Source organism: Falco peregrinus, chromosome 6, assembly GCF_023634155.1.
Source record: "Falco peregrinus isolate bFalPer1 chromosome 6, bFalPer1.pri, whole genome shotgun sequence".
Lineage (NCBI taxonomy): Eukaryota > Metazoa > Chordata > Aves > Falconiformes > Falconidae > Falco > Falco peregrinus.
In genome coordinates this window covers 84,450,136-84,520,863 of record NC_073726.1, presented here as the reverse complement: position 1 = coordinate 84,520,863, position 70,728 = coordinate 84,450,136, and the positions used below count along the sequence as shown (strand labels likewise).

General features: G+C 43.7%; 5 protein-coding genes across 7 annotated transcripts in view; 3 read left to right on the top strand and 2 right to left on the bottom strand.

The window, feature by feature from the left end:
- Positions 1-3,980: 3,980 nt before the first annotated feature.
- On the top strand, positions 3,981-5,795 carry LOC114011404 (uncharacterized). Its single transcript, XM_055808648.1, is given in 5 exon segments — positions 3,981-3,999; positions 4,521-4,572; positions 5,061-5,370; positions 5,372-5,430; positions 5,432-5,795. Coding segments are annotated over 5 exon segments (804 nt in total).
- Positions 5,796-11,709: 5,914 nt separating this feature from the next.
- Positions 11,710-12,648, bottom strand: LOC101918620 (olfactory receptor 2A12-like). Its single transcript, XM_005234727.1, has one exon. The coding sequence runs from the start codon at positions 12,646-12,648 to the stop codon at positions 11,710-11,712; it is 939 nt and encodes a 312-aa protein (XP_005234784.1).
- A 7,751-nt stretch (positions 12,649-20,399) lies between these two features.
- On the top strand, positions 20,400-21,344 carry LOC101923115 (olfactory receptor 10R2-like). Its single transcript, XM_005234752.3, has one exon. It carries the CDS (start codon positions 20,406-20,408, stop codon positions 21,342-21,344), a length of 939 nt encoding a protein of 312 aa, XP_005234809.1. The 5' UTR covers positions 20,400-20,405.
- Positions 21,345-30,061: 8,717 nt separating this feature from the next.
- On the top strand, positions 30,062-60,441 carry LOC101923287 (natural killer cells antigen CD94). Of its 3 annotated transcripts, XR_008747785.1 has the most exons (18): positions 30,062-30,521; positions 34,601-34,735; positions 34,925-35,068; positions 36,223-36,377; positions 37,843-37,955; positions 38,815-39,003; positions 39,101-43,117; positions 45,502-45,600; positions 47,393-47,479; positions 47,761-47,915; positions 49,927-50,039; positions 50,408-50,598; positions 55,522-55,667; positions 56,795-56,884; positions 58,017-58,115; positions 58,362-58,516; positions 59,066-59,178; positions 60,218-60,441. XR_008747785.1 is itself a non-coding variant. In XM_027782877.2 (12 exons), exons 7-12 carry the CDS (start codon positions 42,991-42,993, stop codon positions 50,526-50,528), a joined length of 702 nt encoding a protein of 233 aa, XP_027638678.1. In that variant the 5' UTR covers positions 30,062-30,521; positions 34,601-34,735; positions 34,925-35,068; positions 36,223-36,377; positions 37,843-37,955; positions 38,815-39,003; positions 39,101-42,990; the 3' UTR covers positions 50,529-52,054. The 3 variants fall into 3 exon arrangements, 2 of the variants coding, with proteins under 2 accessions (XP_027638678.1, XP_013152492.1); XM_027782877.2 differs by lacking the exons at positions 55,522-55,667; positions 56,795-56,884; positions 58,017-58,115; ... (1 more) ...; positions 59,066-59,178; positions 60,218-60,441 and having other exon boundaries at positions 50,408-52,054; XM_013297038.3 differs by lacking the exons at positions 45,502-45,600; positions 47,393-47,479; positions 47,761-47,915; ... (6 more) ...; positions 59,066-59,178; positions 60,218-60,441 and having other exon boundaries at positions 30,249-30,521; positions 39,101-39,404.
- An 8,455-nt stretch (positions 60,442-68,896) lies between these two features.
- The window catches only part of LOC101923636 (C-type lectin domain family 7 member A), a 6,556-nt gene continuing 4,724 nt past the window's right edge, over positions 68,897-70,728 (bottom strand). Inside the window, exons 4-5 of the mRNA XM_027782917.2 lie at positions 70,154-70,272; positions 68,897-69,885 (exon numbers count right to left, since the gene is read on the bottom strand). Of these exons, the coding sequence (XP_027638718.1) occupies positions 69,726-69,885; positions 70,154-70,272 (279 nt within the window). The 3' untranslated portion in view covers positions 68,897-69,725. The remainder of the gene's footprint in view (positions 69,886-70,153; positions 70,273-70,728) is intronic.

Below are 70,728 nucleotides of genomic sequence, written 5' to 3'. Positions count from 1 at the left end.
TATAGCCCTCAAGAAACAAAGTGTTTATCATTAAATGAAACCTAGGGTAGCAATTTACATGGAATTTCTGAGTATTGTGGCCAGAACTGTCCCCGTGTCCTCCTCCTGTGCCAGCACATGTGTTCAACTACGCTCTGCAGTTAGCCAGATGGAGCAGTCTGGGGTAGAAAGAAGTCTTGTAGGCTAGTTCTAGGCTAGATCAGTTCACCAGTACAGCGTGCAGTTCATTTTGTAGCTTTGCAAATGTTTGTGGTGACACGCAAAGGGCAATGGCAACTGCATTCAGGTGGCTTAAACTGGTCATGGAATGGCAGCCTTCAGGTGTGAGTCCTCAGTGGAAATGTGGTTGTTGAGATTAAGGACCTTTTTATGTATGTGTCCATTTTCCACCTCTTGACTCTTGGGTTATGCAGTGGTGAGATTTTTCCAACACAGATGACTCAATAGCATTTGTTTCGAAGAAGTCTGTTAAATTGCACAGCCAATTCCAGGTGACTTAAGATTTTGTTGGGACAACATCATGATCTCATTGCAGGATCTAGATTTTGACGCGTATAAACTATTAGACACATCATCTGTATAGCTCTATGCAGGGGAAAGGCAACAAACAGTCTGAGTTCATGTTTTCTCTCAGGCAGAAGAAATTATACAAAGTAGCAATGAAAAGAACAATACTATCTGCTGTACTTTGCTTTCTTTCCCCACAGCTAGAATAGACCAGGGATTTTACTCTCCTACAGTTTTCAGTACTTTGCAGTGCCTTTAAGTCTGGGTCTTGCACTATTTTCACCCAGAAGGTGATTGCATAGTCAAGTAAACCTTCTAGGTTTTAGGAGATTTTTCCTGTTATTTATATTTAGTTTCCCTTGACTACATATTTTTTGAACCTTTCTGGTGCATGGAATTTGGGGCAATGAAGCACAGAGGCATGAGGGAGAAAATAGGTAAAATGAAGAGAGTAAAGGTGGAAGCACTAGGTTATCCACAGTTGCCTTCCAGAGAAATTTGCCTTCCATTTTAATTTATAAATGTACATATTGTTGAGTAGGTTATTTAAATGAAAGACCTTGTAGTGGTAATAAACTGCAAAAATCAAATGGGAGAAACTTACGAGGTAGAAGTTGAACTCTAAATTTTTATGCTTTGTTCCTAGTTTTCTAGATGTGAAAAAAAATTGCTGTGTTCTCTACAATGGATTTTGTAGGGAATGTTCAATGTGAATCCTTCTGGCAGGGGAAGGTGATTTTTATAAGCAAAACTGATTTCACTCATGCTCCTTCTGCCACGGATTTCACTTATTCTTTCATATTCACTAGTGCCAGGACATATTTGTCCAGGTAATCTGGGAAGGAGTAATAGTGCCACACAGGGCAGCTGTCAGCAGCGGCTGAGTTCTCATCATGTCTCTAAAGGTTCTTCTTTATTGGCAATCATTATTAACTATTACCTGAATTTTCGTCATACTTTTTGCATCTTCCATGAGTAGAGATTTACTGAGATCTTTCATCTGACTATCCTCTCTTGCCTCTTGCAAGTCTCAGGAAAAAATTGCTGAGTCTCAGTGTTCTTTTTTTTCTTACTTGAGTTTTTTATAGTTGCAATCTTGTTTTTCAGCTCTTTAACACCTTTTCTTTATGTTTTTAAATTGCTGCAGTCCTTGTTCTCTTCTTATTTGAATGGCAACCCTCTTAACCAGTTAAGGCATGGTATGTCTTTATAATTTGTTCCATTCTTTATTCAGATGCCTCTATATCCATATTTCCATTCAAATGCCATTCATTGCAAATTTAAGATTTCTGTTATATCGATCTGCAGTTTATTGCAGTGTTTGCTTCAAAAAGAAACAGGGCACACGTGGATAGCTTTCCATTGCTTTGCATGCCAGCTATAGAAAGCTCATATGTAGAGGACCTGTGAGCAAATGAGCAAACATACTTGAAAGGTAATGTTTACTAGAAAATACACTTTTTGTAACATAGAAATTAAACCAGCTGGATTTTATACCTAAAAATGCACCCTACATCTAGCGATTCTTAATTATTTTAAAATTACACTATGGTTTAGTATAATAATTAATAAGTTTAGGATACTAAAGTTTGTTATTATAATGCTATCAAACAGAAATTGAATGCAGTATGAAATCTCATGCTGACCTTCAAACCGACATACATTACTCCATAGCTAATCCGTGCAAAAATCTTGTTTAGGTAAGACCAAGACTGTATGAAAGACAAATAGGAACTGAATGTTTAAGATCAGCATTTTTCCCTGTGTCCTGCTGATAACTGCCTGAGGCACAGACCCCGGAGAAGTTCGCCTTTGCAGGACAGCAAGCCAGGGACCCTGGACGGTCTCGGTGTGACCTGCCGCCACCTCCTGGCCATAAAACCATAGACCCATTTCAGTTGTAAAAGACACTTAAGATCAAGCGCAACCATCAACCTAACGCTGCCAAGTCCACCACTAAACCATGTCCATAAGTGCCACATCTACACATCTTTTAAATACCTCCAGGGATGGTGACTCAACCGCTTCCCTGGGCAGCCTGTTCCAATGCCTGACCACCCTTTTGGTGAAGAATTTTTTCCTAATATCCAATCTAAACCTCCCCTGGTGCAACCTGAGGCCATTTCATCCTATTATGCCACAAACAGGTAAGGGTGCTTTGCAATCATGAACGGTGACAATGTTTGTTCCTGTAAACCATTGCTGTGGGTGCCGTTGTCCCATTCATATTCCCGAACACCCTTAATGCTCTCCCCCTATGAGGTCTCTGCAAGCAGATTTTTAAGGCATGGGTTTTCTTCAGAATGATTAGTAACATGGGAACCCTGTTCCCATTAATAACATTAACTAATAACATTAGCAACCCTGTGCCCCAGGTTTGAAGAGATTTGATTCTCCCAGACTGAGTGGTTGGGTCCCAGATTCCTTATATAGTGAAGTAGCACCGTCTCCCTGGAAAGCTTTCAACTTACTTTGAAGAAGCTACTTTTTGACAAAAAAAAATGGATTCAATTCCATGAGAGCTGGGGCAAAAGCTAAACTGCAGACCCTTGTCTTCCCAGCAACTAGAAATCAGTGATAGCTTTAACAGACAGGTGACTTTTATGAACAGAACAACTCAAGAATGGAATTTCAGTTCTTTTTGTGACTTCCTAAAAGTATTTGCATACGAAGTCTCCTACAATATTTAGTATTTTACCCAAGCTGTTTGAATCATATGACATTGGGAATATTGGCTATTAATTTTAAAGGCAGATTTCTAGTTTCCAGTATGCTAAAGAAAGCCAGGAGAACAGAATCCAATGGATTTGTAAAATACTGACACCCAAGTATTTATAATATTATGGATTTGTAAAATACTGACACCCAAGTATTTATAATATTAAGAATTTCCTGCTGTTTGAGAAAAGATCATGAATATTAAAGCCTTGATTCATGGAGTACGTGTAAGGGACAAGGCTGCTAAGTAGCAGCATTCACAGTTATTAATTTGGATCTTTGCTTACACGGACTGAGGCATTAGAAATCAGATTATATCAATGGTAAGAACTCTGGGAAAATTGGAAAGCCACAAGAATTTATTATTAACACCAGAAGCCAAATATAAAATTGAGTGCATTCCTGCTAGTGATACAGGCATTTGAAAACACTGTTACTGAAATGACCTCATGCATGGAGGATATTCATCTCTCCATCATCCCAGAGAGTGGTTCCAAAACTCCACACCACCAGTGTTCCCAGAACACTAGGAAAGGCTCATCTCTGGGTCCATAAGATACTGCTGTTCCATGAAGCAGCATGATTTATCTTTTCCACGTCTCTGCTAGAGCTAACCTAGAAAAAAAGGAAAGCAAGTCCAGCTGCCACCCTTTGATAGGCGCAGCCTCTGCATCTCATCAGGCTGCCTTGTACACTTGCAAAGGTGTCCCTGAAGCCAGGATTGTGAGAGCAAACAGCGGAAAATTTGAAAAGACATGGAAGATGGGGCCAAGGGTAAGACCTGCCTTTCCTATTTGAGTTGAAAGTGTGAAACCCACTTCAAGTGATGTGAGGAGAGAGTGGACTTCCAAAGTACCTAAATGACATGTTGGAATTAATTTTTAGTTTAAAAAAAAAAAGTCAACAAAGAAAAAAATTACTCCTCTGTGCCATAAGAAAAAGTATCCATTTGCTACAAAAAGCCCAGAAGGATGAACGTGTAGAAATCAAAAATAAATGTCTAACACATTTACCTTATGGAAGGCACTTAAACAGACCTCAGAATACAAGTCCAGACAAAGAACATTGCCTGCACTGCCTCTGGGGTGAAAAACAGGAGACACAATGCTGCAGAAAGGAATATTCTGAAGTCCTTGAGGTGTTCTCAAGGCATTGCTCCTCTGCAGCCTTGCCCAGACACCTGCCCAAGGCGGTCACACCCCAGGTACTTGTGGTTTTGTTAACCACAGCAGGCATCGTGGCTGGTTTAGGATTCCTTCTGCCTGGGTCACTCTACAACCTGCCCTGCCCAACAGGGGACAAGAGGGAAGGGGAAGTGGAAGGGAAGGAGGCACTGGAAGAGGAAAAGTAAGGCTTGTGAAAATGTGGATTTTTGTTGGAAGAAGAGCTTAGAGAGTTGGGACTGTCCAGCTCAGAGAAGAAAAGGCTCGGGGGCATTGTCCAGAGACGTTATGGAATCACCGCACATGGAGTTATTCACAAGCCGGTGGGACCCATGTCTGGGCAGCCTTTAGCTCTGGATTCCCACGGCACGGGGAAGGAGATCCTCTCCCCACAAGTGGCTACGTGGGTTTGGTTTGGAGGGGAGAGGCAAGGGCTGAAGGGAGAGCTGTCGCAGGGCAGGGAGGCAGGCAGAACGCAGAGGAGGGCGCTCAGCCTTAGAGCAGCTGCCCCATGCCAAGCGTGGAAAACAAGGGGCTCAGCTGGGAAGCGGAGCTGCTCCCTGAGCTCACCCATGCAGGGCAGAGCCAGAGGGGTGATGTCACAAGCAGACAGGTGAGGTCCTTTCTATTTGTCCCTGCCACTCAAGGAGAGCCACTGCTGCTGCTGTGCAGGTGGGCAAAGGGCCAGAGCCTGCACAGGAGAGGCCCTGAGCCCGAGATCTTCTTCCTAGGGGCTGGAGCAAAGCAGGGTCTGTCATGGCTTCCCTGCCCGGGACAAGGCTCGGCCAAGCCCAGGCAACCCGAGCCCAGAGACAGGACCTGCGAGCGAGGGCCAGCAAGGGCAGGCGGCCAAGGCAGGCAGGGCACGGGACGGCACAGCGCGGAGAGACCTGCGGGAGCAAGCTGCGAGCAGCGTGCCTGGAGCAGGGAGGCCTGCACGGTGCCAGAGCAGGAGAGGGAGCCCAAAGCGACATGTTCTGGTGGGGCCTTCCGAAGGCAGGGAAGCAAAGGTGGAAATGAGCCACTTCTCCCAGGCTGCTCTCCCCTGTGAGCCACGAAGACAGGCAGCTGCTCAGAGGCAGCTTTGCTAACCGCTTTGGAGACAGGGCTGTGGTCTGTCTGGTTGCGATGCTGCAGCGGGTGACACACAAGAACATGCACATGGCTGGCAAAGTTTCCAAGCAGAGCAAGCAGCAGCACATTTCTCCATCACATATGCAGATGGTGCTGCAAAAGAGCTCTGTGCTTAAGCATCTCTTGCCAGCCGGCAGGCCCAGGAGTCACAGCAGGGCTGACACCCAAAGCCAGCATGTGGCCTCACCCTCCAAAAAGAAGACAAGCAAGAATAAGAAGAGATGCCCCAGGCAAAGGGCTGCACCTGCCCATGTCACTGCTGCTATCCAGTAAGAAGTAAGCAGAAGCTCTTGCCCCACAACGGCAAGGCAAGGGCTGCTGCTGGAGCCAGGTTCTTACCAAATTCAGCACTATAAGGGAACAAGAAAGGGTTTTGTAATGCCATGTCAGATGTGGGGCCCATTGTGCTGCATGTTGGGCTAGTGTCTCCTGGCTGGCCAAAGGCGGGCAGCTGGACACAGGCAGAAAGCTCTGCAAAGCGAGGCTGTAGCACAGCCCTTGCTGAGGGGGGAGGGCACCCACCTGCCTGGAGGGCAACTGGTCCTGATGGGCACCACCTGCCTCCAGCTCAGGTTTGCACTTGGTCTGAAAGCAGCTGCAAGGGGGACAAGGGATCTCCCGCCCAGAGAATGGGCACAGGCCATGAAGGATGGTGAGGGTGAAAGTTTCTGGAAGAGCAAAGGGCCCTGGCGGTTCCTCTAGCACCGTCCCAAGGGGGAATATGGCAGCAGAGACAGCAGAGTAGCCCACAGTCCAGCCACGTTTGCCCTTCCTGGCTGGGGAGGGTGGGAAAGCACTTGGGCTCATCATGGCCAGCACCCCAATTCCCACAGCTGCCTGCCCAGGCTGAGCCTGGTGACCGGTGTCTCCACACCTTTCTTTCCGTGGCTCTCAGAGAGCCCCCAGCCTGATCCAGCCTGAGCACACTGCGCACCTTTCTTCCAGGCAAAGCACGCAAGGACAGGCCCTCCTGTGCAATCTTCCCATCACGGGCATCTCCACTCGGGACCCTGTCAAGGCAGGGAAAGCTGCTTTCTGACAGTCTCTGTTAGCCATTTCCCCCACTTCTCCTGCTTATTTCCACGCTGCAAGGTCTTCTGCATGTAGCCTTTACGTCTAGTTTCCCCTGGAACTCCGTGGGAAGAGGGGGAAGAGGAAAGAAGGGCACATGTGCCATGGGGAAGTGTGTTGCCTGCTGTTGCATTCCACTCAAAACTGCTATCAACACATGACCCAGCTCGTTGCAGGATTTCATCATAGAGGCACAAAGCGCTTTGACTCAAGGAACAGTTCAAACAGCCTCTTCTTTCAGTCCCCCTTTGCTAACATGTTCCAGAAGCGGTTTCCAGTGGAGACAAGGGCAAAGATACATCCATCCCCCATTGTCTTTGCACCTCAGAGACAATACATAGCACGTAAACACATCTCTAGGACACCTGGGAAATGAACTCAGTGGCACCACAAACCTGTTGCTGGTGAAAATGCTACTGAGGATAAATACTGATGCTATGGGGAATTTCTGAAAAAAGCTGATAATCCTGACTAATAATCAGTCTCCAAAGGCAACAGTGTCCCCTGCTGCAGCGCTAGGAGATGTAAAGTATTGTCAGTACAGCAGGGCCATCAAAGGTTAAAAAACCAGCCCACATCTGCAAATTGGAAAGCAAGCCAAGAGTAACCACCGGTTTGATTCTCCCCTTTCCTGGTGTTGAGGGGTGCGTCACGAGGTAACCTGGCATGCAAAAGAGATACCTTATCTCGTACGTATGATTGCAAAACATCCTTAAATCTCACCCATACTGATATGTGTTAAAAAACGGCACCAGGATTTCTGTCTATAAAAGGCACCATATTTTACATTTCTGTAATCGCAGGGTATTTTTTCTAGCTATGCGGCAAGACTGGAGTGGAGGAGGGGAGAATTCGAGAAAGGAAACAGCTGCAGAGAGGCAAAGGGGTCAGCAGTGGCTCACAGGTGCAGATTCAATGTTCTGGACAGCAGGGCACCCTGGAGCTGTAGAGAATCATCGGGGGCAACACGGGACAGTGGGAGAGGACAGAGTCCCGTATTTGCTGGGGCAAGGCAGAGGCAGAGCTAGAGGGAGGGACTGGGCAAAGCCCTCTGTGTTACACCTTTCACGCATAAAGAAATGAAATGAGGCTGGTTTGGACTCCCCAGAAGGAGTTCAGCAATCCCAGCCACACTAGCACATTTTCGGGTTCCGCGTAACACCAGCGCGAGCTGAGCTTTTATTGCTGACAAGATGCCATTGACATACAGGTGTAGAAGCGCTTGTGCATGTGCTTGTGGACAGAAGGGTTATATTTATTATGGACGCGAGAGTGGACAAGGCACAGGACGAGGTGTGTTCCACCTATGCACGGACGCTGCGGAGGGTCCGTGGGCTGGTAGGTAGGCGGCAGTCCCAGGGAGAGCCTGCAGCGTTCTGCTGCTGCGGCAGAAGGGCAGAGCTGCTGCCCAGGTGGTGCTGGCGGGGCTGCCCGTGGTGAGGAAGGCAGAGGAGCAGAGGTCACCATGTGTCCTTCTCTTGGGAGAGGAGCTGCCGTGGTGTTGGCTTTGCTCACAGCCCCGGGGACCTCCCCAGGTCTGTTCTGGGGGCCCTGCACAGCCAGTCCCCAACACCGTCGCCAGCGGGCACGTCAACGCTTTGCAAAAGAAGAACTGTGAACTTTTAACAACTCCCACCGTGGCCTGTGCTGCGGCACAGCAACAGCGCTGGGAATCACCGGTGCCACGTGCAGAAGCCCCGTCAGACTCGTTATCGTTGAACCGCTGCCACCTTAACGACGCCTCATGCGGCTCCTCGCCAGGCACCGCGGGACCCTCCCCTGTGCCGTTTGGGCGGGCAGCGCCTCGGCCCGCCGGCTCCGATACCCAAAGTACTGAGTAGGGCCGTGAGACCCACACGCTGGGTTCGGGCTCCGGCACCTGATCGCCTTTGTGGGAGCCCAGGCAGAGCCACCGCTGCTGCTGCTGTGGCACTTGGTGCCCGACCACTGTCAGGTAAAAGCTGGGATTTCACCCTTCGCTTATCTGAGGTTCAGTTCCCTTCTCAGCCATTTCTTCCGGAGTTCTTCCAGACACTTCTCCACCTACAGCTGCTCCCTGAAGAGCCCTTGTCACCCACCCACCTGCTCTTCCCTTCCCTGTCGTGCTCTTCAGCTCTGCCTCCCTTGACACCTCAGGGGTGACCTGATTCCTGATGGATACCCACTGTGAAATCCCTCCCCAAACACAACCCCCAAACCCGACAGTTCCCCAGGGACCAAAATGAGCAGATTCTGCTGCTGGGAGCACCACAAGTGACTGTGGGGAGGTGGCAATGGAGAAAAAGCCCCTGATTGCAAAGCATGCAAAAAATTAGCTATCATTTATGTGCTTAGATGCCCTTGTGGACCTGGCCTTTCTTAAACAAGGAGATGTAAAGCTCTTCCAACATAGCTTGTGATGGCAATCATGCCCTGTGATGTGAAGGAAGGTCTGGAAAGAAAGGCACCCGTATCTCTGGTCAGGGAGGTAAGACTTGAGGGAGGGAACTGGAAGCAAACCTCAGGCATGAGCAGCAAAGAGCCCTGAGCGAGATGCTGGATCCACATCCTGCAGATATATAACATACTGCTTCCTCAAAGTCTGCTGCGGTGTGCACAGCCAGCCCAGCCTTTGGGTATGACGGTGTTTTGCTGGGTGGCAGAGCTAGGGCAGATGCTTTCCAATAGAGGAGAATCAGAGACATGTCAGCTCCCTGGCTGGATTTAACAGCACCTTTGTCTCTCTCCCACCAAGACATTGGGCGCAAGTCACAGTAGCAAGAGCAAGTCACCGTCACTGTTGTCCGTTTCCCTGGCCATGCTTTGGGTTTACTGAGTGTAATGTACCAACATAAGGTGGAAGGGTGTAAAGGAGTCAGGCTGTGTCTCTGCATTCAGAGAACTGGTGTTCTCCAGATGAACAAGGCATTCCTCATTCTCACACCCAGCAGCCAAGAGGAGAAGAGGTACAAGCCCGGCTGCACTCTCCAACAGTGTCAGCTTGAATGGAGCGTAAATGGACATGGAGCTATCAGCCACTGGTCGGGGTCCCAGGGGCACACTGTGCCATAAGTCCAATGAAACTCCAGAGGCTTTGTTCCAGGAGGAGAGGACATCCTGAATTGGCCTGAAGGAGACTGATATTTCACTGAATGGCTCTACACCCAGCTGGGTGGTAAAGACAAGCCATTCTGCTTCTTTCCTCTGCAGGGTGGAACAAAATGAGGAACCAAATAGTGTTGCTCAGGACCACAGTGGTAATCTCAGGACCTGGCAAGAATGACACAGTCGTGGAGAGGAGCATGTGTCAGGAGGCAGTCTGCTTCAGAAATGGGGTGCTGGGCCAGGGGATCCCCAGAGGTCTCTTCCAGTCTAACTTCTATGAGTCTGTGTGTGCAGGAATTACCTCTGGCTCTGAACTGAAATACAGCGTGGAAATAAGAAAGGAAAGTGAATGCTGTGCAGCTCTCTTACAGGCCCAGCTATCCAACTGTTGTAGGTACCATGCTAATGCTGATGCTTTTCTTCCTGAAATCAGGAATGATCCACTTCAGAGAAGGCACATTTCATTACTCCCATCTCTTTTTTCCTTTTAAAAATCTCCCAGATTTTTAGTAGTCCATAGTTTAGTTTATGACATGGGTGCCTTAGAAAAGGGAATTTTCCCCTTCTGTTACCTCAGTGTTCCAGAAAAAGCTACGAGTGTCTCGCTTTATAAATACAACTGTGAATTTGGTTTGATTTTAATGTGCTTTTTCTGGTTTTCAGTTCTGATTTTTGCATGTTCAGTAGAAAAAGCCAAATATCTACAGGATTCAAGTAGGCATAGACTAATGTATCTGGTTTATCAATGCTCAGGGGTGGAACATCAGCAATAGTCTCATCTAGTAGATGAAAAAGTGTTCAAACCACATGGGAAGCAGCTGATCAATTTTTGACATTTAGTGTGTTCATATCAGGGAACGCAGCCATGGCTGGCTCCTGCTGCTCAAAGGGTGCTAGCTTTCCCATTTCTCTTCTTTTGAAAGAGGACAGCTGTCACAACTGCTTCATATTTCACAGGAACTTTTCAATCACAGGTACCTGCATTTGTTCTCCTGAATGAACACATAAAGCAGGAACCTTCAAAGGCTTGTTTAGGGTGACTGGTAAGAAGATTTTTTTTCTTCTCCTTTAAACTTGTGCCGTGTAGAAAGATCCAGAGGAATTACATGTTCAGTGTAGTCCCTTTTGAAACTCCATCCCTGTTAGCAGCCTTATTTCCTGGAAGGAATGATCCTGCAGGTGATTAATCCCATGAAAGCTGAGAGACTGATGGAACTTCTTAACTGTTAGACCTTCTAGTTAGAAGTGTCAACACAGAGACCAGGGAATATTTTCCAAAGCACAGCTGTCAGCAAACAGAGCTCCAAGAAGAAAGACATTTGAAATGTGGGTAAATGGGAGGGTGCTAAGAGCCTACCTCCTGAGTCAGAGTCAATGCCAGAGCTATGCTGCAGAGTGCAGATACCTCAGCTAGCTCAGTGTGAGGAACTGCAGCCTGGCAAAACCACACACAGCTAGTTTCTGCACTGCAGTGGTGGTCCTGTCCATTTCCTGCATGGGAGGTGTCAGACTCAAAAGTGTGAAGAAGCTGAACCCTTCACAGGCTTGCTCACCCTCCCGAGAAGCAAAGCCCATGAGCATCATGTTTTCTTTCTTTTTCTTTCTGATAAAAGAGTTGATGCTCTAGCATCCTAAGGACAAAGGCAATACAAATATGGTCAAGAAAAAGAATATCTTATTAGATCAACTGATACACTTAAAAAAAAGCCTGCTACACAGCAGTTTATTTTGACTGCTATTTAGAACCGAGAAGACAAACCGCTTTTTCCAGCTGAGTCAATAGTTCTGGTAAAATGTACTATGTGCCTAGGACAGCTGCATATAAGGAATAATTACTTATTTCTAATAAAAGGAATAATAATTAGGCATTTTGTGTTATGATATCCATGAGACTATACAAAGAAACAGACAAAAATGCACTTGAATAACCTCGTGTTACATTTTAATCCCTTAAAATTCAGTGAGAAATACCTGAATTGCTCAAGAAGAAAGAGCAGAAAGACAGGCAGTAAATGAAAGCCCAGAGCCCAGGCTACACGGAATGTAAGACTCTTCTCCTTCTCTGAAGCTTCAGCAAGGCTTCTTTCACCTGCTTGTTCCTCAGGCTGTAAATCAGGGGGTTCAAACTGGGGCTGATGAGACTGTAGAAAAGGGAAAGGACTTTCTCCCTCCCAGATGAGTTACTGCTCCCAGGCCCCATGTACATGAAGATAGCGTTTCCATAAAACAGACCCACCATGGTCAGGTGGGAGCCACAGGTGGAAAAGGTTTTGTGCCATCCTGCTGCAGAGCGGATGCACAAAATGTTGGCCAGGATGTGCAGATAGGAAAATAGGATTAAAGCTAAAGGGCAGAGGAGAAAGCACACACAGATAGCAAAGATCAGGACTTTATTGGCAGTTGTGTCAGTGCAGGCCAGCCTTAAGACCGCAAGGATTTCACAGAAGAAGTTGTCAACCTCGTAGAGACCACAGAAGGGCAGGTGTAAAGCAAGAGAGGCTTGCAGTGTACCAAATATGAACCCAAAAGCCCATGAAACTGCGGCAAGGGTGAGGCACACCCTCCAGTTCATGATGAGGGCATAGCGGAGGGGATAGCAGATTGCCACATAGCGATCATAAGACATCATGGCCAGCAGTACGCACTCCGTAAGTGCAAAGATTAAATAGAGATGTGTCTGTGTCCCACACCCAGCAAAGGAGATGGTTCTGCCTTGTCCGAGGAGGTTCCTCAACATAAGGGGGACATTGTTGGAGGCAAGGCAGATGTCCAGGATGGAGAGGTGGCAGAGGAAGAAGTACATGGGACTGTGGAGGCGGTGGTCCAGGCAAATAAGCACAAAGACAAGTGTGTTTCCCATCAGAGTGGCAGAGTAGAGGACAGAGAAAAGGCCAAAGAGGCAGAGCTGCAGGGCTGGGCTGCTGGAGAACCCCAGGAGGATGAATTCTGTGACAGTCGTTTCATTCTGCATGCTGTACTGGAGATGAGGCAGCACAAACTGCGGCCAGGGAGATCTGCAATGGAAGGAGAAGGAAAAGGAAAGAAAATTGAGTTTTCCTAAGAACGTTGCTCCCCTTTTGCACTGCAGCTCCCTGCTCCTTGTTTTTCTCTCTGACCCCAGTGGAAGGTGCATACTGCCCTCACCATGCTGAGTGATATAGACCTGAACTGCAAGCTCTAATCTCTGCACAAACTTTGAGCAGTTCTGAGCAATCTTGCACAACTTTACTGCCTAGTTTGCCTTTAATGTTTTTCTTTTTCTGAGCTGTTGTTTTTTTCTTTTGGGGCATGGGGGTTCTCTGTTGGAGAAAATACAGCTGTCTATGATGATGAAGATTGCAGGTGTCAATTAAGGGGAAGTCAGAATATCTTCAAAGGAGCTGTTTTAAATTATGTTTTTTATTTTAAAAAATATTTTTAAATAAAAAATAATAAATTTAAATATTTATTTTAAAAAAATTAAGATTAAAAATATTAAAATGAACCCACAGTTCACAGAATAATTCCAGTTTTACCACTAAACCAATTAACATTTCTAATCTATTGGTAAGTCCTCTTTACCTTAGCAAAATGCATTCATACTGAATCCTCGGTTGCTTGATCCATTATTCTATATCTAACTTCACTTCAGATTGCTGAACAAACTGAGAGCTACACTGGGATGTACAGCACATAATTATTGCTAAAAGAATGTTACTTAAATTTATACACAAGAGTTTCCTTACCTGTAGCATCTGGAAAAATGTGATTTGTTCAGCTCTGTGGTTTTTTTAATCAGGAAAACCTTATTACAAAGTTCTGTGTACTTTCTCAGACAACAGGCAAAACAAAGAGCTGTTCCATTCTGTTCATCTCTCTATGTTCATTTGTTTTTAAAGCCAAAGTTTTCTGACTAATGTGTCTGAAGGGACACCGTTTTGATTGCCAACAGGCAGCACAAAAATTAATCTCAAGTATAAATCCCCAGAGTTACATACCTGAACTCTGGGGATCCTTCCAGAAAATAAACATAACTTTATTCTGAAATGGATGTGACATTGTTCTTGCACAGCACTGTACTTACTGGCCCTTCATTCATATGGGTTTCTTTTCTCTTAAACATGGTCTCCTTCATCACTTTCCCCTTTATGTCTTTGCTGACTCGTAGAACTTCCCTGCCTCCAACAGCGTATAGAGCTTTTGGTTGCTGAGATACTAGTATAGGATAAAACCTGCGGTTAGGAGTTGCCAAATCTAGTATCTCGATGCAGTACACTGCTGCAGCTCCACATCCCCACGTTTGGCCAAATAGAGAGGCTGAGCATGTGTTTTCCAGCTGGCACTCATCGTAGATATGCACACATACATACATATGCCCTGTCACACAGATCCACACTGATTGAAAACAAAGCCTCCACAGCATAAACAGCCTTGATCCTGTTCCCTCTCGGGCTAATCAGGGTGAAAGACACTCAGTGGAAGATCTATACATATGCAGAAGCCATATGGGTCCCATCAGTAGCTGACCTTAGACAGCCTATCCAGTCTTTGTCCTCAGGATCCCATGGTTTACCAGCTCCCTTGGGGTAAAACCACACATACACAAACAGGTCTCTTCAATAGCTGTTCCAGGCCTCCAACCCTGCTAGATTCCCTGGTGTCTCCCATAGCTGGCTTGGGCCTCTCTGGTCCACCCAGTAGCTGTCTCAGACCCTCTGGTCTCTTCAACATCTGGCCCAGACCTGTGGCCACTCCAGTCCCTGGATCCCAAGACCCTTATTCTAGCTGCTGACTAGTCCAGCCTGATGCTCACCAGAGGCTGTACTCCCTGACACACACACCCTCACAATGCGCACTCACTGCAGTCTCCACAGCTGCTGGTGCCTCCGGTCCATGGTCCTCTGTGGCCCAGGCTCCCTTTCCAGTTGCTGGTGCTTAGACCTTACACACTAAGTAGAGACGTCCTCCCTCAGGAAAAGAGAAATGGAACTTAAGAAGAAGATGGGACAGGCTGTGGTGGTATCGTGAGCAAGTCAGAATAAACAACAACCTGTAGAGTATTTGGATCATGGGGTTTATTTAACAAATTAGCCCCTACTTGATTATTTCTCTCTCACACACACATGCACACCCACACTCATACTTGTGAGCAGATCAGTTTTTGCACATACACAGTGCTACAACCCAGAGACCACAACTTCCCTTCCCAGCATGGAGTTTACTGCAGGCCTGGGAAATTCAGGCAGAAAGTCACGCTGGGTTCCTTCTGTGCAGCTGCTCACCATCACTAGTTTCAGAGGTTGCTGGTCAAGGTCCCTGGGCATCCCCTGGCATTTGTCTCCATGTGGCTCTCTGGTCTCCAAGATCTTCCTTCACCTCCAGGATACTTCCTCCAGCCAGGGTCGTCGCCTTTTTATTTCTGGGTCCCCTTCTTCTTCTCAAGATCCCTTTTTCTTTTTGTGAACCCTTCTTTCTGGCATCACCTCTTCTTTCTGAAACCTGCCGCCCTCAGTTTCCCCAATCTAAATTGTCTATGTGAGTAGTACAATGCCTGATCAGCCTCCTAATTAATGGTTCTGTCTCCTATCTCTTTACTAATTGCGGGATTCAGGACATGCCAATTTGCTTATTCCAGGTGTTAACAAAATTTACAACCAGCCCAATAATGGTTGCAATTAGCAAGTAGCAGGATTCTGCTTGACAGTTCGGAATTCAGTTTCAAACGTTCACCCACAGACCTTGCTGTACACATGCACCTCATCAGGTGTTGCTACCTGTGAACATTCATAGTCTAAGCTATATTTTTGTCTACAGCAGGTGTTCAGGTGCAGGGCATGGCCAAGGAAGCACATTCCCCCCTTCAGTCTTTGAGGTTAGTGGGGGAGAATCAATACTTGTCTGGTGGGTCTCATACCCAGACAACGTGGTTGACCCCTCTCCTGTGACAGCCCTGGGACAAGCCACATCAGGGTGCTGGAGCACCTGCTGAGGTTACTGGGGACCCTTTTTCTGCCATCGCTCCTTCGTACTCCTTTGTGTTTGTGGAGATGAACCTTTAACCATACAACCTAACCCTTTCAACACTGGGAAAATGAGTCTGGAGAGGGCCCAATGCTGAAGACTGTCGATGTGAAATGCTGCCTGTAAGAGGCAGGAGACCAAGCTCGTTTTCTCCCGAGCCTCTCTCTCAGAAGCAGTGTGTGCAGCGTGCTCTGTTACAGCGGCTGTTCTTGTGTCTGACTGCCTTGTCCTGGCTACAGCACCCTGCGCTGGGGGAATGCCACAGAACGCAGGGAGGGGGCTGCTTCCCCAAGGGCTGCCAAGGATGCTTATCCGAGCGCTGCTGCAGGGGCCAAAGTGGGGCAAGGAGGGAGGGAAGGGAACGCAGGAATGAGGAAGCTGGGACTACTAGGGTAGATTGGGAGGTGCCCAAAAGGATCAAGAATGCTGTAAGCACAGGAATAGCTGAGAGATTCACTTTGAAGCCCTTTGTTTAACCATCCCCTCAACATCTGGATCTGTTCTAGTTGCTGAGCTACCTTGCAGTTTGTCAGCCTGTTGTAGAGATCCTGACTGGGGGGCCACTGTACGGCAAGGAGCTGGTGATCCACAGAACAACCTGAGCCGGCGTAGGTCTGTGCTCTGCTGTATGCACAGCATGGCCTTCAGGCTGTGTCCCCACACACGTCCCTTGGCCGCAGGATAAACTTTGGTTGGTGATTGTAACAGAGGAGCCTGCAGAAGCTACTGCTTAGTACCAGAGATTGCACCACCTGCGTGGCCCTCCCTCTAAAGTGCAGCAAGAAGCTCTCATGTGAACATCCTTTATGAATAGAGTTGTTTTCCTCTAAGAAAAATTGTACAATATCTTGAATGACCAAATAAGGAGGAATTTCTCCACAGACGGGATCTGTACAGCGTGCCAAGGGAAAATCCATCTGGGGTCTGCCCAATGCTGCATGAATGCAGGGTACCCAGAATCTGAAGGGACATAAGATTTACTTGCTACCTATAAGTCTTTTCCTACTCTATCTCACTACAACAGCAGTTTTATTAAATCATGTATTAAGCCATTCTTACTGAGATCCAGAAGAAACCTGGCACCATCTCCTTCTCCCATCTCATCACCCTCCCCTGTGCAGAACACGTGTGTTCTAGGAAAACCTACCAAGTGTAACTTTTGGGATGCTCTCTTCAGGGTGGGAGGGGAGAAGGTTTGATTTCAAAGCTCTGGCCAGCTCCTACTCTTGTAGTGTTGCCATGAGCAGGAGGAAGATAGTGGCCACACATAGTGGGCAGAACAAGACATCACCAGCTCACTGTGCAAAGGTTAAGGTTGATGCTAGACTCATGGAAATCCACCTTCCTTGCTGTTCACGGCCTCTAATTCAGTGATGGAATTAGAATGCCACATTCCAGGATATTTAGTCCCATTCTGTCCTCCTTCAGTCTGCTAGTCCTCCTACATCACAATTTCACTCCACTTATGAAGATCCCTGGCCTTATTATGCCCTATAATCAGTGTCCCTATTGCCTCATTATTCATAAGGTGCTGAGCTTTACAGCTCCTCTCTCCCAGGCATGCAATGTCACCTGAGACAATGCTAGCTTTGATTCATGCCCCAGGTTCCCACTTAACTGCTGACACCTCCTCAGCCTTGCCACTGGTGCAACCTACCCAGTGTAGCTCTCATCCTCCCAAAAGGGACCAGCAGTGAGGCTCCTATGCCTTCGATGAACGTGGTCCCATCCAGAATGCATCCTGCTACAGTCAAAGATTGACCAAGGCCCCTCTGACAGTCAATGCAGCCACAGGAGGTTTGGCGAGTGCCAGCTGGGCTGCCTTGGAAGGGTTTCCAAGTGTCTATAGCCAGAGCTGGGGAGAGAGGTGAGGTGAAAAAGGTGCATACCTTGCTCCTTGACTGGTTTCTAGCCCTGACTTGGATATTTTGGAAGGACCCATGAGACAGATGAGGTTCAACAGTGCCTCGGACCTCAGCTCTGCAGCTGTTGTGGTGTTAACCAGTGTTGTGAGTGCTTATTTTCTCTTGAAGATCTTCTGATGTCCATGGTTCTGTTAAAGTCTAACCTTATGGCATCACTGGATTTCCTAATAATCTTAGCTATATTAAAATTTCTTGAGGTTATGGTTGGACAGGAAAGCTTGCAAACATGATGCAAGTCCTTCTGAATGGCTGCTGAACTCTTCCAAGTTTACTGAAAAGTGCGTCTACATGGTTTTAAGGCAATCTCCTGGTGTTTTGGGAAAGGAAGGCCATGACTGGAGCCTGATCCTGCACCCATCGAGTTCAGGAGCTCCTTCTGGACTACAGTCCCTCAGACCATAGCAACACTGCACGATAGTTTCCAATCAAAATCCGAAGCCTAAAAGCACAGCAGGAATTTTAGGTAACACTGTGGTCTGATGCTTGGTCAGCCTTCTGGACTGAAAACAAACTGTCATTCGTAGATGTGCCAATGCACATCGAATGATTATCCTTGTACCAAGGAAAGCCTTGACCCACTTATCATTCCGCTTAAGGTACAATAGGAGATATAGTTGGTCTATTTTCTTTTGCCATTCCCCACTTGCCATATCACCTTCTTGGTTCACAGAAAACTCCTCAGTTGTCTCTCTCAGTGCCTTCCCACTTCGTGCCACTAAAGCTTGTGGAATACTCCCCAGTTGTAGGAGCTCTGAAGTAATGCATATCCTTGTATTTCTTGTAATTGAATTATATTAACTCAGAGAACAATGCTGGACATTTTATGCTGATATTTAATTTTTTTTTTTACTATTTCAGTCTGTTTAGTTTTGGAATATGGAAATTTAGAATATAAAAAATAAGGAAAATGTAGTTTGCTGAAAATTTGACCAAGAAGTTGCTAATGAAAACGGGTCCAAGTTTACAGGGAAGACTGAAATTATGAACTATCAAATAAACCTAAATGACAAGGTCTGAGAAGTGGAATTTCTTTATATTCTGAGCTCTTCAATGACAATTCCGATAGAGTTAACTCGTGGGTTTCTATTTTATGCCATAAAGGCATATTGCGTTAGGTTTACTCACTGATTTCCTGACCCAGAAGTTTGTTTTGTGACTTGCAACTCCAGTTGTGCTAACAAGAATTTACCATGTTAATGTACTTTGGTATTTACAAATAATTCCAAAGAACAGTTAATGTATTTTTGAAAAATATGCATTTAGTTGGCTTTGTGCATTAGACTGTGTGGAAGGAATCTTCCCTAAGATCCACCTGAAAATTGAACAGTTTTTCAGTTGTAATGTTAAAAAAGACACTTTTGATATTTTTGAACAGAACATTTTTGGGGAAAAGAGCTTTCAATTATAATTGCATTGAAGCTTCCCTTCATTTGTTTTCTTTAATTTCTGAATTAAAACTGTGAAGTTTATGGGATTTTATTATGTCCCGTTGATGATCCTGTTACCAATTAGTCCTAGGTTTTGATTTACTACAAAGGCTCTGCCCTAGAGGTCTCACAGGATATATAAAGGTGTGACTTGCCTGAATTGCAAGTATTCAGAAGACTTCTTCTATGCCCTGCACTTCTAACAGCTCATTTTCCTCCCAATAGGAATGTAGTTACAATGTCTATCCCCTTTCCTTTCCAGTCCTTGTCAGGAAGATAAAAAAGACCACTTCTGGCATCTCAGGGAAGACATTACTGGCAAGGCTGAGCAAAGTTTGCATCAATCTGTGATCTTAGAGTTGTCATCAAAGGTATGTTTCTTTCGGTAAAAAATTCCAGCAGTTTCTGCAAGTCAGCATTTGGATTCTGATATTATATATGTAGGTAAGCTGAACCATAGGGTCCTGAGAACTATAAAGACCCCAGTGATTTCTAGCGCAGCACGACGTCAGTGATGAAGGATTTAGCCCTGTTTCTCTCCTTTATAGCACTATTTGCTTTGAAAGAAACAGTACCCTGGGTTTGCCTTTCCTCCTTGCATTGTGATGAAGCCATTAATTATAGCTAGGTTTTACTTAAAACATTAAAATGTATTTAAATGTGTTAATATAAGGTGCTACTGGCACTAAAAGTGAAACTGAATGAATCAGTGGCTTGTTTTATTGGGTATTACTAGCTTTTGAATACTGAACCGCAGAAAGAAATCCTTCGTATGTTGAAAGGCTTGCTGGATTTTATTTTACAATGTCAGATGAACAGTGAGGATTTTCTCCAAGCATAAAATAGTCTTTTCTTTGCCCTGTATTTGAACTGTCTGATTTTGAATACTTTTGCACTTTTAGACCCTCTAGTCCCAGAACACCAAAATTCATTATGTAGTGAGATAAACCATTGAGAATTCAGCCTCAAAAAATCCCCAAGTGCTTTTCCCCTGTATGTTCAGTGCTGTTAGAACGAGCTGCTACTCTGACTTTGGAGTAAGATAATGAACTTGGTTTTCTTAACATTTCACTGCATATTGAACAAACAGCAAAGAAATATCTTATCATACCACATTTAATAATATTCCTAAACCAAACAGAGATCTTGCAAAGAAGCAGGGAACTTGAAAAGAAACAAAGTTATCTTACTTACTGTTCCTATTTCTTAACTGTAGAAATACTGTCCATATGTGTCAGAGGACTGCTCCCTGCTTTGGGATTATGAAGGATTATACCGTGCTTTGGGATTATGAAGGAGAAATGGTTTTGTTGCTTTTCTCACCATTTAAGTCCGGTTTCTTTTTCTCAATGACCTCTTTCTAGATCAGAAACTTTATGATGAATGAGACCAAAGTGATGGAGTTCATCTTGATTGGATTTTCAGATTTTCCAGATCTACAGATTCCATTATTTTTCTTCTTTTTCTTGACTTACCTGCTCACCCTCACTGGAAATGTCCTGCTAATGACAATTATTAGTCTTCATCGTCACCTTCACATGCCCATGTATGTCTTCCTTTCCATTCTGTCATTTTCAGAAACTTGTTATACATTTGCTATCATTCCCAAGATGCTGGTAAATCTAATAACAGAACAGAACTCCATATCTTTCACTGGATGTGCTGTTCAAATGTTTTTCTTTCTTGGCTTTGGAGGCACTAACTGTATGCTTCTAACAGCAATGGGGTATGACCGATGTATGGCTATATGCAAACCTTTACATTACAAATTCCTGATGACCAACAGAGTCTGTAGTCAGCTAGTGACCTTTGCAATGGTGACTGGCTTTACTGTGTCCCTGATAGTAACCTACTTTATATTCACATTGACTTTCTGTGGAGAGAAGGTAATTAATCACTTCTTCTGTGACATGGCTCCTGTCATTCAGGCAGCTTGCACACAAAATAATGGAATTGAGACAGTAATTTTCATTTTTTGTTTTGTGGTTGTGCTTGGCTCATTCTTCTTGATTCTTCTCTCCTATGTTTTTATCATCAAGACCATCCACAAGATCCCCTCTGCTGCAGGGAAACGTAAAGCCTTTTCCACTTGTGCCTCCCATCTCACTGTTATTGTTGTGCACTTTGGGTGCGCCTCCACCATCTATTTAAGGCCAAAATCCACCCATTCCCTAAAGGAGGACATTCTGATTTCTGTCACTTACACTGTGGTGACTCCCTTGCTGAACCCTGTGGTTTATAGCCTGAGGAACAAGGATGTGCACATGGCCCTTCGGAAAGGACTGGGAAGAAAATTGTGCACATGGATCAGATGAAAGGATCTCCTTGAGGTTTTGGTGTGAATGGGCTGTACTTTGGCACTGAAAAAGTAGGCTACAATTCAATATGGAATAATGCTGGTTGTCAACCTGGATAATTCTATGATAACCCATAACAGGAGAAACTGCATTACAAAAAGCTGACCTGCAGCCACCACTTGCTGCCAGCTGTGTTGCTTACAGTTTTGAGCTGGTAAGAGAGCTAAAAGACCATTGAAAAGTTATTTTTATATAAAGCTAGAAACTCACTGTAACTGTTTCTGGAACGCTGAGGTAGCAGAAGGGAAAAATTCCCTTTTCTAAGGCACTCATGTCATAAACTAAACTATGGACTACTAAAAATCTGGCAGAATTTTAAAAGGAAAAAAGAAATGGGAATAATGAAATATGCCTTCTCTGAAGTGGATCATTCCTGATTTCAGCATGAAAAGCACAAACATTAGCATGGTACCTACCACATTTGAATAGCTGGGCCTGTAAGAGCACTGCACAGAAGTCACTTTCCTTTCTCCTGCGTTCACAGACCCTAGAAGAAGTTAGACTGGAAGAGACCTCTGGGGATCCCCTGGCCCTGCACCCCATTTCTGCTATTGTTGTTGCAACTTGTGCACAATGTCTTGGTGGGAGAGAGACAAAGGTGCTGTTAAATCCAGCCAGGGAGTTGACATGTCTCTGATTCTCCTCTATTGGAAAGCATCTGCCCTAGCTCTGCCACCCAGCAAAACACCGTCATACCCAAAGGCTGGGCTGGCTGTGCACACCGCAGCAGACTTTGAGGAAGCAGTATGTTATATATCTGCAGGATGTGGATCCAGCATCTCGCTCAGGGCTCTTTGCTGCTCATGCCCGAGGTTTGCTTCCAGTTCCCTCCCTCAAGTCTTACCTCCCTGACCAGAGATACGGGTGCCTTTCTTTCCAGACCTTCCTTCACATCACAGGGCATGATTGCCATCACAAGCTATGTTGGAAGAGCTTTACATCTCCTTGTTTAAGAAAGGCCAGGTCCACAAGGGCATCTAAGCACATAAATGATAGCTAATTTTTTGCATGCTTTGCAATCAGGGGCTTTTTCTCCATTGCCACCTCCCCACAGTCACTTGTGGTGCTCCCAGCAGCAGAATCTGCTCATTTTGGTCCCTGGGGAACTGTCGGGTTTGGGGGTTGTGTTTGGGGAGGGATTTCACAGTGGGTATCCATCAGGAATCAGGTCACCCCTGAGGTGTCAAGGGAGGCAGAGCTGAAGAGCACGACAGGGAAGGGAAGAGCAGGTGGGTGGGTGACAAGGGCTCTTCAGGGAGCAGCTGTAGGTGGAGAAGTGTCTGGAAGAACTCCGGAAGAAATGGCTGAGAAGGGAACTGAACCTCAGATAAGCGAAGGGTGAAATCCCAGCTTTTACCTGACAGTGGTCGGGCACCAAGTGCCACAGCAGCAGCAGCGGTGGCTCTGCCTGGGCTCCCACAAAGGCGATCAGGTGCCGGAGCCCGAACCCAGCGTGTGGGTCTCACGGCCCTACTCAGTACTTTGGGTATCGGAGCCGGCGGGCCGAGGCGCTGCCCGCCCAAACGGCACAGGGGAGGGTCCCGCGGTGCCTGGCGAGGAGCCGCATGAGGCGTCGTTAAGGTGGCAGCGGTTCAACGATAACGAGTCTGACGGGGCTTCTGCACGTGGCACCGGTGATTCCCAGTGCTGTTGCTGTGCCGCAGCACAGGCCACGGTGGGAGTTGTTAAAAGTTCACAGTTCTTCTTTTGCAAAGCGTTGACGTGCCCGCTGGCGACGGTGTTGGGGACTGGCTGTGCAGGGCCCCCAGAACAGACCTGGGGAGGTCCCCGGGGCTGTGAGCAAAGCCAACACCACGGCAGCTCCTCTCCCAAGAGAAGGACACATGGTGACCTCTGCTCCTCTGCCTTCCTCGCCACGGGCAGCCCCGCCAGCACCACCTGGGCAGCAGCTCTGCCCTTCTGCCGCAGCAGCAGAACGCTGCAGGCTCTCCCTGGGACTGCCGCCTACCTACCAGCCCACGGACCCTCCGCAGCGTCCGTGCATAGGTGGAACACACCTCGTCCTGTGCCTTGTCCACTCTCGCGTCCATAATAAATATAACCCTTCTGTCCACAAGCACATGCACAAGCGCTTCTACACCTGTGTGTCAATGGCATCTTGTCAGCAATAAAAGCTCAGCTCGCACTGGTGTTACGCGGAACCCGAAAATGTGCTAGTGTGGCTGGGATTGCTGAACTCCTTCTGGGGAGTCCAAACCAGCCTCATTTCATTTCTTTATGCGTGAAAGGTGTAACACAGAGGGCTTTGCCCAGTCCCTCCCTCTAGCTCTGCCTCTGCCTTGCCCCAGCAAATACGGGACTCTGTCCTCTCCCACTGTCCCGTGTTGCCCCCGACGATTCTCTACAGCTCCAGGGTGCCCTGCTGTCCAGAACATTGAATCTGCACCTGTGAGCCACTGCTGACCCCTTTGCCTCTCTGCAGCTGTTTCCTTTCTCGAATTCTCCCCTCCTCCACTCCAGTCTTGCCGCATAGCTAGAAAAAATACCCTGCGATTACAGAAATGTAAAATATGGTGCCTTTTATAGACAGAAATCCTGGTGCCGTTTTTTAACACATATCAGTATGGGTGAGATTTAAGGATGTTTTGCAATCATACGTACGAGATAAGGTATCTCTTTTGCATGCCAGGTTACCTCGTGACGCACCCCTCAACACCAGGAAAGGGGAGAATCAAACCGGTGGTTACTCTTGGCTTGCTTTCCAATTTGCAGATGTGGGCTGGTTTTTTAACCTTTGATGGCCCTGCTGTACTGACAATACTTTACATCTCCTAGCGCTGCAGCAGGGGACACTGTTGCCTTTGGAGACTGATTATTAGTCAGGATTATCTGCTTTTTTCAGAAATTCCCCATAGCATCAGTATTTATCCTCAGTAGCATTTTCACCAGCAACGGGTTTGTGGTGCCACTGAGTTCATTTCCCAGGTGTCCTAGAGATGTGTTTACGTGCTATGTATTGTCTCTGAGGTGCAAAGACAATGGGGGATGGATGTGTCTTTGCCCTTGTCTCCACTGGAAACCGCTTCTGGAACATGTTAGCAAAGGGGGACTGAAAGAAGAGGCTGTTTGAACTGTTCCTTGAGTCAAAGCGCTTTGTGCCTCTATGATGAAATCCTGCAACGAGCTGGGTCATGTGTTGATAGCAGTTTTGAGTGGAATGCAACAGCAGGCAACACACTTCCCCATGGCACATGTGCCCTTCTTTCCTCTTCCCCCTCTTCCCACGGAGTTCCAGGGGAAACTAGACGTAAAGGCTACATGCAGAAGACCTTGCAGCGTGGAAATAAGCAGGAGAAGTGGGGGAAATGGCTAACAGAGACTGTCAGAAAGCAGCTTTCCCTGCCTTGACAGGGTCCCGAGTGGAGATGCCCGCGATGGGAAGATTGCACAGGAGGGCCTGTCCTTGCGTGCTTTGCCTGGAAGAAAGGTGCGCAGTGTGCTCAGGCTGGATCAGGCTGGGGGCTCTCTGAGAGCCACGGAAAGAAAGGTGTGGAGACACCGGTCACCAGGCTCAGCCTGGGCAGGCAGCTGTGGGAATTGGGGTGCTGGCCATGATGAGCCCAAGTGCTTTCCCACCCTCCCCAGCCAGGAAGGGCAAACGTGGCTGGACTGTGGGCTACTCTGCTGTCTCTGCTGCCATATTCCCCCTTGGGACGGTGCTAGAGGAACCGCCAGGGCCCTTTGCTCTTCCAGAAACTTTCACCCTCGCCATCCTTCATGGCCTGTGCCCATTCTCTGGGCGGGAGATCCCTTGTCCCCCTTGCAGCTGCTTTCAGACCAAGTGCAAACCTGAGCTGGAGGCAGGTGGTGCCCATCAGGACCAGTTGCCCTCCAGGCAGGTGGGTGCCCTCCCCCCTCAGCAAGGGCTGTGCTACAGCCTCGCTTTGCAGAGCTTTCTGCCTGTGTCCAGCTGCCCGCCTTTGGCCAGCCAGGAGACACTAGCCCAACATGCAGCACAAAGTGCCCCATGTCCTGGCTGCAGCAATAAGTTGTCACTGACTCTTTACAGCACTCTCTAGCCAGAGTCCAAGAAGGGCTGTTAAGCTTGAGTGACCAGAGACGAGGACATCCATCTTTGATCTGGCAGCATGTTTCCTGCACACATGTCCCATCCTGCCTTCCCTCCTCCTCCCTGTCCCCCAAGACCCAGGACAGCTGCTTGCTATTGGGTGCAGCTGGACTGCAACTTGGAGGACCCCAAAGAGGACTTTCCAGCTGCCAGACTAGGCTGCAGGGGTCCAGGAGCAAGAGGTTTGCTTCAGCTCTGGGGCTTAACTGTTCAAATACTAAAATGCATCCGGGGACCCTGAGTAATCTCTCTGAAGACTCTTCCCCACTGGGACAGTTCTGGATGTCACTGTTTAAACCAAACTCTCGACTGATGGCGTGCTCTCACCCACTGTGTGAGAGGCAGTTGCTGTCTCCTGACTCGACTCTCCATGCCTTTCTGCGTAAAACCTGTGAAGCATGCCCCACACACGCATGGCATTGCAAGGGCTTTCCTTGTACCATTAGACCACTGCACTGGATTTAGCAAGAGCCTTGCACACAGGACAGCCCCTACCTTGCCTTCGCGGAAGGACTGCAACTCTCTGTCTACCGCTGGTTCTTTGCCATGCAAAAGAACAAACCACATGTAATGGTGGCTCTGTTTACTCTTACTAAAGTGCTCATGTCACAGCGTGGGGCCCTTAGCTGGAGTGGGAAGCAGAAGAGCTGAGGGTGTCCTCTCCTGTGCCTCCAGCTGTGGTCACTGCCTTTGTAGAAGATGTCATATCACACAAACCTAAACTACTTATTTCCCACTGATGTTTAACCCCTCTTTATCTGTAAAAGGCCAACCATTTCCCTTTCTAGAGGGTATTCTCCTGCAAGAGAGGCCTCACATTCCCATCATCAGCACAGCCTTTTTCTGCACTCTAATTTTGGTTTAGAAAGAAAGAAGTAATATTCTTTATTATTATAAATACAGAAATAACAATAATTCTTTCTAATAAGAAAGAAAATTTAACTTTTCTGACCAGAGATGCTTTAACCATAAGGGGATTCCAGATGAAGCAGAGCCTGAGCACCAGCTTGTCTCCGTTTCTGTTAGGAAACATTTCCCAGAGTTTATCACGCTCACAGGATGCAAATGGTCCATGCACATCCTGTGACCAGCTTTCACAGTCATTTTCAGCAGATGAACTTATTGTTTCAAGCAGTCTTTTTAACTATTAGTCTTCCAAGCTCATGGCTTTTTATTTTGTGCTACTGAATTGTTCTGTTGAGTTTTAAAAGTACTTATGCAGTCAGCTAGTTGGTCTTATTCACTGTAGCTTGCTGGCCTGAGTATATTCCAGCAGGTCTGATATATTTCTTTCACTTCCCTAGCTCTTCCAAAGTCACGTATTGCCTCAGTTGTGCTATATTACATGCTCAGATGAGCAGATGTGAGATTTAGGGATGCAGATAATTCTGCTGTATTCCGCTATTTTGGGGTTTGAGGATTCTTTTGGTACCTTTGTTTGCTTGGTTTTACTTTGTAATAGTGGGTTTGTGGTTTAATTGTGGAAAAAAAAAAAAAGAAAAAAAAAAGCAGTTTATAGTTGAATGGATCCTTCCCCGGGTATCTGACTTTGCATGGGTTTTTATGAGTGCAATAGCAATTAATGAACTTCATGTATGACTACCAACCTATATTTTGGGAAAGGCCTATTATTCCAAAAAGGAAGATGAGAGTGTAAAATCAGCTCACATGGAGGGTTGTTTTATAATGGATACTCCTATCTAAAAGCTATTACAGAACTTCATTTACCCTGTGTTCTTACACATTACCTGTGTAAGAAATTTTTGTTCTAATTTACAGCTTTAAAATATTCATAAACTCTTGGGCAAACATTCTTCAGCACTCTCCTACATTATTACTTGTTTTTAACTAGCAAGGATAAACAATTCAAGATCATTTAGCCTGCTCAAGTATAACAGAAACTGTATCTGACGGTTTTTACAGATAGTGCTTCCCTTCACCTATTCCAAACAGATTGTACCCTTCTTAAATTCTGGTGATCAGAACAATGCTGTAGAGTATTCTGGACGTGGTGTCACTATTGCTTTATATACCAGCACCTAATTTTTACTACCTTTGCCCTGCATACATCCTCTGATGTAACTGGTATGGGATCTTTACAGCCACAGTATATTCCTAGCTCCTACTCACACTCACGGGAAATACTATTATGCTCAGATCCATCTCTTTTTGAACCCTTTCTGATTCAGAAAGTTCTGGCTACCAGTTCCTATATATGTGGCCTTGCCATTTGCGTTATTGAGTTTCACTCCATTTTGATTTTTCCCTTCCTTAAGAACTCCAGGAGAATGAACTGTAGCCATATTTGCTTGCAACAAATCAGAAATACTCAGTGTTTTAGATTCAGTCAAGAAATCTATTTACCTTCAGCACTGCCAACTAGCAAAGGATGTTTATAGCCTTCCAGATCTTCACAATACATTTTGAGATGCAGCACATCAGCTTTCCTATCAAATAAATAATCAGCGAGGGCTTCCTCTAAGTCCAGAAGTCTGTTGGAGTCAGCTGCCTAGAACAAATAAATGTTGAAATCCTCACATTTATGTCCTTTTTAAATACTACAAACAGCCAGAATTTTCCTCACTCTGTGTAAGGGTCATTTAAGAAATGGAGAAGAGACAGCATTTCTCAGCTGACAAGTAGTCATACTACGATAGGATGACTATATAGGTTTTCTGTTAAAGCCTTACTTTACTTTTTTCATTTTAGACTTTATGTATGGTTTCTCTTAAATGGTTATAATTTCTGATTGTCTGGAGCAGTAGTCAAATATTAGATTACAATATGCAATAAATAAATAAAAATATATTATTATAGAGATGTTTATTTTTCTTAATGCCTACATGAACACATTATAGTGTTCAGAGATCCTCGGTGCTGACTTGACTCTTTCACATCAATGAAGATCCTCTGAAAGCTGAAATCCTTTAACCTGATGCCTAAGAGAGGATGTAGAGTGAAAATTTCAAAAGCTTCAGAATTATTTTGGTGCACAAAATCATCTTAGGTATTTACAAATAAACCATTTACCAATGACACTTCCCTAAACAAACACACGTGGGGAAAAAAACCCAACAAAACAAAAAAAACCAAAATAGACCCCCCAAAAAGGTCAGGTTGGTTTTTATTAGAGTTTGGTTTCTGGATACTTTGACTATTCTTTTGATATTTTGTATTAAACATATTTTTCTAATGTTCCAACTACATAGCTGATCCAGTATCTTAATGATCTAAATTTATTTAGTTAATTTAGACCAGACATTTTGATTTTAGCATTGTTATAAAGAATTATGATTGGTTAATTTTTTCAGTATATGAAAAATGAAAGCCTAAGCCTCTGTTATGCAGGTCCACAAATACAAAGGAAGATTAGTTTATACTACTGCTTATTTTTAGAATGCTTTACACTCCTAACACGGGGTAGAATAGTGTATGTAAGCCTTGCGCTAATCACTCAGGTGGTAACATGCGTGCATAATCTGTTTCTGTTCCACTCATCATTTCTCCTAAATTGCAAAAAATGTACGGGAAACCGCAGACATCCTGCTTTCGTCACACATGTTTAAGGTTTCACAACTGTGGAAGTGTTAAAAAACATCGTGAAGAGACACATAAAACTCCTCAGATAATCTGTTCTCCTGCTTCTGTTTTCATTAAGGAGTGTGTCTGTGTGCCTTTCTACTCCAGGTAGAATTTCTGATATTTCAGTATCAACTGAATATTTTGCTTTTGCTCTAGAAGATCCTGTCTCATGGTCTCAATTCTGCTGTTTAAAAACCTGTTACATGTTACAAAATTTGCCCTAGACAATTCCTTGGATAACAGCAATAGTCCAGCAAAGCATTGCCTTACCAGGATAATAAAGAATTGCTGTTCTCCAGAGAAATGCAACGATGGATAGACTCGTGGGAGGCACACAGCAATAGAGCAGGTGCCCAGTTTCTTATGCAATGAAACACGTACTCCTTCCTCGGCTAACCAGGTCTCCTTGTCATTTCTTTTCCTCTGTAGGATTGTTTGTTCACTTCAGAGAAAGGTAGTTTCTACAGCCGTGTCCATGTCTGTGAGGGAGATATATGATGTATTTTCTTGAAGAATTACTTTACTGTGCAATCTCAAAATCTGAGTGTTAGCGTATGCTTTTCCTCATGCCATAGATCTGGAGAAGAAATAAAGAACAAAGAAAATTATTACATAAATGAAAATGAAACACCAATGCCAGAGAAACGAGTCGAAGAAAATCTTTTGAGATGTAGCCTTTGTCAAGAGGTCCTTCTAGTTTGGTGACTTAGAGCTCTCAGGACAGTCACTTTGGGAAGGTGGCATTGAAGGCAAGAGCCAACACCCTGACAGATCTTAGCTGAGGTGCCAACCTCAAATAAAAGTGCTTACTTCTTGTGGGCGAGAGCACAACTTGCCAGCTTTACATTGCAAGTCCACCTTCTGGTTTGCTTTCAGCACATTCTGGTAGGAAAGGGAAACTGAAGTGTGATCACAAATCCACTGCTGAGCACAGCTGTCCAAACTGAAAGCCAGCCTCCAAGCTGTCATTTTATTCAAAGCTAACATTTTATTCAATTCTGTGTTTCAAGCCTGAACCTCATGTAGTCGGGAATTAAATGTTGTCTATCCAAAAGAAGAAGAGTTCTAATGTTAAGAGTTCTGCAAAAGTGGCTGCATTTTCTTCAATAATGGCAAAAGAAGTATATGCCAGTCAAGGAGGGCAGAAGTGAGGTAAAGAGGAAGAGCGAGAATATAGCAGTGAGAGAGGAACATTTCTTGTCAGTACCATAATGAGGAAGCTCAGATATATCTTGATGTCCCTGCTGCTTCGTTTGTGACTGGCAATATGAGGGCACCCCGCAAAGGGGTAGATTTTCTTCCAAGCTTACTAGCTGCAAATGCTAGGTATTTTTCTACCTTTTTTTTCTGACATTTTTTCTTTTTACCAACTATGACAGAAGAAATAGTATATGCTAATCTGAAGTTTGAGAACAACCATGAACTGGATAATATCACAGAGCCTGAAGAAACTAAAGAAAAAGGTGTAGTATCTATGAATCTTTTATGATTTATTCTTGCTAAAGTAGATGGGGCAGGAAATACTTTTAATTATAGTTATTACTATCAGAAAAGTTGTACTGATTATAAATGTGTCCTGGTTTTTGTTGCTGTCATTTCTGCCTGAACTTTTTAGAGTTTGGAAGGTATACCTGAAATAGTGGTCTTATCATTTTACAGAAAAGCATATTACTGAGCATTATACTAAGCTCCACAAAGTCTTAATTGTCTAAACCTCAAAATGTTAACTTGAACTGATTTTTAAAGTGGATCAGTTCCATTTAATTTCTCCATTGTGTTTGCATTCAGACTTAGAACGGAATCAGCTTTAACTGACACACTTTATTTCAGTTCCGAAGCTGTAGCCTGAATTAGGGCACTAGTCTTTGAAATGGCTATATCTGTTAAAGGGCTGAATGCATTTTAAATACTAAATTTAAATTAATTTTGCTTAATTCGTGTTAAATTGCAAAGACGATATCCAGATTTGAGTGGTTCAACTCATGGGAGCAAAGACCATGGAAAGTGCTAGCTGTTTGTGGGGTCAGGCTCTGCAGCAGAGGTTTACCAACAAGAGGGCAAATTGCTTGTGATTCAGAAGGAATTTTCTGGGGAATTTTGTTTCAAAGAGCAGTGGTTTTAAACATTTATACCTTTTTTGATCATGAGCATATGTTATGTTTTTTTAACATGTTACACTTTTTGAACATACGTTTTTTGGATATTATTAAGTTATGGTTTTGAGCACTGCCAAAGTATAATTCAGGGGGGACAAAAAAAAAAAAAAAAAAAAAAAAAAAGTAAAAATCTGAACTGTCTTTGTGTTAAGCTCTGGGCTTCTTTTCCTTTAACATCCAATGACACTGGTCACTAATCCTCATACTGCTCCAGATGTCCTGCTTCTATGTGCATATTTTCATAAAATCATAGAATGGTTTGGGTTGGAAAGGACCTTAAAGCTCATCTAGTTCCAATCTCCCTACCATGTGCAGGGACATCTTCCACTAGACCAGGCTGTTCAGAGCCTCATCCAACTCAGTCTTGAAGCGTTGAACACTTCCAGGGATGGGACAGCCATAACTTCTCTGTTCAGTGCCTCACCACCCTCACTGTAAAGAATTTCTTTCTTTAAGCTAAATCTACCCGCTTACAGTTTAAAATAATTACCCCTTGTCCTATCGCTACATACCCTTGTAAAAAGTCCCTCTCTAGCTTTCCTGCAAGCTCCCATTAGGTACTGGAAGGTCTCCCTGGAGCCTTCTCTTCTCCAAGCTGAAAACCTCAAGTCTCTCAGCCTGCCTTCACCAACAAGGTTCTCCAGCCCTCTGATCATCTTTGTGGCCCTTCTCTGGACTTGCTCTAACAGGTCCATGTCCTTCTTTTGTTGGGGACCCCAGAGCAGAATGCAGTACTCTCACAAGTGCAGAGTAGAGGGGAAGAACCACCTCCCTCAACCTGTTGGCCCTGCTTTGTGGTGCAGCCCAGGATCTGGCTGGCTTTCTGGGCTGCAAGTGCACATTGATGGCCCACGTTGAGATTCTCAGCCACTAACACCTTCAAGTCTTTCTCTGCAGGGCTACTCTCAATCTAATCCCCACCCAGCCTGTATTTGTGCTTGGGATTGCTGTGACCCACATACAGGACCTTGCCCTTGGCCTTGTTGAACTTCACGAGGTTCACACGAGCCCACCTCTCAAGCCTGTCAAGGTCCCTCTGGATGGCATCCCTTGCCCCCAGCATGTTGTGATGAGAAAGCACCATTCTGAGACCACACAGTCTGTGCATTATTTCTCAAACATCAAGTTGAAACAACCACAATTAGTAAATACACCCATTTTAGGACAACAAAAGTACTGTACAGGAAGGAGGACCCAGCCGAAGGCTCCTTTAGCTGTCCTAGATGTAGCAGAAGCAGTGTGAGGTTACAAAGTACAGTACCGGGAACTAAAACTAAAGAAACTCTTGATGCAATGCTTAATTAAAGCAGCCAAAGCTAAACCTGCTGCGTGGTCTTGATTCGTTTTGCTGCCCAGAAAATATTTCACAGTTGCTTGTAAACTTTCAAACTACAGAATCTTTGCCTCTTCTCATCTAAAAGCTCCAGGAAGCATGGACTATAATGCCTTCAGTCTTTGTCTTGGGGCTGTGACTTTGTAGTGGTAGGAACAATTTCTTTTTGCCCTTTAGCTGTAATTCATATGAGTCTGTTTAGCAGCCTGCCTTAGGGAGTCAAATTTCTATTACTGAAGTTCCCCAGGCACCTAATATTCAGCTTCCAAGCATGTACAAAAGCACTGTGACCTTAAAAATATCCATATATCCCAGCAGTCAATGTGTCCTGAAGTCTTTTTAGGATCTATAAGGTATGTGATTCTCCTGTGCAGGCTTTATCTCTGTCTGTATCTGTCATATGTCTGTGAGATCAGACTTTGGAAAATAATGCAGAAGGGAGATGTTCTTTCTCTTCATGAAGGCCCGTGTATTTCTCTTTTATGCAATACCAGGCAGTTAGAGCACTTCCTTAAACTGGGCTTACATTCTGTGGTGAAATGCAGATGCAGGGAGAGTGGCAGATGTAATACATATTTAGCAAGGCTTTAGTCTGTGTCTCTTACAATATTGTCTTTTTAAAGCTGAGGAAGTTATGAGCTGGATGGTGAACTGTTAGATAGATTGAAAACTGGCTGGACTACCAGGCTCAAAGAGGAGTAACTAATGGCTCAACATCTGTTTGGTGGTAGAGTTGCTCAGGGGTCTGTCAAGGGTCAATACTGTTTAATATCTTCATCAACGACCTGAAAAATGACACAGAGTGTGTTATCAGCGAATTTATAATGATACTAAACTAGGGGTGGTGGCTGATGCTATGAAGTGGTAGAGCTTTAAAACAGAGGAACCTTGAGAAACCTGAGGACTGGGTGAGCAGAAACCCCATGTAGCTTCACAAGTTGCTGTGCACCGAGGCTGGACTGCCAGGCGGTGGGACAACCTGGGAGCAGGCTGGCTGTGGAAGCTGGAAAAGACCTGGGGTTTATGGTGAATGGGACATTGAACATAAGCCAGCAGTGATCTGTGTCCCAGGTCAAGACAACCTCCATTGCTCGGTCTTCTCTCACCTGAATATTCATCAACTTGAGTTTCTGTAGAGTGAGGTCTTGTACAAACATTCTGCCCAGGATTGCTTTAGCACAGAAGCTGACCACAGGTTACTTGTAGGAGAAGCATACTGCGTAGTTTCCATTCCCGTTCCTTCAGCCTGGCACACTAAATTTCAGTTCCTATTCCTTCAGCAATTCCCCACCCAATTGTAAATACCTCTTTCCCTTTTCTAGGCTAGAATTTCCTCTTCACATTCGCATTCTACTGCCTTTATTGGATTGTCAAGCTTGTTGCAACTCTCCACAAAGTTCATATAGTGGCATCTTTAATATCGGCCTTAGATTTAGTGCTTCCGTGACAAATTTAATGCTTTTGCTCCCTCCTTCAGTGCATCTTATCCCATGAAATCTTCCAGCTCTTGCAAACAGGGTGCCTTCTGAATGATCGACATGCATGGTATTTCCATTGCTTAGGAAAATTTTGAGATTTTTTTCTCCTCATTAAGTGCTCATTTCTGTATCTACTTTGTAATCCTTATTACATTAAAATTATCTATGAATTCCCAGCTAGAAATCTCAAACTACCATGAATATCAAAGGAGTTGACTCTAGCACTCAGATTAACCAGATTACCACAAATACATGCCACACATCACAAATTACCACAACCACACAGTGGATATTTTTTTTTCAGCTTTGAGCAAACAATTTTCTAGATTTTGCAGTATCTTGCTTTCTCAATATCTTTCTTGGCACAGTCTATGGCCTTTGAAAGGACCAAGGCTGTCCACAGTCTCCACTGAGCTGTTGTGATCTCTCACTCTCTTACTTTGGGCATCTTTTGCTGTGTGCAAAGACTATGCAGTAGGAATACACAAGGATAAAGTAAAAGCAATTACATATTGACCAATGCACCACAAAGATGGCTGCGATTTAGTGACACTACTGTGTTCACCATTCCTTAGCATCGCAGCTCCATTTCACGACTGAACTCCTGCCGGGGCCTCCCACTTCGTCCCGCTCTTACTGGCCAGTAGTCCTGATCTTGTTCATGCTGTGCCTGGCATTGCTGATGGCGCTGGTGACCCTGGCGGTTTTATGTAAGTACTAATGCAGTTCTGTTTGCGGGGGAGGGGTGTCAAGCTACTGAATAACGTCAGACTGACAGGGAGGGCTAACATTTACCCCAATTGGTTTATTTATCCCTAATGATCTGCTAATACATTCCCTGTCTGTGTCCCACCCTTCCTGAAGGACAGCACTGGAAAATGTCTTATTGTGAATTTCAGTTATCCAGATTCCCAAGGACTACAGGACACAACTTACAGACCTCAACATGACAAAGAATCAGCTGCATGCAAATTTCTCAAATATTCTGCAAGCAATAGGAAATCAGCTGTGCTTGGAAGGGGAAAAAAACCTCAAAAATAATGGTAAATCAACACATTTTGGTGAGGGCTCATCTTGCAACATAGCAGAGAAGGAAATATGTGTCTTCTGTGTCTACTTAGGTCTGTCTCCTCAGGTGAGCCTGTGTCTTCTCAGATGTGATCACCCAGAAAGCAGGCAAGGAGCAGGTCTACCTCATGCAGCTCCTGGAGAGAGGGACCCAGCCTGGCCACATGTGCACTGGCATGGGACATGGCAGTGGTGCCAGGGTTTCAGGATTTACTTCCCATAAGAAAAGGGTTCTGCAGGATGCTTTCTGGACATGCCAGTTCCCATCAGCACTAGCTCAGGGATCGTTACAACATGCTCATCTGCATCTAATAGGCAATTTTACAGTGGTGTCTGAGAATTAAACAACCTACTGCACTCCGTGTGAACAGCAGTCCACACACAGGGCAGTGGGCTAGTACTGACCGCAAGTAAGACAGGAATCTCCTGAAGTCAGAAGTGATATGGGGAAGCTAAACCAACCTGGGAGTTCATTCCCTGTCTCCTGACTGTGTACAGCACAGGGCTGTTTCTGAAATCACTTTGCCACAGCTTGGTTATTTAAGTGGCATCTGACAATGTGCCAGCCAGAGAAATAGTTCTGTTGGGAAATCACACTCTGGGGAGTAGGGGCATTGGGCAAAGGGATCCTGTTGTGACTGTTGGGAAAGGGGATTTCATTTGTCAGGATATTGTTCCACAGACAAGCTAACTGTCTAGGTCTCCCTTTTGGTCGATGAAGGGAAATTGGTAGTGCAAGGATACAGTCTGTTTCCTCCCAAGCAACACACCTGGAACAACAGAAAAAGCATGTGTGAGACACATCTACTTTTGTCCGTTGACCAAAATGGGACTCCAGATGGCTTGACTCGTATCACCTTTATAGACTCCTAAATTTAGGCAAAGCAAATCCCATTTGCAGCACCTGAACTTCCTCCCAGTGCTTAAAGGAATGGGAGAGACAGGGGGATGATTTAGTTTTCATCTCTGTTATTACCTGAACCTTCTAGGGCCACAGTGGGATTTTGACTGAGTGAGGACTGCCTTAAATATCCTCAGTCCCTGCAGATCTTGTCATCACAGGCCTAGAGCGATGTTCTGTGAGGGACAGCATAGGAACAGAAACAGGGTGATGGTTTTCCTTTTCCAGGCCAGAACTGTGTACTCTGCCCTGCAAACTGGCTGTGGAAAGGTGGCGACACATGTTACTACCACTCCAAGGAAGAGAAGTCATGGGAACAGAGTCACCAGTTTTGTTCCTCGAGGAACTCTACTCTTCTTCTGATAAAAGATGCAGCAAAGATGGTATGGACTGGTTTCTCACTCTGTTTAGCATGACATTCATTTAGCAAGACATTCACACACCCAATCAGCTACTCACCTCACATAACTTTCTTAAATGGCACCGTGAGCAGGAGTTTTTCTGCAGTGGTTAGGTTGCCCTGGGCAGTGCTCAGGCACAGGACTGGCCATTGCCATATGAAGTGCAGCCCTTCGAGTGGCTGATGGTTGGGGACAGCCCACCTTGCCTCAGCTTGCTATGGCTGGCTACTTAATGGGATGACTGTTTTGTTGTGGGCAATGATTTCACTGACTTAACAATTGTTTCAGATCCATACAAGGATTTGGTAAGATATTAGTGGGAAAACCTCTTCTAACCTGGTCTCCTCATGGGCTAAGCATAGTCCTCCTTACTTCGTAGAATTTCTTCCCATGGAAGTCGAACTCATCTTTTCAATCAAAACTAAAACACTTGGCAGCCAGCTGCCAAAACGTGGCCTAATCTTTTAGTCAATGAAAACAAACTGAAGTGGGAAGAGAAAATGCCAGGTGTAGAGTGAAATAATGCTTTTTCCTCTGGGTGCCAGCAGATATATTGGAAGGTTTGAGGGCAGAAAAGATGTCCCCAGAACTGGCAGTCAGGGCTGGGCATGCCTGCTCTCCAGCAACTGACAAATGCCCGTTCCCCTCTCACGGAGCTGCAGGCCATAAGGTTTATCCTGGAAGTAAAGGGAAGTAGCTTTATTCTCACCCTCCCAAACCGGTGACAGCAAAAGTTTTTAGGTGCAGTTTGTTCTAGCTGTCTTAATCACGGCATTGAGAGGTATGAGGAAAAAGATAAAATGAAGAAGTGCACTTGGAGTGACAATGGTAAGTGAAGGAAGAAAGAGAAAACCGGGAAAATCTAATCAAAACCTTTAGAGATTTCCCTCAAGTGAAAAAGGCGGCGTTATTCAGGTTTACATTCTTACTTGTTCGGCTCAGAGCAGTTTTTAAGAGCAGAATATCACTAAATGCCTAACTTTAACACCTCCTCTACTTGTCATGGTCCAGCTTTTGGGAATAAGTTAACAATTCTAGAGCCAAGGGTGAAAGTTCAACCAATCAAACCCAACAGCTCCCTGCAGAGGCTTCCTTCTCACTGTTGATAAATGCTAAGGACAGAGTAAAAGGGGAGGAATGGTTCATGACTAAAGGGGGAAGAATGATCAAGCGTGTCACCCACAGTGTTTTGATCAGGTTGATGAGGGTGACATTGCTCTTCAGAGCTAGAAGCATGTCTTCTCTCCAATTAAAAACAGCTCCACTGTCATTTCTCCTTTGACACTAGCCTTTTCCTTTAAGTGCAGAACTTTTCCTGACAGGTTAACAATTTGTGCTATTTATGTTCTTTAAGAAATTTCCATCAATGTTTTCAACTTTTGAGTCTAAATATTTGTTTTTAATATCTTCCTGAATGTCTGTTTCGGTTTGTCCTTACTCTGCATAGAAACTGGTACAAGAATTTCCTAGAGAAACCTACTGGCTTGGATTAACATTTAGAGATGAACAGAGAGAGTGGTATTGGACAGACAACACAGTTCTTACAAAACAAATGCCTTGGTAAGTGGGCAGCTTTCCCACAGTACACAAAGTCGGTCCTCATCCACATGCAACTCCCAGTTTGTCTGACACAAAGGGCACATCCAACAGCCAACTTTTATGCAGATTTCTCTGTGTTCTGGGTCTCATTTTTTTCACTTCAGATTTTTCTTTGCCTTACCCAGAACTGTTTAGAGGGTGGTCTAGGCACTATTACTGCGGGGGGGAAAAATACCCAGAAAATGTATTTCCACAATTTAGTTTCAGATTGACCATAAATGTCATACATTGTATTTGACATCTTGTTTCAGTGAGGACACAAGGAAAAAACTACAATGAAAAGGTGTTTAATTTAATGCTTTTGATTTTTTCTTGTTACGTAATACATATTATATAATCTATTATAACATATTATATACATATATAAAATTATATATTAAATTTATTTATTCTCTACCATCATTTCACTTCAGTTTAACATGTTGTTTCAGAAATACAATATATTTTTCTACTTGCTTTGAAATCTGCTTTGCCGATTTTCATTATTGGGCAGTCTCCTCTCAACTTACTGTTGAAAGAGCCACTGACACCTCCAGTTGGTATCCAGGAGTTACTGTTTCTTGCTGTCAGGTACAAAAAATGGTTTAGGATCCACCCTTGGAATCTGTTGGGAGTGCTTGTTGGCATGTTCAGGACAGAGTTATCTTCCTACAAGTTGGTGCACAATGTCACTAAATGTTTTATTTTTTTGTTGGGCATATACACTCTTCGTGAAAGCCACATAAGTAATTCTTGCAAAGACAGCTCTTTTTGGAAGAAAGGGCAAGAATGTACCATTTGAATGAGGTGAGATGTAACAACAAAGATTTTTCTTTCATAGGGTAAAGCACCTACACCCCCAATACTGTGGATATATTTATTATGATTCCATATATAGTACTCCATGTACAAGAAAGTATTACTATGTCTGTGAAAAGCCTGCCATCCTATTCCAGCGAGGCAGCAACCACTGGCAGGACTGGTTTGTCAGACCAAAATGATTATGAGAAGCTAGAAGATGTTCTGCAAGGTTGGAATTTTTTATTTTGCTTTTGAGAACTATCGCATGAAAATTTAAATGCATTGGATTGCACCTAATACATTTCCCTGTTTTCATTCTCTTCTAGACATATGTAAAACTATTTTCATACTAAGGAAATGGGCACGGTGACAAGCTCCAGGAGCTACCCAAGTCTGTTGATCCAGATAAAAAACTGTTACATGATTACTCAGTTTTAATCAACACAAGTGATGCCAAAACGGCCAAAAGTCATGTCCAGGAAAAAAACCAAAATGCTAAGGCAAGCACCTACAGGTACTGCTCCTCTCCCAGCATCCCCTGATACAGTCCTAACACCACTCGTCAGTTCTAGCTGTACAGCTGTAACATAACACAAGTGATGAGGATTAAACACTTCCATTCAGGAGAGACTTCTGATGTCTTGTTGATATGACTGCTTTAATGCATTAGTAGGCTGGAGTATACAACACGTAAATATAGTTATCCTCAGAAGGTGGGCCAAAGTGTTCCCGAACTGTATTAATAATCATAATTGCTCTGGGACACAGAGATTTATAGTCCTCATAAGGACTTGTGCATGTGTCACAGAAGAAGACATCCTTCAGCTATGAATGTCTAGCTCTCCTCCGTGCTTTATACTTCTTACTGGCACTGTTAGTTCTCTTCTTTTCTTTTTTTTCTCTTTTTTCTCTTTTTTTTTTTCCTAGTAATAATTCTACTCTTCCACTTTTCTACATTTTTGATCTACTGCAAGAGTCACAGTCATGTTCAGAGGCATGAACAGAACCTCCTTTTATGAATTTTTAGGATACTTCCTGGAATGCCACACTACTAATCTAATGTGCTGAGCAAGGGTCTACAAACCCAACCACAGTGAAAACACCCCAAGCAGTGTTAATGAACAAAACGTCTCCCTCCACATCGCTGTGGAACAATGACAGTGAAGCTGAAATAAATCTCAGTCCCATAACGGTGTTTTGATTTGAGCAAAAAGTTCATGAATTCCTAGCTCGGTCCTCCCTGGAGATTTGTGTATTCCTTGTGGATTCCAGATTATTTATTGTGGATCATTTACTACTGGTGTAGCAGCTGGGCTGCTGAAGAATTGGTCATACCCATCAAGAGGCTGTTCCAGTGTCCCACGGAACTCAGCACTACGCAGCAGTTTCTGATCACCAACATGAACATTTGGGGCGTTATTTTCAAATACCAATTTCATGCTTCAGAAACCTTTGTGGATTTCTCTTACCCTCTGCTGTTTACACTCACCATTCACATCTCTGACATAATCTCTCTTAGCTGCTCCTCTCAGTTCCTCTTCCAGCTGCTCCTGTCTTTGGGAGTGAAGAGGCAGAACACTTCCATCCTGCAGTACAGACACAGCCCTGGTGACTTCCCAGAGTGTCTCTCAGCATTCATACCAGATACACTGAAATAAGAAATCTCATGTGGAAGGTATCCTGAACGGTATTCATGGTGCATACTTTCTTGATAATGAAAGGCTTTGCTGTAATTTGCCAGAAATATTAAAAAAAGAAAGAAAGAAAGAAGAAAAAAAAGTCTGATCTTGTTTTCTTTTCCATTAGAGGGACTGTGAGGAAACAAGAAAAATATTTCCAGGACGTTTTTTCATCAATGGGGCATGCCTAAGAGCAGAGGGGTGAATCTTAGGTGTTTCTGCAGTTTGTTGAAGACAAACATGAGCTGAGATTGGCAGCTCCTCACACTGACAGGCAGCCACAGGCCTTGATCTTCTGGGTTCATTTACTGCCAGCCCAAAAGCAGTCTCTGGTGCAGCAGCTGTATTTGTGACTGTGAAGGCAGGAGGGGGTAGAGCACAGTCTCACAGTGTGCCGTGCTACTGAAACTGGAGGAGCTAGTTTCTTCTCAAAAACCAATGACTGAAACACCAAAAAAGAAAAAAAAAAAAACAAAACAAAACAAAACCCACAAATCCAAACACTACTGTTCACTGTGAGCATTCAGAGTGCTGCCAGCGAACAACCTCATCCAGCAAGGTTGAAACTGGCAAAGGACATACCCTGGTGGTGGTGTAACCAGGTAGGGCTTAAGGATGTGCTGTCTGACTCCAGCCCCTCTTCCACTGAACGGAGCTTTTCCTTACAGAGGAAGAGACATAAAAATGTAGCTTTTGTGTATTGGCTGAGATGGCATTTTTGAATCATGGTTCCATCCAACAGTGTGTTTCCAATGTCTAAATTTTTCTCCTCCCTACACCACCTCCCTCAGCCTCTAGCTAATGCAATTTGCAAGGTAACATTCTGGTTAATAAACACAGTTATTTTGTGCAGCCTGCTGACAACATTTATACACGGGCTGTGATCAAATGTAGACCCAAACCTCCTGCCTTAGTTCACCTTTCTTTTCATTTTAATCTGAAGAAATGAAGACACTTTGCCTGCTCATCCTTACAAAAACAGAGAGTATGATGAACCTTTGTTACTTCTGTTCTTGCAGCAGGATCTGTTTTAAAAGGTGACTCAAAAAAAAAAAAGTAAAGTAATATAATTAACAGACTGCTTATTGAATTCAGAGCTACCAAGATAATACAAGAAAATGACTTAACCTCCTCTTTTCTCTGCAGAAGTAAGATCAGGTTGGAGAAAAGCTTCCCCAAAGGTGATTCATTACATGCTTGAGAAGTTGTTGCTATGACTGGAGAAGATACTGCCATGAAAAATTGCAATGAAATTCAGTAGCATAACCACACTTGACTCCCGGTTAGCTGCAGAAAAGCCCTTTCCACACTAAATTGCCAACATACAGCTTTCAGGCCTGATAGACAAGTATTTTTGCCCCATATTTAGTATGAGGTTTTTATGAGGATACTGTGGATATACCATGAATACACAGTGACTGCTACTCCTTGTGTGCCTCTCTGTATAACAAAACTGACTGTAGGCATCCTTTACTCTCAACTTTTCCACCATGCCTTCTCTTTGCATACAGGTAAGATATAATGCAAGAAATATACACAGCCAGAGATACCTGTGCTCTGAAAACATCTATCATCTGTGCAGCAAGGCAGGAAGAAGAGCCCAGTCATTACAGTTTGTTTCCAGTCTGTTGATATGATTTTGCAAATGGGAGACTCTGAACTTTACAAACAAGAGCACAAACAGCTACCACAGAAATTCCTCTCTTGCAATTTCCTTCTGACTAACCCTGTCACTACAACATGATTCATCATGTCTGGGCAAGTGCTCTGTTTAAGGAGAGTTGGTCACTGAAGATGTTTAAGAACTACAGCTCAGCACTGGAGCAAGGCACTGCAGAGAGCTAGAGATGGAGAGCGGGGATGGATAAGCCACTTCTGCGCAGTGACTTCTGTCTACAGTGCAACAGCAGAGAGGTGCTCTGTGTGGTCTGGTCTTTCTCTGACACAGGTTGAGCAATCACATGAATCCTGCCAAGCTCCTGGCCTCACATTTCTTTCAGCTCAGCTTCTCCCCTTTTAGCATTTATTTCAGTAAAATTAAAAAAAATAATTTCATTTTTAATTTATTTCATAACAGAGTACGGAAATACAGCCTATTATTTCCATGCAGCTGCTGCGTTGTATTTGTGCCCTGATACACGAACAGACATCTTTGATAACTCAAAATAGCAACTATTTCTCCATCATCTTATTTTAAGGAGGTAGAAAATCCTGACATTTGCTCTGTTTACAGGGTCAGATCAGGTAGATAGTTAGATGAAACAGTCTCACGTTCCAGCCATAACCCAAGACTCCCATCTTCGTATTCAGGAGAAATATACCCATCTTTGACAGTGCCATTTTAACACCTTAATGTGCTTTCAGTATGTTACACTTTTACTATGACACAGTAATCAGAACAGAGCCAGCTTCCTGCGTGGTTTCACTGGAAATGCTGAAACGTGAACCATTCTCATCGCCTCAGCATCAGTCTCGCTGCAGTGTGCCCCAACTCCCACAGTACTGCTACTGCAGGAAAGAAGTGTGATGAGCTGGAGATGGAGGATGAGGAAGGCTACACCACTCTGAATTTACGGCCCTCAGCTTTAGTAATTACTCCTGGATATTCGAGAAGCAACAAACGTTCTGCATTTAAGGCTCCAGCAAGTTCTGTTACTGTAGACAGTAAGTACAGATGGAAATTAGCTCTTCTATCTAAATCAGGACATAACTTTATTAGAATCCTTCTAAACTTTAGAGTATATTCTTCGACAAATATTCATAGAAACAGCAGAAAGTATAATCATAATGGAGTCTTATGTGCTATTGTTTACGATCCTAGATGATATTTTTTCTGAAGCTTATCTTTACTCCAATTATTTTTTCCATTTACTTCAACACAAAAGAAAAATTCCACCTTTCTATGGATTTTTTTTTTCATTTTAGTATGATTCATTTATTGCAGCAAAGGACAAGAGGGGAAGGTGCTATAGTTTTATCAGATAATGCAGGCCTTGGAAATTAAGCAATTTCCTCACCTACGAGGAGTAGAAAGGTGCCCTGTTTATCAGTCTTAATAGTGAATGTAAGTTTTGATAGAAGCATATGTTTTTATTTGTTTATATTCAAAGTTTTTCTATGAACAAGCTGAGTGTTAACTAAGGTAGTGGATTCTGCCTGTGGAATGCTTAAGACCATAAAATGATGACTTAAGTACTGCTGCTGCTCATAAATTCACTATGAGGCTTATGTGTGACATAAATATCATTGCTGCTATTTGCAGGTTGGGTAGAGTAGGCAAAGACTAAACTGACATCACTCTGGTGCTATCTGAAAAAGATCTCAAGCTATCCATCAAGAATGACCGCTTGACAAGGAGGATGAAGGAGAAGCTGTTGAGAAGTAGCAGTCAGAAAACCAAGGATAAATATTAGGGAGTATGATCTAGAGCTTACCAGAAAGAAACAGGTTGGCACGCTCAGAAAACTCTTAAAGCGGCTTTTTGATATGCACAGAGAACAAGTAAAGTAGACATATGACCAGATTAGGTTGGGAAGGACCTCTACAGTTCATCTTTTTCTGACCTCATGCTCAAAAAGACTAGCTCTAAAGTCTGATCAAGTTGCCCAGGCCCTGGTCCACTTGAGTTGCCAAAACTTCAAAGGATGGAGATCTCACAGTCTTTCTGAGTCATTGTTCCAGGGCTGAAAGGGAAGAATTTTTTTTCCTCACATCTAATCACAAGTTTCCCTGGTGCAACTTGTGACTGTTGTATTGTGTCTTTTCACTGCGCCTCTCTGAGAAGAGTCTGGCTCCATCTGTAAAGCTCTTTTAGGTAGCAGAGGACTGAAATTAGGGTCTCCCTTAGCCTTCTCCAGGCTAAACAAGCCCAGGTCCTTCAGCCTCTCTGTAGGTCCCTGACCACTCCGTGTTCCTCTGCTGGACTCTGCAGTTAGCTGACATCTCTCTTGAAGTGGGAAGCTCAGCACTGGAGACAATATTCATGACTGCCAAGTAGAGTGGAATAATCTCTTCTCTCCACTTGCTGGCTGCATTCTTGCCAGTTGAGCCCAGTGCCGATCAGCTTTCGCTGCCAAGGGTACACCAGGACCCTGGAGCACAGCTGCTTTCCAGCCACTCAGTCCCCTACCTGTACTGGTGTATGGAGTTGTACTGCTACAGGAGCTGGACTTCACATTTGTCTTTGTTGAGCTGTTGCACTTCCAGCCCGTTCCTAGGATTTTTAGCTCCCTTTAAAAGGAAGCCTTAACCTCCAGCACATCAGCCACCACCCCAATGTGGTGTCACCTGCAGTCTTTTAAAATTGCCTTAACTGGTGAGGGTTAGGGTCAGCTCCCTTAACTTTGCCTACGTAAATTTTGGTTGCCATGTCTATCTGGGCGCTTCTGGAGGGTGTGAAGGACTCCAGTAAAATACCTGATGTGTATCACACTTTCCAATTAACCTGAACACTCTAGGAAAGATATAAAAGACACTTACAGAAAAGTGCAGAGCACTGCTTCCACAAAAGGGAAAACTGCGAAGATAAATAAATAGATACATACATATAAAAGAAAATATTTTAATCAGGGGATAGTCAGTTGTAAAATAAAAACCAGTAAAAACTATATTCCTGATTAGACATTGAACCACAATGGAAATCCAGAGAAAGAGCCTGAGGGAAGATGCACAGTTTAATGTTCCAGAAGTAGCTGTCCAAAACTAGATGGCAATATTTTTTTTTCCAAGGTGGAACAGTCTAAGGGGTTGTTTTATTATTTCCAGGATTGTGTGAACTGCAAAATCTAGTCTGTTTACCTGTCTCATTAGAAGAGGTTTTACTCTAAAATGCAAGAGCCTTGGTTAATAATATCGGTAGATAGATAAATATTTTCTCAAAATCACTCCAGGAAATTCAGAACAGTGATAACAAAAAATGCAGTAATAAAAAAAAAGGCTCTGCAGAAGGGATAAAGGTGAATTCGTATTGTCAGAGAGGAGGTAATACCGGTGTGAGGTGAGGATAGCTGCTGGTTTTGTTGCTGAATGGGGTTTTTTGTTTGTCCAAGGAGCCTCCATCTCATCTTCTGTATGGCGTCCAGTGGCCTTTGCTTTCCTCACTTTGTGCCTGGTGCTGCTGATGGGGCTGGTAGCCCTGCTGGCGCTGTGTAAGTACTGTGTTGTCCCAAGCTCCTGCTGTGGGAATGAATTCCACATGTATGGCTGCTTCCACTGCCCCTGCAGACTGCCCCTGCTGCCTCTCTTCCCCACGGGGAAATAATAAAGGAAGATGGGCAACAGTACAGCTTTCCCACAGAAGTACCTCCACAGCCAAGGGTCACCACAGGTCACTCACTGTTGCAGTCAGAGTCCAACTCAGGCAGCCTCACACAGGGCACCAGTTGCTGCAGCACAAACAAACCAGCCAGCTGCAACAAGGCTTTACCATTGGTCAGATTCTACTGTCCGTGCTGTTTCTCCTTCCCCCAGAGATCAAACCACACTGCTGCTCCTCTACCCAACACCATCTCCCACACTTTTCAAGGCTATTTAACCACTCAGCAGGAAGAGCTACAGCTGCACATCATCCATGTCAACCAACCCACTGCCGCTGAGGCAAGGCCACAGCTGCATGTTATCAGTGCTAATCAGCCCACTGCCTGCATTCCTCTACAACTCACGATCACTAATATCTGCACTTATAGCCACCTTAACCCTAAGGGTTAACTAATCTTACTGCGAGGTCTAAACCTAACTAATCCTAACCCTAACATTAATCTCCTAATGTTAATCCTAACCTTAATGACCCTAACACTAAAGCAAATGCCTAATGCTATCCCTAAGCATAAATCTAAACTAACCCTGACCCCAAGCCTAATCCTAAAATACAACCCTAAACATAACACCTAATGCTTAAATATAACGCTGACCATAATGACCCTAACCCTAAACCTAATCCTAGCCCTAACCCCAACCTTAACACTAACCCTAACCTATACCTCTATACCTCAGTCTAAGCCTAACCCTAAGCCAAGCCATAACCCCAACCCCTAACACTAACCCTAGCCCTAACCATCACGGCCCTAATCCTAACACCTAATCCCTAACCCTAAGCCTAAATACAATGACCCCAGCCCTAAGCCTACTCCTAACCATAACCCCAACCTTAAAACTAACCTTAACCCCAACCCTAAGCTATACCACTAACTCCTAACCCTAACCACTGATTAACCTTAACCCTAACTCTAACCCCTAACCCTTAACCCGTTTCCGAAACGTTTGGTTTTCACAGCTAGAAGCTCCCCTCGTCAGCCACACTGTCTGGATAATGGTGCCCTCCTGTGACTGTTACTGGGATATTTCACAGTTCCAGTTCCCTCTCCTGGATCGCAAGCTTTTTGCAGGGAGGGCAATTCTGGCATCAAAGCGTCGTGACTGGTGCCTTTGCCCAAAGGTTACAGCAGATTTTCCGCAGAAACAGGGGTTTTTTTCCATACAAGCATTTCAATTAACAAGTAAATATGATGCCACGTTACATTTGGAAGCAGAGGCAGAAAGTCCCCGGCTCCATTTTGGCAGGAGGGGAGCAGGTGCAAGTGTCCAGGATGAACACTCAGGGTGGTTCCATCACAGAAATGTTAGCTCAGAGGTTTCTAGTCTGATACTCACCCTTTCCTCTGCACCATTCAAAGCTGGACTACCACCAGCCCCAGATAAACTCATCTGTAGCTTCATCCAGATGACCTTTGAAAATCTTCGAGGGTGAAGATGCTCCCACCTTTCCCAGGTGACCTTTTCCAGTGCTGCACAACCCTCCTGGTGAAGAAAATGAGGATGATGTACACACAATGGTGGACATAAAAATGAAGTAGACAAAAAAACCCAGAAGCTCGTCAAAAGTTACAAATTAAAACTACAAATTTTTAAAACCAATCTGATAAGTGTTTTCATGCCCTTCAGTTTTTCAGGTTTCCAAGGATCCAGAGGAAGGAAAGAAACTGCAGGAAATGAGGGAAGCATTGTGTTTTGAAGGGAAGGAGAAAAATGGTAAATGTGGTTATCATGTAAATAAACACAAATGACCCATTTTTCAGAGCCCATTGACCAGGAGACCACAAAATCACAAGATCCAATGGGTTAGTGTCTGTTTTTAACTGTGATAGTATTTGACATGTGGATACATGTCCGCTAACATGCAAAACAACTACTCTTTCACTCCTCAAGAACTCAGCTGGTTCCTGCCTACCTTTAACCTTCTCTTGGTCAAGCTAGTAGCTAAAGTCCTTGTATTCCTCGCAGGTCTGCATAATACTCTCTCTGATTTCTAGAAACAAAATGTGCTCTCTGTCCAGCAAGCTGGCAAAACAGTGGAGCTGACAACTGCATCTACGTTTCGAAGCAGAAGAAAACATGGAAGCAAAGCCAGGAATTTTGTTCCTCAAGAAACTCCACTCTTCTTGTACTAAAAGACAAAGCAAAGATGGTACAGTCTTAATCTTATGCATTCCTTTATGTCATGTGTTTTAACTTCCATCAATCTTGCAGGAAGAAATTAGTTTGGTCATTTACAGTGCATGCATTTCATTCTCTCTGGGTTGAATAGTCTTCCTGCAAGTCACAATATTGTCACAACTTGCAACACTTTCTAAACGTGCTGTGAGAAATTATGTATCATTAGAAACGGAATAAGCCATCATATAAAATGCCTTAATTAGCTAATACTTCAGTTTTCACGCAGAAAATAAATTGCATATTATCAGCATTCAGGAGAGACCCAGAACACAGAATGCATGTTTTCATTATCTCTTTCCACAAGTTTTGTAACTGAGGAAAACCCACATCTATGTGAAATCTAGAGAGCCACTGACTCACCATGCTGCTGTCATTTGCACACTGCAGCACAAAGTGACTATAAAAGGTTGTTTTCTGACCATATATTATACCCTCACAAAGCAATGTTAATGATGGCACAAAGGCTAGACAGCAGAGGGTTAGGCTTGATGACTGAATAAGGCTTAGGGAATTAATAATTCTAAGTAGTCTTCCTAATTTGGGGAGGGGGGTGGGTTTGCTGACTAACGAAAATCTGGAATTTGCTGTCAAGACCATATTTTCCCTTTTTGTACACACATATCTCAGGAACATCTGTTTCAACAGTTATTAAGCTCACACAAAGCCCAAATATCTTTATTTTCTTTTTGCTACATAAAACATCAAAAAGGAAACAAGCTTCCCTGGAAATCTTTCTCCTTTGTCCAGATGGAGTTAGTTTCAGCTGGGAGTTCTCAACTCTTCTATTTTGAGTTATAAAGGCTGGCCTTTTGAATACCTTTTTTTAAAGTGAAAATCAAACGGGCAGAGACAAAACATAAAAGTGGGAAAAAAAGGGTTATTAGTGAGTTCAGTAGCATCCTGAGGTCAGAATCGTGGCTCACACGGTTCAGTTGGGAGACACCTGAACACCACGCCTTCAGTGCTGAATCCAAGAGATGATTTTGGTATGCTATATAAATTCCTGGACAGTTTGCTTCCAGATGTCTGGGTGCTTGCTTTTTTTCTATGTTTGGTATATGCAGCTGCAGCCAGACTGAGGCCAGACCAGTTTAAGCCAGCTGTGGGTTATATATTTTGGGTGAGTCCCTAAACGTGCTACTAAGCAACAGTAGAGTATCTGGCAGATCTGAACAGGCTAAGATGCAAAGGAACCTCTTAGGTAGCTCTTAGACACTGGGGGAATGATTCAGGTGCCTAAGCATAGGTCTCTAGGGCAATCTGAGATGCTTAGGGGTATTCTGTTTGACCTCCAAACAACGCCTCAGCAAGGCACAGTTCTCCTATAGGTTCTGGGTCTTGTCTGTTAGCCGTATGTGGAGACCTCAGAGAGGCTGGAGAATCTCAGAAGGTGCTAGAGGCCTCTATTTAGGCAACAGGTTCTGCTCTCTAGGCTGGGATTCATCTCATCTAACTTCAGGTATCTACAGTGTATAAGCACATCTGCAACTTCAGAACCACTGCCCCCGGCTCTGTTCCAGCCGGGGGGATGTGGCCAACACAGTCACTGCTTAGCAGCACTCACACCGGGTCGGGTGAAGCACCTCTCAGGCTACTGGATCCACTGGTCAGACCTCTGCTGACTCTAACTGGGGCTTAAATGGTGCTACCTTATCTATACCTAAACTGCCGATACCTAAAGGCAGTGTAGATACCTAAAGACAGACCAGATAAAGCAGCTTTGCTTCTTTCTTTTAAAAAAACAGTGTTTTTACAGATCCAGGGTACATTTTCCTGTGGCAATTCAACAACCAACAGTATTTGAATGATCCTATAATCAGAGCAGTCAGCATTGCCTCATGGAAAAACAGCATGGACAACAGGTTACTCTTCTATTGAGTAAGAGTTATCTCGTTTGGTTGCAGAAAATTCACAGCTGGAAGATACAGGAACTTAGGTCTTACTTTTGAAATATTGTTGTGATGATTTTCTTATGCCTACAGGTTTCTCTGCCACAGGACTCACAGTTTTACTGGGTTGGATTATCATACATATCTGAAAGTAACGGCTGGTACTGGGAGGATGGAACAGTTTTTTCAAAAGAAGTGACGAGTTGGTAAGCCTTCATAACAGGACCAGCACGGTTCTATCCGATGGGCCCCAGTAAATTGTATGAGACTTGTGTTTCTTCTTCCTTTCCCATGTTTGTCACATGTGCAATGACGAAGGAACATGGAGACTGTAGTATCTGCTATGGAGCTCCAAATTCATGTCCTGTATAAGGAACGATGGGTGGCAAAGTACAGCTTGATCACATGCACCAGACCCAAAAGCACCATCTTGCACAAATAAAATAGCTCCGACGGGGAAATAGCTCTACATCCCAGTGGCAAATCACTATGATTACACTACGATTATATCATCCAAATATAGATCACAGGATGTCACCAGGTCATCATTAAGTCATATCTTTTAATTTCCTAGGGTTGTGATCTATGACAACAGCTTCTGCGCCTCCTTATATGGACGGATTATTTACGCCAGCCACTCCTGCCTAACAAAGCAATTCTGGATCTGTGAGAGAGTGGCTGTCCCTATCAACTGAAGAAACATTGCACAAAGGGATGTGGGATCTGCCATTGTGAGACAACAACTTTAGGAACTGCAAGTTCTAAGTATTTTTGTTTCTTTGTTTGTTTATCATGCAGGTTTCTCAGAATAAGTGATTCAAATGGACAGGTCATTGTCTGCATTTTCCCGCCCAGGCTCACAAATGACAGAAATTAAAAAAAAAAAACAAAAACCTACAAAGCTAAAAACTAGCAGCCTAGGAAGCAACTTGAAAGAATTAGCTACTGCCAAGAAATGATCCTTGTGTGACTTTCTAGGCTGACAACCACACATTCTCACAAATCTCTATATTTCTTAAGCTTCAGTCAGCATGTTACACTAACACCTGCCAGTTATAAACCAGCCTAACTACATCCTTGATGATTTTACTCACTGGATTACTTACTGTACACAGTAACTATCATCCACCCATAATCCTTTTCTAGAGCAGTTTGCCTAGGTTTGCCTTCTTCCCTAAAACTGTTCTTCCAACTGTTCCTCTGTTTGAGGTCCAGGGGTACAGAAAGAAAACAAGGCTGTATTTATCCATAAAATTATTTTCATATATGCATTAATATTTATAGAAACCAAGGGCCATTTGTGAGAAGACTACAGGGAATCCCTGGAAGCAATCTCTGTGAAAAGTAGAGTTAAATGTCATGACTGGATTATAACATTACCTGAATAACTTCAGTGCTATCATAACAATAATTGCTGTGCAAATAGCAGTGAGGATAATAATTATGTGCTCCATTCAGAGCTACATACAATCACTTCTCAAGCTGATGCAGAATCCATTGCCATAGATCTTACGTGAGCTCTTGTATTATATCCATACTGTTTGGGATCCCTGGAACCCAACGTACACACTATGCATCGCCCGTTATTAAAGAACTTGTCATATTTCTTGAAAGAAAAGGATACTTCCACTTTTCTGGGTGCAGTTTCATTGTGTGAGTTCTTTAAAGTTTTGTACGTCAGCATCTGTTTTGTATTACATATGCTTGTATTCCTTGTGTGTGTGTGTGTATATATATATATATATATACACTTGCATCTATGTGTACATGCCTTATTATTTGGAGACTTCCCTTAAATAAATTAAAAAATAATAATATGTCTTTAATATTCAATATTTCCTTGGAAAATATTCTCAAAGACTGAAGCAGTTCCTTGGCAAAAAAATGAGCCCATCTTCCTAATGTGCCAAAATATGTTTGTGAACTGAATACATTTACTATACTCAGTAGAGCCAAGTCATAATTCATGGGCACAATTACCAGCTGAACTATCCAGAATTCCCTACTATTGCAGTAGGAAGTACAAAGTAGAATGCAAGTAAGGTACAACGTTTCATGTCTTTCATGAAACTTGAAAAAAATAATTCACAGCAGGTATCTAAGCTGTCATGTTTTTCCTTTTTTCTTCCCATAAACTAAAACTTGATTTTTTTCTAGCAATCTGCTATATGCCTTTGCTGGCTGTATTATGAAAATAAATGCTAGCCTCTTGGTTTCCTGCTGACTGCTTGGTGTGACTTTTTGGGGAGCATTCACTATTAGTGCAGAAAGGTCAGGTCAATGGTGATAACTTGCAGGGTACATTTCTTTCATTACTATGGCTGGATGATCTTTATAAACTATTTCTGTGTCTTCATATAGTAAACTCCATTTGGTCTCAGCCCAAATCTTGGGTCCAGCATGCTGGAAAGGGCTTTTCTCCTGTTACCAGTGGCATATTTCAGAGGGAAGAATTTATAGCATTTAGTATTTTAAATTCAAGCAAATCCATTATTTCATCCAGTCTGCTTTCTGTCTCAGAGGCTGTCAAAGTTCTCACTATGCATGTATGGAGCCCAAAACATAAGCTACTCAGAGAGGCTGACTACCTGTCAGGATAGGGGAGGTCCACAATCCTTCCGCGGCACTGGGAATTCAGAGAAGCAGTTCATTTGAAGCACATTTTGTATGGAAAACAAAACCCAGTATGGTATGCTAAGTGTGAGAGCAAAGCCCTTGGTAGATCCTGAGACATCATAAATCTGAAAGGTTTGGGAACTAAAGGGAAGTTGTTGGCTTTGACATCCTTTCAAACAGGACATGGACAGTGGAGAAGATAGGGACGAAGTGAATAAAGGGATGCACTGGGGGAATGAGCCCTGCAGTGCCGTTCTGAAGTGCAAGGAGCACAACAGCTTCACATTTGCCCATCTACAACGAGATAACCAAGGCAGTGAAAGGGGAGGACCCTAAACGTCAGCTGCTGGATAGGAAAAAGCAGAATTCATGGATGTCCGGAAGGCAGGTTCAGAAATAAAAGAGTTGAACCAAACACCCTGGCTTACACAGTGCCTCTTCACGTCCCCCACTACACTCTCTGTTCCAGGCCTTGCACCAAGGGCATCCTTTCTCATTCCGAATGGCCTCCATCTCCTTGTTATGAGCACACTGCTGCCCTGGAAGGGGTGCAGACTTGCCACTAGATGCCAGTGCTCGCAGGCTGAAACACACTGTCAGCAAGATGCTAAATAATATGGTGACAATCTGTGTTCACAGGCACTGTCTGTAGAAAGCAACAAAGAAAAATACCCCTTCTCTGTGAAGGTCAGCCAATTCGCTAAAGAATTTGATGCTTATATGTACCTGGATCTTCCTTCTCTGATCCATCTATTTCAAATCAGAATCTTAAAACATTTAACCATTATAACATCTTTCACTGATAAGCTTTTAAATCAGTAAAAGGTGACTAAAAGATGACAAGAAGGTGCCCAGGACAACAGCTACAATGGTAGACATGGGACTATCAGCAGGTGCTCCTTTGGAGCCCTCTATCTTGTCACCATACTCATACTTGTGCTCTGCCAGGGCTGATTAGAGCCCTACTAGAGGCAACTAACAGAAACTGTAGTAAGGGGAATCCTGGTTAGACACAAGGAGAACATTATTCACAGTGGGAGTGGCCAAAAACAGGAACAGATATCCAGAGAGTCTGGGAGATCTCTGCCCTTGGAGACTGTGCGAACTTGACTGCACAAGTCCTTGAGCAACTTTATCAGAGTTCAAAGCTGCCTCAGCTTTGAACAGGAGGTTGAACCACACAACTTCCAGAGGTTCCTTTCAAACAAAAGCACTTAAGACATAAGTCTTAAGACTTAAGGTACCATGGTTCTGCCATGCATCTTTTCTTGGAGATGCCTGGACTCCTTGACACAGGTCTCAGCTCTGGCTCATGCATCTCCAATTACAGGTTTCCATTTACACATCACCCTACAGATTCACGTTGCTCTAAGCCTGCCTGGTCTTTTCCACAGTATCTTCTATGTTTAACAGGATTTTTCAAGTGGTATAACTTTGTCCCTGGAGCACAGTCCTTCACTCTGTCACTGCCTTCACTTGGTCAGGTTTTTTATTTGTTTTACGTTAAATATACCTCTACTCAATTGAAACATCAGAGGCATCAAGGGAGGTGCAAATCTTTCAGAAACTTCTCTCTTGACGTCATTCTTTTAATATATCTAATGTTCTCCTGGTAGGGGAACTTCCAGAGGAAAAAGGGAAGAGCACACAGCACTGTGCAGAAGGGTCAGCAAGCTGTGAGTCAAGCTTTGCAAAAAGAAAAATGGGGTCCTACTGTAGCTGGGTGGTGCAGAGAATTTGAGTTACTAAAGAAAGTAGCATCCAGTCTGTTTCTCACTTTCTAAATTTTTCTCTCCAAGTTACAAGAAAGGGGAACAGATGATGCTGTTTCTGTCAGCCTACTATCCTTCCCTTGGGCATTCTCCCCTAAAAAATCTGATGAGTCTTCCCTTCATACTCATAGATCATGGAGCCACGGAAAGATTTAATTTGGAAGGGATCTCTGAAGTCCATCTGGTCCAAATACCTGCTCAGCAGGTCTGATTTCAAAGCTAGATCAGATAAGCCCAGTCCCTGTCCAGTCAAGTTCAGAAAATCTCCAAGGATGGAGATGACACACCATCTCTGGGCACCTCTTCAAATATTTGACCACCCTACCTGCAACTTGTGAGCATTACTTCTTGTCCTTTCACTGTATACCTCTAAACATCTGGGTCCATCTCTCCATAGGCTCTTTATGCAGTAAGAGACTGCAACTGGACTCTCCTTAACTTTCTCTTCTCCAGGCAGAACAAATCTAGTTGTCAGTCTGTCCCTGTGAATAAAGTGCTCCAGCTCCTAAGTATCTTGGTGGCTCTCCCCTTGACCAGTTTTAGTATTGACATGTTTTACAAGGGATTTTTTTGTTTTTCTTTTTACCGGGGATCCCAAAGCTGGACATAGTAGTCCAGGTGCACACTCACAAGTGATGGAAAGAAGAGAATCATCGCCTCCTTCTCCCTGCTTGCTACACTCTTGCTAGGTCAGTCCAGTATGTGGTTAGCCTTTGCCACAAGGGCTCACTTCTTTTATTTGTTAAATCCTGTCTGTGTCTTTTTCCTCACACTGATTTCCCAATTCTGCCTCTGAGAAGATGACATCAGATTGTGGGTAGTACTTACTACCTCCTCTGTGTGACTAAATAGCTTCAGCAGCAAACTTTGCTCTCAACTGAATACAGACATCTAGATTTTTAGCTCTTAGCACTGAATAATGAAAAAGGCACAGAGCTGAGGTTATTCTGCCTCTGAGATGAACCAAAAGTGTTTGTCCTGTTTTAAAATGTGGAAAGTTCAAAGGAGATGACAGACATGGGAACACTAAATGGAAAAGAGGGGAACTACCAGGCCACAGATTTACTGGGACTCACATCACCCCTACATGTCTCTAGACCTGGGGATGCAGACCCAGGCTGAGATGTGATGGGTGGGAAGGGAGGAGTTCTTCCCCTGAGAGAGGAAAAGGAGGAGTCACACATAACACTTGAATAGGAATATCTTGCCTTATGGCTTTAAAGTGTGATTCATTCTCCTATCCCCTCCCTTTTTCTGCCCTTTCTTGTTTTGTTTTGCTCCTCCTTCATAAATCGTTTAGTCTGTCTTTTAAGAGGACTGTTACTGAACCACGAATGAGTTCTCAGATAATGCTTACAAATACAGATGAAGAGGATGGATACTCTAAATTAAATCACCTGACACAGCATCCAGCCAGACACTACACATCCCTGAACATCAACCAAGGTATGACTGACACTTGTTCTTTGAACTTTCTGTACTATGGTAGACAATGACAATAGGAACAGTCTCTCTTGTCCAGCTCAGTAAATAAGAAAAATATGTACTTATAGGTTTAATGTTACATGTTTAATGCACTGTTTGTATCATTTTGTTTGACAAAAAACAGTATGCATGAATGTGAAAATGCATAGAGTGGAACTACTGCCATTACTTGCCCTAAATTTCTGTATGAAAAGACAGATGGCTTCAGGATCAAACTCTGGAATGCAGGAATCAGCTTTGATGTAGTTAGTTTTATTTATTGCTTATATATTATTATAGGGAAAGGCTATAGAGACAGGACAATCAGATTCTAATAGGAAAAAACCACATTTTGCCTTCTGGACCTCAGTTTTTCAGGAAATGCTTAAGATTCATAGCCTTTAAGGCCAGAAGGGATGAGGCAGCACCAATCCTGAATGCACAGGTCATGTCATTTCCCTTCTTCAGGTCCCATAGCTCCAGTTAGGCTAAACCATGTACTTAAGAGGGCATCCAGTCTTGAGATAAGTATTCCTTCATCTGAAAGGTCCATCGTAACTGCATTGCCATGACTGTTCGGTGGTGGTAACTCTCAGGAACTTTTGAATCCAGGGAAACCTCACTGGATATTTTGGACTCGTAATTTTCCTGAGCTGGGTTTCAGCCTACAGTTGGCACACAGCCTGAACACTGTGTACCCTGAGAGTGGGAAGGGTTTGTGCAAAGTGTAAGATAGTGTGCAAACAGTTCCTTAGTCTGTTCTGACAAAGCAGAGTAATACAGTACTGCCAAAAGAGAACAGGAGCATCACCTACTTCTAAGTCAAAGGATCACTACAATGTTTCATAGTTTCATCATCTGTCAAAGGCAAGGAATACCCCATCTGTTCTGTTTAAACCATGTCCAGTATCTCCTTTCAAACAGACCTCTTTAACCGAGGCACCACATCTTCTTCTCAACTGGCCTTTGGGTTGCTCCTTAAAATATAATACAGCCTGGAAGAGAAACTCTTTCAAGAGTCACCAGATGGTTCTTTATGGAGGGATGGAGGGTTGGGAGTGCTGCTGAACAGGGTCCCTGCCCTCTGATAAATTGTTGTTTTCTCCCAGGGCACTCTCCTCCCTTTGCTGTAAGGTGGCCAGCTATCATCATTTTGTTCACACTGTGCCTGGCCCTCACCGTAGGAATAATAGTCCTAGGTAAGTGCTGAACTACAGTGTTCCTTTATTCATATTAACACCTTGGGAATAACTGCAATGAAGAAAAGTGGCAGACTGACTGCTACAAGGACAGTCATAGCTCATCCTCCCCACATATACTGTCCTTTCTTCTCCTAATCACCTGCAATGAATCAACCTGCAGCTTGATGAACGTAAGGCTTTGAGGGACACAGGTTTTTTTTCTGGACCTGTGCCCAGAGCAAGGGTATAGAAGTGAAGATGATATATTTTGGAAAGAGTGGAAGGAATGGATCCTTATCCATCTAATACTTGCTTATTTTCTAATTCAAATTCAATGCTAAAAGTTTAATGTTGACTTTCATAAATCAGTTTGTTGTTTCCCTTCTCCTCTTCTGTTGTTCAAGTCTCTACTGGCATAACAGTTCTTGTCTCATTCCTTTGATAAACTTTTCATGTTTTTATATGACTGTCTTATATTAGTTCATACTAGTATGTTACAAATGGACACACTTCTAGTACTCAGATTCACAGGGAAATCCCATTTTTTCTGTCTCTTTCACTCACTCATCCCAGTTTACCTGGGATGTGCAAGAGAACTGAAAACTCTCATCTTTATATTAGCTTTTATCATGTGTGACATGACTGTACCTACCTTTTCTATCACAGAGCCTAGACATAGTCATTCGGAGCCATTGCTACCAAAAGCTGGTATCTAAATACCGTTGAGGAGGAGACATAAAAAAATCCTCCCCTCTTTCTTCAGAGAAGTTTTACCAGCCTTTAAGAATAAAAGTTTTTTTCAATCTGAAGTATGTTTAGAATTCTAGTTTTTTTCAAAGGTTTATAAAACTGCCTTTAAGATCAACATGATTACTTCCTAAGCATATTTTTTTGCATTATTTTAGTCTTTATTAGGTTACCAAGTGGCCTGCAATGGCACTGTAATTAAACTGCATTTAAAATTTGGAAATCTCTTTATGCATCATTTTCTCATCTGCTAATCTCCTCCCAATATGTGACACTAGCATCAGAGTTGCATGTGAGCACACTACTGCAAAAATTTAATTGCAATATATGATGAAGCATGTATCATGCAGTAGCATCATCACAGCTTTTTTGTCTCATATCTCTATATCTCCATAAATTCCAGGTCTCAGAGGTTCTAAGGCACCTGCAGGATGTAATGAAAACTCACAAGGACTAAAGGAGAGATTGTGTTTAATGGGTGATGCAAACAGTAACAGCAATAGTAAGTAGAACTACTGCTCACACAGCCTGAAATCTATGTGTTAGGCCTTATACCAGATTAAGCAAGGCTTCTATATGCTATATCAGATTAAATAATTAGTGTTTTTTTAAAAGAATGAGTGTAGATATGACCTATAAAGGACCATATACATTTCAGCTGGAAACTTTGACTTTCTAGGCCTATGGGTGTTGACTTCACTCTCCCTTCGGCTGTTTATCAGGGACTGATGGTTTCTTTTTGTTCTAGGACCCACATGTTCACTCTGCCCTGTAAACTGGAAGTGGGTTGGAGGCGACACCTGTTTCTACTTTTCAGAAAAAAAGGCCACGTGGCCGGAAAGTGAAGAATTTTGCTTCTCCCAGAATGCCACCCTTCTTACACTGAAAAGCAAAAGCAAGTTGGTATGGTTCCAATCATACTGGTATTTCTTTGCATTGGTATCGACTATTTCAAATTCCCCACCAGTCAGCAAGTACGTCTTGATGTTACATACAGACCTTGGGGTCCTGTCTCCAAGGTCTGAGGCAATGCAGACTGCGGAACATCTAGCCACAAGTGTGTGATGATGAAGTAGCTAGCAACACAGGATATTATTCAGCCAAGGAGTGAACATGAGTGTCATGAATCCTGTGAAAGTTGTTAACAGTGAGTCTTTCATTCAGGAACTGTCTTTGAATACTCTGAGAGAGAGGGCTCTAAGAATTGTTCCCCTGGTCTTAAATTTAGTAGAGATGCCAGACACAAAATATTTCTGACTGCATGCCGAACAGAGATGTTGTCTCTTGGAAACTGTTATGAGGGCCTGATGAGGAGTTTAGAGAATCATTGTGAAATTACATTCTTTGGTTCTTTCTTGATCACCCCCTCTCTCTACTGTAGTTGTTCAGGTACTGCAAAAAGAAAAATACCCACAAGCTCCTTGGTGATAAAGGTTTTGCATTTTTTTATAGATCAGCATATCTCAAATATCACAAAAACAATCTTACTGGATTGGATTATCATACGGAGTTGATGGCTGGTCTTGGGTAGATGATACAAAACTTTTTACAAAGAGAAATGACTGGTAAGTTTTCTGAACTTAAATAGTTGGTGGGTTTTAATCTCTTGTACAATGTCCTCCCTGTGCACTGAAGTCTTTATCTCAACCCATGAGTTTTCTCACCTTTACCCTTCTGATTGTCTCCCCCCATCCCACTGGAGGGTGGAGTGAGTGAGTGGCTGTGTGGTGCTTAGTTGCTGGCTGGGGTTAAACCATGACAGTCCCTGAAACAGAGAAAGAGTCTCAGAAAACTGGAAGTGTGAGCAGGAGAAGGAGTCCACAAATCAGTGCAACCGGTGACTGCTTTTATTATTTAAACCTACTCATTTTATGAAACATGCCACTACTCTATAAGAAGCAACCCACACTTCCTTCAAGACATCCTACCTCCTGCAAAGTCTGCCTGTGCCTTCCTCCCTACTCAGCCACAATTATCCAAATTCACTTCCCTTTTCCAGCAACATCTTGAAACCTTTATTACACAAAAGTAGTCAACATTAGCTGAAGAGAACTTGTTTATTTTTTCTGTAAAATCTCATCAGCTTACTTGGTGTATTTCACCTTTAGTAACCGTGGGGGGGGAAACTCAGATTCCCATACTGTTCTCTGTGAAGTGAAAGTTCTCCAAAGCCTCCTTGGAAACAGGTGCAAATTCTTACACTTCCCACAGCTACTAGACATCGAGCAGAATGATTTGGTTTCTGTGCAGGCAGACCACTGCCTTTCAGTTTCCAGACCCAAATTACCACTACACAAAGCAATGGTTGGAGTGACATAACCACAGTTGAGGAACTAGTGCTATTTTCTGCTTTCATGATGCTCCATACGTAGGCTTTCTTTTTTACATCTTTGAGCCGAAGGCAGGTGGAGAACGATCCTTCAGTCTTGAATTGAATGAGCTGTTATGTTCTTCAATATTTTGTATAAACCTTTATGAACCTTAAAATGATTAAGCAACATCTGCAATAATGTGTGATTGTCCAAATCATACATTATGCTTTATGCCTTTCTTTAAAATTGGTACATGAGAGCTTTTAACAAGATGATGTGGGTTTTTTTCTAGGATTCATTTGTCCACCAAGCAAAACTGTGCATATGTGCTTTATCGTAAGTCAAGAGTTTACAGCGAAAATTGTTATGAGAAAAATCCCTGGATCTGTGAGAAGGCAGCAGTTCAGCTGATCTGAAAAGATTCTCAACAGAAAAAGAACTGGAAGAGTACGAAGATTTTGATGTTTAGATTTTTCAGAGAAGGGGTGTAATATAATGTTTAATACAAATACATTGGAAACCACACATTTATGGTATTATTTATTATTTTTCATTTGGAATTAATTATTTTCTAAATCTAAATAACTGTAACTGGTGTATCTTGTTCAGGATCCCGAGGGAAGGGAGGCAAGCAAAAAGCAAGATCACAACTCTTCTTCATGAGAGCAGACTTTGGCCTCTTCAAAGAAAGGCTCAGAAAAGTCCCGTAAGATAAGGCCCTGGAGGGAAAAGGGGCCCAAAAAAGTTGGTTAATATTGAAGGATTGCCTCCTTCAAGCTCAAGAGCGGTCTGTCTCAATGAGCAGGGAGTCAGGCAGGAATGTCAGGAAGCATACATGGACGAACAAGCTGATGTTGGCAAAACTCAGGCATAAATAGGATGCATTCAGAGGGTAGAAGCAGGGCCAGGTAACTGGAAGGAACACAGAGACACCGAGCATGCAGCGATGAAGTTAGGAAAGTCAAAGACCAAAGAAATTTGAAAAAGAAATTCTTTGACAAAGAAAGTCAAAGACCTAAAGGAATTTAACCTGGTGATGGGGTGACAAAGGCAAAAAGGAGAGCTTCTACAAGTACGTGGGTGACAAAAGGAAGACTAGGGAAAATGTGGACTCACTGCTGAATGAGGTCGGGGAGCTGGTGGCACAGGACCTGGAACAGGCTGAGGTACTGAATGCCTTCTTTGCCTCAGTCTTTGATGGGATTCCTGAAGGCTGCTTTTGCCAAGTCCCTGAGACCAGAGAAAAGTCTAGAGCAAGGAAAATGTACCCATGTGGAAGAGGATCAGGTCAGGGAATGTTTAAGCAAGCTGGACATGCATAAGTCCATGGGCCCTGACGGGATGCACCCACAAGTGCTGAGGGAGCTGGCAGATGTCATTGCACGACAACTGTCAATACTGCCTGATTGATCATGATCATGGCAACTGGGAGAAGTGCCTGAGGACCTGGAGGAAAGCAAGTGTCACTCTTATCTTCAGTAAGGGCAGGAAGGGGGACCCAGGGAACTATAGGCTGGTCAGCCTCACCTCAATCCCTAGGAAGCTGGTGGAGCAACTAATTCTGGAAACCATTTCAAGGCACATGACGGAAAAGAAGGTGACTGAGAGTAGCCAGCATGGATTCATGAAGGGGAAGTCGTACTTGACCAACCTGACAACCTTTTATGATGATATGATTGGCTTGGTAGATGGGGAAAGAACAGTGAATATTATCTGACTAGACACCAGTAAGGCTTTCAACACTTTCTCCCATAAGATCTTCATAGAGAAGCTGTTGATGTACAGGCTGGATGAGCAGACAGTAGGGTGGATTGAACACTGGCTAAGCAGATGAGCCCAGAGGGTGGTGATCAGTGGCATAAACTCTACAGCTGGAGGCCAGTCACTAGCAGTGAACCCCAGGGGTCAACACTGGATCTGATCTGGTTCAACATCTTCATTATTGATCTGGATAATCAGGGAGTTTTCTAATGACACAAAGCTGGGAGGAGTGGCTGATACACCAGAGGATTGTGCTGCCATCCAGAGGGACCTCAGCAGGCTGAAGAAATGGCTGACAGGAGCCTCATTAAGTTCAGTAAGCAGAAGTGCAGAGTCCTGCAACTGGAGAGGAACAACCCCATGCACTGGTACATGCTGAAGGCTGAGAAGCTGGAAAGCAGCTTTGCAGAGAAGGACCTGGGGTTCTGGTGGACTCCAAAGTAACCAAGAACCAACAGTATGCCCTTGTGGCAAAGAACACTTACGGTATCCTGGGCTGCATTAGGAGGAGTGTCGCCAGGAGGCCGAGGGAGGTGATCCTTCTCCTCTGCTCAGCACTGGTGAGGTCACACCTGGAGTGCTGGGTGCAGTGCTGGGCTCCTCAGTACAACAGAGACATGAGCATACTGGAGAGGGTCCAATGAAGGGTCACGAAAATGATGAAGGGACTGAAGCAGCTCTCCTATGAAGAAAGACTGAGAGAACTGGGATGGTTTAGCCTGGAGAAGAGAAGGTTTGGAAGGGAACTTCTTAATGTATATAAATACCTAAAGGGAGGGTACAAAAAGGATGGAACTAGGCTCCTTACACTGGTGCCTAGTGACAGGGCCAGAGGCAACGGGCACAAAATGAAACACAAGAGGTTCCCTCTGAATATCAGGAAAGACTTTCTTACTGTGAGGGTGACCAAACACTGGCATTGGTTGCCCAGAAAGGCTGTGGAGTCCCCCTCCACGGAGATATTCAAAAAGTGTTCTGGACATAGCCCCAGACAACTGATTCTAGGTGGCAGTGCTTGAGCAGGGGGGATGGAGCAGATGACCTCCAGAGGTCACAGATTCACAGAATGGTTAGGTAGGAAGGCATCTTTAAAGACCATCTAGCCTAACCCTCCTGTCCTGGGAAGGGACATATTTCATTCAACCAAGTTGCTCAAAGTCCCATCCAACCTGACCTCGAACAGTTCCAAGGAGGGGGCATCCACAGCTTCTCTGGGCAACCTGTGGCAGTGCCTCATCACCCCCTTCATACAAAAATTCTTTCTTTTGTCTGATATAAATCTACCCTTTTTTTAGTTTAAAACCTTCGCCTCTTGCCCTGTCACTACAGGCCTCAATAACAATCTCTCTGTGCCTTTCTCATAAGTTCCCTTCATATATGGAAAGGCTGCAATAAGGTCTCCCCAGAGTCTTCTCTTCTTCAGGCTGAACAACCACAACTCTCTCAGCTTTTCCTCATGGGAGAGCTGTTCTAGCTCTCTGATATGAGGTCCTTTCCAACCTCAACCATTCAGTGATTGTGTCTTTTCAAGAACTCAGATTTTAGACACTAGTGAATAAAATCTCTGTGGGATACCAGTGTGGCCATGCTCAATTTAACAGTGCTTGCCATTTTTTAATAGGAACGCTGATTACAAAAATCCCCTTGTTATTGTTCCAAGTTTGAAAGTAACTCTGAGATCTTTACTTCATGTTGGAAAATTGAATTTAGTGGAAAATTGGAAAAGGTTATCATGATGTATTTTATGTGACACTACATTGTGTCTACTAGAAATCTGATGCATATTTCTATATACATTTTGCACAGGGATTCAGCTGGCTCCATCACATTCAACAATGACACATCTTGGTCTATAAGTGAGTGATATTTGTGATAGTCTAACTTATACAGCAGAAGAAACTGCTCCCTTCCCTTGGGTTGTAGTATTATGCTTCTAAATGCAGATTTATTTAAGCACATAAGACTTTGGCCATAATAACATGGGCAAGTTAATGTTAATGATTTATTTCCCCCTGCCAAATACTCTTTCCAGCTACATAGTTCTTATTAAATATATGCATCACAACTTGTACTATGACAAGCCTTCAACTTAATTCGACATTACAAATAACAGCAAATATGACTTCACCATGCTCATTTGACTGTCCATATCCTGGAAATGTTTTACCTACAAAGGCCACCTGTGCATTAAGTGTGTTCCAACTGAGTGCTCCAATTCCATATGTCAGTTGAGTCTGTTTCAGGTACCTACTGTCAACAGCTATGTTCTTCTGAAAAAAAAAGTCCAATAAAACTAAAGAATGAGAGAGGAATAAAATGCAGGAAACACTGAATAGGGAGGAAATACTGGCTTTGCTGCTGATGGCTTAATCAGACTTATGAGGTCTTTCTCTGCCAAAGAATATTTCACAACTCTGAACAATTATTTTTCAAATCAGAACAAAAGGGCAACCTTTCTACAGGAAGAGTGAGTATTTCTTCCTGCTTAGTTTCCTGGGGGGCCTCCAGAATGGTAAGGAGCAGGGAAGGTAGTTAAGTTTTCAGGATAGCAGGCATATATATGTGATTGCAAACTACTGAATCTGAATTTCTGAAATAGAAATGGGCTTCTCTTGAAGCATTTAGACAAGCTCTGCATTTTAGTTTTCAAATGTAAAATCACAAGTTTCTTTTTGATAAATTTGCAGGATGGGAATCTTAATTTAGCAAAAGAAGAAATCCCCACATGACTCTAGCCAGAGAACTGGAGGGTGAGCAATGCTCCCTTTTTCTTTTACCCAAGAGGGTTAGGCATGAGATGGTGGTGGGAAAAGAATCAAAGATTGGAGAGAGGGCAAAAGATTAGACTAAACAAACTTGAATGTATAGGTTTAAATGTAAGTTCCCAAAATCCTGACTGTCTGCAGAATTCCAAGTGCACAGAAAAAAACTCTTGACCATCTCTCATGGCTTTGACTTTGATTTTAGGTCTAGGACATGAACACTCATTTTAAACAAAACTGAAAACCTCAGAAAACTTAAATATTTCACTCAAAGCATCCAATATGCAGCTGCATTTACAGTGACATTTCCAGTAAATCATTGTGCTTCTCTCCTTGCTTCCTTTTTCTCTCAGCAGTCCTTAGCAGAGGTGATTTAGCAACATTTTCCATATATCATGTGGCTGTGCAACTTGAAAAATGACAGTATATTTTGCAAGACCTGTGGTTTAAAGGCAGCAGCTTCTTTCTCCACATGAAATCAGACACGCATCTATTTTCTCTGCTAATTATGAGTATTGGGATCTTGCTGCAAGAACATTTTTCCCCACTTGGATTTGTTTAAGTTTTCATGGCACAGGTGGTTTACTGTCTGCAACCAAAGGTAAAGAGCACAACTATGCAGAGAAAAAAACTCACTAAGAAGCAAAGCTGTGACACTCCATTCAAGGTTGCATCTTTGAGCTTTGCTGACGAATTAGCTAATTGTGCAGCTATATGTCAATATGAAGCAACTGAAACCCACAAATCCCTGGGATGCACTCCCAAATGCTGTGGGAGCTGGCAGATGTTATTATCAGGCCACTCTCCAACATCTTTGAAAGGTCATGGAGGACAGGAGAGGTGCCTGAAAACTGGAGGAAAGCTGGTATTACTCCAGTCTTCAAAAAGGGCGAGAGGAGGATCCAGGAAACTATGACCAGTCAGCCTCACCTCCATCCCTGGAAAGGTGATGGAACAGCTCATCCTGGAGGTCATCTCAAAGCATGTGGAGAAGGTTATCAGAAGGGAGGACAATGGGATCCTGGGGGGTGTTAGGAGAAACGTGGCCAGCAGGTCAGGGCAGGTGATCCTGCCCCCGTGAGGCTGCATCTGGAGTGCTGTATCCAGCACTGGGCTCCCCAGTTAGAGAGAGACAGGGAACTACTGGACAGGGTCCAGCGGAGGGCTACAAAGCTGACTTAGGGGACTGGAACATCTCCCTTGGGAGGAAAGGCTGAGAGAGCTGGGCCTGTTCAGCCTGGAGAAGATGAAGAGGGGATCTTATCAATGTCTACAAACATCTTAAGAGTGTCAAGAGGATGGGCCCAGGCTCTTTTCAGTAGTGCCCAGTGACAGGATAACAGTCACAAATGACATCATGAGCAGTTCCATCTGAATATGAGGAAAAACTTCTTTACTTTTGAGGGTAGCAGAGCACTGTAACAGGCTTCTGTTACAGCACTATCAAACCTACCCAGCTACAACAGAGGTTTTACCATCCCATACCAGGTTAACTTCAATAAGTAGTTCCCGCACCTTGCCCCAGCACAGCCACCAATCCCCCACAAGGTTTCAAAAGTTCATCTACTGCCCGTGCTGTTTCTTCATCCTCTTCAGGCCAGTCCACCCTGCTTCTCGCCTCTACTGCATCCAGATTCTCTCTTCATCCAGTGCTTCTCTTCCAGCCAGCCTCTCCTCATCCAGGCCCCCTTCTTCTCCTAGGGCCTCTCCTGCATTCAGAGTGTGTGCACACTCTCTCTTCCTGCTGCTTCTTCCAGGTTTCTCTTCACCCAGTGCTCCTCTTCCTCACCTCTCAGAGCCATTTAACTACTTAGCAGGAACCAGCCACAGCTGCACATTATCCACACCAGCCAACCCACCGCCCCTGAAGCCAGCCCACAGCTGTATATTATCAATGTTAATTAACTGCCTTCATTCCTCTATAATTCCTCTACAGCTGCCCAGAGACACTGTGGAGTCTCCTTCTCTGGAGATGTTCAAACCCCACCTAGGTGTGACCCTGTACAACCTGCTCTAGGTGAACCTGCTTTAGCAGGGGGTTAGACTAGATGATCTCCAGAGGTCCCTTCCAACCCCAACCATTCTGTGATTCTGTGACTCCATGAAAGCAATATAAGAAAACTGAGCAGAACAGTTTGTCTTTAGAAACACACAGGCACTACGAAGAAAAACATTCATGAGTTTGGTAGATCTATTGAGCCCAATATGCATGTTGGGAGCAGTAGGGAAGTTGTTTGCCAAGAAGCACTGAGAGCGGTCTGTGAGCTGAAGGTTTGTTGTGTAACAATGTGGCATGGGTACAACGCTGATTATACTCTGATTTTAATGGATGTTGTATTGAACTGAAAAGGCTAATTATAAACTCGAGATTTTTTTATTACTGTGAACAACCTAACACCAGGAACAGAGAAATTTTGGGCTACGAAAACCTTATGGCAAGAACAGACAGCAACTAATTACTAATCTAGTGGTGGCTATAAAACAAAAAAATTCACTCTGCCTTTTTCAGTGTGCAGGGAATTCTAAAGATTTGCCTATGAGCATTGTATGACTTGAAATGACTCAGTTCATTCAATTAGAGAATATGATTGCATGCTGCCTTTTGAATATTCTCAGTTTTAAATGCCTTTTGCAGCCAAATGATAGCAGAGATGACATCACCCTTAAGACAAATTAACATTGAAGTTGCACTAATTTCAAAGGTCCAAACTTTCCAGGTAGCTGTGCAAAATGCAATGGTTAGCATGACTTGTGAAGCTCAGTGGAAAGCCTGTTTCTCGAACTCTTTGCTTACTTTACTCAGCAGCACAGCACAGCCTCCTGCGAGCCAACTCGTTTAATGGACCCTGGGAAATCTGAGAAAGATTTCTGAACAGGCTATTTCAAAGGGAGTTAAGAAGAATTGCATGAAGAATGCACAGAGCGATTAACCAATGTGCGTAGGTGGCTAAGGGAAAGTGTAATGTGCAGAAGATACGTGCATGAAATTGCTTAGTTCTGAATTGTTCTAAGTTTCTGAACATTTGAACCTCATATAACAAAAGATATCTGTTAAAATAATTATTGTCTTGCAATTTTACATATAACTAAATTTTTCTCTCCTGGTTTAAGCCAAAATACAAGAAACAATTTATGCTGCATATTAAGCAAATTCAGGGTTCGGTATTACCCAAACACACACAGTAATAGGTTGTACACTGCACATCTCAGGGCAATTACTGGATGCCATGTGCTCTTCTATTCTGTGCAACTTGGCTCATCATGTAGTGATTATAATTACAAGTCACTGAGGCATGAAGATGTGGTATAAAATGAAAAAATCCAGACAGGAATGAGGACAAGGAACTTACCACTTGTTTTATAAGTTCCTAAGCTTGTGAATATTCAGCAGCCAGGCACAGGGACCTTCATGTCCCAGACAGGTGGACAAGACAGGCTAAAGAATTCTCCTCTCAAACCCAGTACAGAACAGCAGACTTTCACTCAACGTTTCCTTTCTTCATTTTCTGCAGCATTTCACTCCCAGCAATAGTCCATAATAACAGTGCTTTTCTCATGAAATACTTTCTTTCAGCCAGCCCCCCTCAGTCAACCATCCCCTCACTGGTCCACTGTTCCCACGCCCATCACACCAGTTCCCTCACATCAGTCTCACTCACTTCTTAAGCTCTTCACCGACGACTCCTCATACCAGCCCCCTCAGGCAGAACTTTCCTGCTTCCTTGTGGTGTGATCTTTAAGATCCTCTTGAATTATCTAGGGTTATGAGATGGGGTGTCCCAACATGCCCTGCACGTTAGAACAACAGCCTGTATGGGTTACGCCTCCCATCATTCACGTCATTTCTGCATCCCCTATAGACCAGCCAGTGCTGGGATCCCAGGCAGAATCTCCATGGCTGCTGAGGTCCTGTGCTTAGACTTAGAAAATGTAGCATTTCCAGACTACGAGAGCGCTGTGTGGCAAGATACTCTCTGTTGTCCCTGCTCCTCTAAATTACTTCTTCATATCCATAATTAAGATAATTGGCGTATTGCTAAATGCTCATTTAGTGAGGGATGCAGTACACTTCGTGGCTGTTGCTGCTGCACAATTCTGATGCATAGCTTTATGTCTGAAATAAATATAATTAGGGGCTTGCCTAAATACCTCGACCTTCCCTGACTCACAGTTCAATTTTCATTGAATGGATGAAATTAGTACAAAACATACACAGGAACAGAAGTCCCAACTATAAACTTGACTCTTCCCGAGAAATTTCAAAGGAAGACCTCTATTGTTTGCTAGTGCCATAGAAGAGAGATGCTCTCTCTGATGCAGTCTTTTCTTCAAACAGCCTCCTAAACAGCAGCAAAGCAGCAAGAAGCTTTGTGTCATTAATTTGTATTTGATGATTGTTGAGCCGACTGTGCACAGTGACTTACTAAAAAGACACACTACAGGAAAGGTCAGTAGCAGCCATATTTATTCCAGTTGTGAAATTCAGCAACAAAATGGAAAATGGATTTGAGAAATCAAAGAATTGGATCAAGTGTGACACGGATAATTATCAGGACAGATGTCTTAGAGGAATGCATTTTCCCCACTAATGCCCAGTGCTGCAGAACAATCCACTAGTGGCAGGACTGGAAGTCCTGGGCATTAAACATTGCTGACTTCCCTCAATAAAAATGTGTTGTGTCTTCGCCTTCAGGGTTATAAGCCCAAAAGGCATGCAATCCAATTTGAAAGCTCTTTTCTCTGACCAGGAGAACTAGAAATATTTTTATTTATCTTCTGATTCAGGATGATTCTGTTGCACTTTCTAGTTATCACAGGTGGGGAGTGAAATTAAATCAAATATTTGGAAATTTATTGCAAATTGGGAGCTCACATCCGTGAATAACCAGTGGATATATTTTTGAAAACATGATGTGTTGCTTTTACAAACAGTCATTAATTCCTGTTTCTGGGAGATAGGTATGAATCTTTAAAATAGAGTTCTGAAATCATATACTTATTTTTGTTTCATTTAGAAAGGAATTTTTGAGAAGTGGATAGAAACAGTTTCACAAGAATACAAGGGCTGAAAGAAGAAAGAGGGAATGAAGTTGTTTTAAAAAAAAGTCCAAGAAGGAATCTGGCTGATGTGCATTGCCAGAGGGCAAGTTAAGCTTAGATTATGCCTGATGTTACATTAACCTGAGCTCAGAATCATTTTCCCTGTCGCAGACCATGGGGCAGAACTCACCCCCACAACAGCATATCCCAGGACGGGGCTCCGCAGAGCTCTGCACGCTAGCGCTTCCTTGAGTAGCTCGCTTGCTCGACCACCGCAGGATCCACCACTTTCTCACAAATGTAAAATTTGTACTCGCCACATCCTGCATTGTCTATGTTTGTACGTTGAAGCCACACGCAATCCAGGAAAGGACTTGAGCTGGCTCGGATCTGAAACCTGTGAAAAAATAGCAGATATATTCATCATCCCATGGAAAAAGTCACAGGCTGATACAGTAATTCCCAGCTGCTGCTACCCATTTGACCCACAACAGCATATAAGCTCTCTGACGGGGGCTTGCCCAGGTTGGTGAGTGAGTGATGGGTAATCTGCTGGCAAGCAGGTGGGGGGACAGGCGGTTACTGAGTGGCGAGTAAAGATTGCTGCTCTGGCTAATAACAAATGCGCCTGGATGTGGTCTGTTCCTATCTGCGCAGTGACTCACAGATCAGGGGAGAAAGCTGATCCATCCTCCCACAGCCAGGGCCCCTCAGCTCCATTGCGCGACAGCCCAATCCAGAAAGAGTCAGAACCGTAAAGCTCTGCTGATCGCATTGTGAAGTCCTGTATGGAAATAAATGCAAAGCCGTGAATCACATCCCTGCTTCAGTCATAACGGCCTATGATTTGGAGAAGGAGAGAGGCACATGAAAACCAGCTGCTCACACCCTGCATAACAGGCTTTGTTTCTCAAGTGAATCTGGGCAGTGCCTCTTACTCCTGGCAGTCTGTGTTGTTTTGGAAATAAGGAAAAAGAACCTGCTGAGAGCTTTCAGTAGCTTTCAGTAGCTCTCAACTGAAGAGGAAGTTGAGATAACTGAAGCCTTCACATTAGCTGGGCAATGGGTACAGGATAACTACTTCCTTCCAACACCCTGGTTGCAGAAGTCCGGCATGAAAAGGCCTTTGCATTGTCTGCTATCATTGTACACAGGAAATTCAAAATACAGTAAAACAACAGAGCTCAAGACATAATCCCGTTGCCATTAAGAGTCTGGGTAGAAATTCCTTCACAGTGAA

Excerpts from the sequence above, each read along its gene's own strand:
- LOC101918620 (XM_005234727.1), bottom strand. The coding sequence starts at position 12,648 with ATGCAGAATGAAACGACTGTCACAGAATTCATCCTCCTGGGGTTCTCC.
- LOC101923115 (XM_005234752.3), top strand. The coding sequence starts at position 20,406 with ATGATGAATGAGACCAAAGTGATGGAGTTCATCTTGATTGGATTTTCA.
- LOC101923287 (XM_013297038.3), top strand. The coding sequence starts at position 30,431 with ATGACAGAAGAAATAGTATATGCTAATCTGAAGTTTGAGAACAACCAT. Across the intron at positions 30,522-34,600 it reads TGAAGAAACTAAAGAAAAAG|CATCGCAGCTCCATTTCACG; the intron begins GTGTAGTATCTA and ends ACCATTCCTTAG. Across the intron at positions 36,378-37,842 it reads TAAAAGATGCAGCAAAGATG|AAACTGGTACAAGAATTTCC; the intron begins GTATGGACTGGT and ends TACTCTGCATAG.